Source organism: Papaver somniferum, chromosome 3 (genome assembly GCF_003573695.1).
Source record: "Papaver somniferum cultivar HN1 chromosome 3, ASM357369v1, whole genome shotgun sequence".
NCBI classification, from domain to species: Eukaryota; Viridiplantae; Streptophyta; class Magnoliopsida; order Ranunculales; family Papaveraceae; genus Papaver; species Papaver somniferum.
Genome location: NC_039360.1, coordinates 174,750,356 through 174,822,444, shown reverse-complemented (window position 1 = coordinate 174,822,444; position 72,089 = coordinate 174,750,356). Strand labels below are relative to the sequence as shown.

Here is a 72,089-nt window from a genome sequence, read left to right as displayed (position 1 = left end):
TATTTAGTACATTAATAAGAAATAATAATAAATTTTTATAAAAGTTATTTAAATTCAAGCCAAAAAGAGAAAAATATTAAGTTTTTGAGGTTTTTTTAATAGTTTTCTCAAGACCCAATGGGTACCCGGAACCGACGGGTACCCGGATATTTAAACGAGTCCGGTTCTGGGTCCACAAGTTTAGGAACCGGACCCGGAACCGTTAGGACCCAGACCCGACCTTTATAAGTATGGTCCGGGTCTAGTGATACCCGGGAGGACCCGGACCCGTTGACACCCCTAGTTACATGTTCTAAACTCTTTATTTCAATCATTGAAACATTCTTAGAGGATGTTATATAGAGGTTATTCACACTCCATTTTTCATCAAAGCGATTTTCAAGAGATTGAAACAAATAACATGACTTTCGTCACTTGTAAAGATGAACTTGGCCAAAGCGAAAGCTTACCAACACATATTTCGAGAAATAGATAAGCGAGATAAACTCGGCTCGGAATAGCAAATGTGTGTAATCGAAGTCTATATAGCAATACGACTTTTGTCTCAAGATAGGAGATAGAGTAGATAGACTTCTGAGTGATAGATAAGTTCAAGTCTCCACATATCTTTTAGTCGACGAAGATCCACCAGTTCCTTGAGTAGTTCTTCGTCTTTGCATGATGAACGCCGTGTAGTCTAGAGATCAAGTACACTTTCTATCCTAGTCCGAGACTTAGCTATAAGTAGACTAGAAATCAAGACTTATAGTTTTGGCAACTAAACTTGACAAACAAGTTTGAGATAGCAATGCTTGCGAGTTCGACCGAGCAGTGCTCTAACATTGTGAACTGGTTGTAGTATCCGAACTATGCAATAGATTACCGATTAGATGTGTTTTCCTAACTTCCGATAATGTATTTTATCAACAATAAGTATTGATGGTCTCCATATACGTGTATATTCTTTTTCTAGGGATATTTATAGATTCACACCTAATATCTTATAAATAAATTCTCTTTACCAAATGTATATGGAGACCATCAGAGGAATCATAATTGTCATTTTACTGAAACGGTCCACTATGAAAAAAATATGATCATTACCCTTTTCGTAGTGTTAAGCCACCGATGAAATCCATCGATATGCTTTCCTACAGTCCGGTTGGAACTAGAAAAAGGGTGTAAAGTCCGAGTTTTCGGTTACTGGGCTTGCTTGTGCAGTATATTTTGCATCCTTTGAAAAATATTTTTGTATCAGCAGTCATACTTGGACATATTGACATGGCGTCGAAGATTTTCAGGTGCCTTTTGACGCCCAAATACTATGCTACCAGTGAGGTGTGTGCTTCTCGGATTAATGATAGTCGATGATCTTTTGGGATACGCAGCTTGTTTTCTTTGTACAACTGCCCATCCTCCACATGGTAGCCATGATTTTCAATTCAACTTCTACCTTTAGTCATTAGGAATTCCTGGAACTCAACCTCTTCCATGTAGTTTTCTTTGTATGACTCTATTCCGGATGGTTGCATTTGCATCACAACAACAACTATATTGGATAGGGGTCTATAGAGGAAGTCAGTTGGTATGTTTGTCAATCCCTTCTTATACTTAATCAACAACCTATATAGTTGTAGATAACTCATTGATGAGTGCTAAAAAGTGCATATTTCTATATCTTTTTCTTGGCAATTAACTCATCTTTTGTGCTCTAATTCTCCATTTTATCCCATATTCTGTATTTTCATTGTTTTCAAGAATAAATACTTTTCTTAATTAATTTTGTATTTTTAGGTTCTAAATAAAGTTTGGATGGAATTACGGAGCGAAAAGAGCAGAAAAGTGGTGGAAGCCGAGAGGAATTACGCAAGGAAGCCGCGAGGAATGTTGTGCACAAGACCAAAAGGCTAGAAATGGGCTTAACAAGGAAGAATTGTTCTTAAAGAAGATATGGGCTTGGCATACCCAAGGTCCAAAACCCTTACCCAAACCCATTTCCTATATCCATACCCGTTTCCCTTTCTAGCCGTCAGATTGGATCACATCTGAATCCAATGGTCGCAGCATCGCCAGTACATCAAAGTCTGAAGCTCTTGTCTAACACTACAGCACCTAACTCCATCTTGAGCCGTCAATTTCGTTGTATCAGGCATCCGACGGTCGATACCAGCCTCTTCACTTGTAGCCGTTAGATCAATCTATCATTTCCGCATCCCACGTCTCAGCTTCACGAATCATCGAGACTTGATGAAAACCGCTCAACACCCAAACACCTAATACCTATACCCGCAGAACCAAACACACCCCTATCCCTAATTCCATCGACTCCACCTCCATCTTCTCCACTCCGTCTGCAACAACCTCACCTTCACCACCAACTCCGCCAACTCCACTGCCTCAACCACCACAATCAACCACCAAAATCCATCATGGTTATCCCTCACCGAAACCCATCATTCCCCTAAACTTCTAGCCATCTATTCTCTCGATTTCTTCCCTGATTTCTCTCTGAAACCCTAAGTAAGAAATCAATAGAATAGGTCGAGTTAGAAACGCAATTGGAAGGCATGGAGAGGAGCAGGAGAGTCAGATAAGAAATGGGTCGACCTTCTTGAGTGATTTGTCACGTCAAATTAGGTAAAGTCGAACCCTAATTTCAACTGTGTAATTTGGGGAATATTCGTAAGAACCCTAATTTTGTATCTTGGGTATAAATAGATGTTATGGGTGTTGTAGAAACCATGCCTGGGCTAGCCAGTGCTTCACCCAAGAGGACTGGAATAGCCAGTGCCTCAAGGGTTAGTTCTTAGTTTAAATTGTTTTGTAAATTTCAGTTCATTTTAGAATTTAATTTCAGTTCATGTTCTAAATTAATCTGCTAGGGTTTAGATGAAACCCTTAATCACATGTTAAGATAATTCAAGTTCATATTATTGTTCTTATAATGCTTCATAGCTTTAGGGATGCTAGTTAGCTACATTGATCAAATGAACCTGTGATAAGCTGTACTGTAAGAAGACAGTTTATGCTAGGGGAAATTAGTGAAGTTGGTTGATAAGTTATCCATTTGAGATCCCACCATAGAATAAGAACTGTGCTTAATTGAGAAAGGAATGAGAGTTAGCTAATTGAACCAAATTAGCCTGTGATAGGTTGTGCTGTAAGAAGACAGCCTATGCTAGGGGTGAGTTAGGAAGATTAACTGATAAATCATTCTTTGTAGTTTTCTCTGGAAAGGAACAAGAACATAATTTGAATAAATATTGCCTTAGCATAGGATTAAGAAGGTGGATTCAAGACCCTAGTAGTGTTACCACAATTGTTTACTTTGATTTTCTTTGCTTCTTTTATTCAAAGCACTATTTCCATCACTGCAACTGTTTTACTTTGTTTCTTTGGATCTTTACTTCACTGCCTTAGGCTCATTGCCTTTGTCTCTTTACTTCACTGCCTTAGGCTCATTGCCTTTGTCTCTTTAATTCACTGCCTTGCACTTAGAGAGTAGCTTAGGAGAATTTCAATACACACCCTAGTCCCTGTGGATTCGACCCGTATTTGCACAGTCACTACAACAGACCTTGTGCACTTGCAGGTATCATTTCTGTGACTCTTTTAGAGAGCCACCAATTTTTTGGCGCCGCTGCAGGGGACTGGTGCTGTGTAGAAAAAAAAATAAAATAAAATAAAATTGCTCTTTCCTTTCTGTTTTCCACCTGTAGTGTAACTTAGTATAACTTTAATGTTGTTGTTTTAGTGTAGCTGTAATTTTGTATCTTTAGCTGTAACTGTAGTTTTGCATCTTTTGCATCATTGTCTGCATCTGCATCTCTGCGTCATTAGCATCTAGCATATGCATCTTGCATCTGCATCTGTGTTTTGCATTCTGTCATTGCATTTGTCTTTGCATTCCATATTCATCTTGCATCCTGCATCTTAGCTTTGTTCTCACTGCATATTAGTGTAACTCAGTGTAAGCATTTGCATCAGCATCATTAGCATTGCATCAGCATCTGCATATTGCATCATCTTTTGCATGTCATCATCTTGCTTCCTCACTTGTAACCCACAACTACCACAACTGCATCTTAGTTGTTGCTTCATCTTGCATGCTTCCCAGTCTAGGCCTTGCCACAACTGTTCTGTAATGTGATAACTGAACCTCATGTTCTTCTTAGTGTGCTAACTGACGTGCAAGGTGGTGGGTATCACTTAGGTTTACAATTTTTCATCCAGCATCTGTGGCTTTAAGTTTCCATCACTGCATCGTTGTCCTGTTCATATTGGGTTGTTGTTGTGCTTCTTTGCCTCACCCATTTGCTTCAAAGAGACTGATCTTCTCTTCTAAGCTACCAGGTACCTGATGTGAAGCCTGAATTGGTGTTGATGTGCTGCTGCTGCTGGCCTGTTGCTTCCTGACTTGCTGCTGTTGCTCTCTGCTACTGCTGCTGACAACTTCGGCTACTTGCTGCTGCTGCTGACTGCTAAGCTGAGCCTCTGGTGCTCTTGCTGCTGGTGCTGAGCATCTGCTGCTACTTTCTTATGCTACTGCTACTTTCTCCTTCTATGCTGCTGCTGGAGAGAACCAAGCCCAACTGGGCTCCCCTTTTCAAAGTGTAAGCCTAAACTAAAAGTAGAAATTCTGAAAGTGTAATTATTCTGGGCTTGTAACAAATTTTGTTTCTGAAAATTTTGATAACCCATTTCTAAAACTCACTTCTGGGCCTGTTTCTACTCTGGGCTTGACCCAAACAAAAAATTGAAAAACATTTTCAAGCCCCGATGGGCCTAAGCTTTTGGTTAAACTGCTAGCCCAAAACCCAACTGAAAATGAACTTCTGGGCTTGTTTCTGAACACTGGGTTTGACCCAAATTTAAAATTTGAAAAACAAATTCCAAGCCCAAGTGGGCCTCGTACTTTTACTCTCTGAGAGCCCAACAGCCAAATACCCAACTGGGCTTCTGAACCCAGTTTGTGGGCTTGTTCTAATTGTTTTTGGGCTTGATTAATTTGTTTTTGAGTTTGTTTAAAACTGTTTTGGGCTTGTTTGAATTTACTGTGGCCCTGTAATTGTAACTCTGAAAACCAAAATCTAGGCCAACTTTTTAAACTGAATTTTGGGCCTCAAACAAACTGCAACCCCCATTTTTCCCTAAAAAAACCAAACTTTTCCAAAAGTTTCCCATAAAAACCAAATGTCTCCCGACAAAACCAAATTTTGCCAAAATGTCTCCCGACAAAACCAAATTTTTTTTGTATATAATCCAGTATTTAAAAAAAAAAAAAAAAGTTGTTTCTTTTGTACATATTTTGCTAATCCAATATGATCTCGGCTGACATATGTTGGATTCTTGCCTTGAATAACGGAGTTCTAATCTTGCTTTCGCCGAAATCGGGTATTCTCTTTCCTTTTTCTCTACTCAGCATGATCCTCTTCATATGTTGTATTATAATTCTTTACATCTTTTGAAACATTGAGGACAATGTTTAGTTTAGGTTTGGGGGTATAGAGTAGATACCACGATAATATGCCATAATTGAAAACAAGAACTCCTTCTTTTTGAAAAAATTGAAAAATTTAAAAAAAAAAAAAATTTAAAAATTAAAAAATCATAAAAATGGAGCTCATTTACCTTGAAATGTTGACTCTTGTGCATGTATGTAAACATAAGGATTCTTAGTCTAGATATTTAGGCACCCTGATTCTAGCACAATTCACATAGTGATAAGAAACTTGCACGCGCACGATCTACCAATACATGTATAGCCTCGATCTTCAAGGTGTTTGATAGGAAGTTAGATTGCCAATCACTTTAGAATACTGAATGAGACTTGACTAGATTGTTCTTTGGTTGGCTGGGATAGAAGTTGGAGGATACGTTAAGAAAAGCAACCATAGAATTTGACCGGATGCATTCGATAAGGGCCACCTCTTGCTAAGAGTCATGTAATTATGTTTTTCTTTTTGTTCATGTATCAAAAGTGTAACTATGTTGTAAAGATCAAAGTTATTTCTTCAAAAAAAAAAAATCAAAAAAATTCAGAAAAATCAAAAAAATATCAAAAAATAAAAAATCAAAATAAATAAAAAAAATAAAAAATCAATCAAGTATTTATTTATTCCATGTTTTGTCATGTTAAAGACAATATTCTCTCTTGTTCCAAAAATAAAAGAGAGTAATCAATGTAAATAAGAGTCATGTAAAGAGTCATCTTTTTGTTGTAAATAGTCTTGTAATAAGCAAGGAGGGTGCAGCCATCGATGTATAACGCGGGTAAACTGAAATATCACCAACTCATTGGGTGAACATTCACAATTCTCGTAAAGCCGGACAGCTAGCTTGGCTTAGAATTCGGTTCTTAGCCTAAAAACTATCTCTTGGTGATTAGTAGTCATAACTTCAGGTCATTCTAGAAACATGTGTAGATACACTTTACACTCTTATCACGTGTCTTTAGTTGTTATCAGTGCTAGGATTGTGCCTTTGATAGCTAGATTGACATCTCCATTTTGCTGTGAGCTTCTACTGTCTTGCATATGTCACATTTCATGGAATCTGAGCTTATATTTTGTCCTAGAACTTTGTAGGTACGTTCTAAGCAAACCTTCACGAGACTTCACTCGTCCACTAGGGACACTTAGTGGTTTAAAAGGCTTAGTGCATGCGCTAAATGCATTCGAGAGACCAGCGACAGTGGTATAGGTAGGATTTCCTTAGTTTTGTTTTACTTGAGGACAAGTAAAATTCGGGTTTGGGGGTATTTGATGAGTGCTAAAAAGTGCATATTTCTATATATTTTTCTTGGCAATTAACTCATCTTTTGTGCTCTAATTCTCCATTTTATCTCATATTCTGTATTTTCATTGTTTTCAAAAATAAATACTTTTCTTAATTAATTTTGTATTTTTAGGTTCTAAATAAAGTTTGGATGGAATTACGGAGCGAAAAGAGCAGAAAAGTGGTGGAAGCCGAGAGGAATTACGCAAGGAAGCCGCGAGGAATGTTGTGCACAAGACCAAAAAGGCTAGAAATGGGCTTAAAAAGGAAGAATTGTTCTTAAAGAAGATATGGGCTTGGCATACCCAAGGTCCAAAACCCTTACCCAAACCCATTTCCTATATCCATACCCGTTTCCCTTTCTGGCCGTCAGATTGGATCACATCTGAATCCAATGGTCGCAGCATCGCCAGTACATCAAAGTCTGAAGCTCTTGTCTAACACTACAACACCTAACTCCATCTTGAGCCGTCAGTTTCGTTGTATCAGGCATCCGACGGTCGATACCAGCCTCTTCACTTGTAGCCGTTAGATCAATCTATCATTTCCGCATCCCACGGCTCAGCTTCGCGAATCATCGAGACTTGATGAAAACCGCTCAACACCCAAACACCTAACACCTATACCCGCAGAACCAAACACACCCCTATCCCTAATTCCATCGACTCCACCTCCATCTTCTCCACTCCGTCTGCAACAACCTCACCTTCACCACCAACTCCGCCAACTCCACTGCCTCAACCACCACAATCAACCACCAAAAGCCATCATGGATATCCCTCACCGAAACCCATCATTCCCCTAAACTTCTAGCCATCTATTCTCTCGATTTCTTCCCTGATTTCTCTCTGAAACCCTAGGTAAGAAATCAATAGAATAGGTCGAGTTAGAAACGTAATTGGGAGGCATGGAGAGGAGCAGGAGAGTCAGAGAAGAAATGGGTCGACCTTCTTGAGTGATTTGTCACGTCAAATTAGGTAAAGTCGAACCCTAATTTCAACTGTGTAATTTGGGGAATATTTGTAAGAACCCTAAATTTGTATCTTGGGTATAAATAGATGTTATGGGTGTTGTAGAAACCATGCCTGGGCTAGCCAGTGCTTCACCCAAGAGGACTGGAATAGCCAGTACCTCAAGGGTTAGTTCTTAGTTTAAATTGTTTTGTAAATTTCAGTTCATTTTAGAATTTAATTTCAGTTCATGTTCTAAATTAATCTGCTAGGGTTTAGATGAAACCCTTAATCACATGTTAAGATAATTCAAGTTCATATTATTGTTCTTATAATGCTTCATAGCTTTAGGGATGCTAGTTAGCTACATTGATCAAATGAACCTGTGATAAGCTGTACTGTAAGAAGACAGTTTATGCTAGGGGGAATTAGTGAAGTTGGTTGATAAGTTATTCATTTGAGATCCCACCATAGAATAAGAACTGTGCTTAATTGAGAAAGGAATGAGAGTTAGCTAATTGAACCAAATTAGCCTGTGATAGGTTGTGCTGTAAGAAGACAGCCTATGCTAGGGGTGAGTTAGGAAGATTAACTGATAAATCATTCTTTGTAGTTTTCTCTGGAAAGGAACAAGAACATAATTTGAATAAATATTGCCTTAGCATAGGATTAAGAAGGTGGATTCAAGACCCTAGTAGTGTTACCACAACTGTTTACTTTGATTTTGTTTGCTTCTTTTATTCAATGCACTATTTCCATCACTGCAACTGTTTTACTTTGTTTCTTTGGATCTTTACTTCACTGCCTTAGGATCATTGCCTTTGTCTCTTTACTTCACTGCCTTGCACTTAGAGAGTAGCTTAGGAGAATTTCAATACACACCCTAGTCCCTGTGGATTCGACCCGTATTTGCACACTCACTACAACAGACCCTGTGCACTTGCAGGTATCATTTCTGTGACTCTTTTAGAGAGCCACCACTCATCCACTTGAAGTGCCTTGTTTGTTGTAGCTTTAGTTGTGTATGAAGATACTTTAAAGGTTCATGGTCAGTATTAATAACTGTTTTTTTTCTTCCCACAAATAGAGTCGCTCCTTTTTAATAGATTGAACTATTGCGTAAAGTTTTTGTCATAGGTCAAATAATTTAGAACTGCACTGAAGAATAATTCAGAATGATAACATATTGTCTTACCTCCTTGTAGTAGAATCACCCCCATAACATATGTTGATGCATCAGTTTCCACCTAAAATGGCATGCTTATGTCTGGGAGTGTGAGGACTGATGCTTGACATACCTTCTCTTTCAACTCCTTGAGCGCTTCTTTCTCTGGCAATCCCCATATAATAATCCGATCATTTGACAACATTAGCAATAACGGTGTGACTATACCTTAGTATTTTTTGATGAATTTTCTCAAGTATTGTGTTACTCTAATGAAACTACGCCAACTACGTTTGCGCTGTTGGTGGTAACCAATCCCATACCACATACACCTTACTTGAACCCTCCGTGTCCAACTATATATGCACCCTAAATGACGCACTGAATTCTTGAAATATTCACACTTCTTCGTATTCAACTTCAACTATGCAGATTGAAGCAGTTGTAAGACGGCATTCAGGTGTAACAAGTGTTATTTCCATGTTGACTGTATACCAATATGTTTTCTAGGAATATCATTGCAAACTTATCTAATATCGGTCTTGATGCTTCGTTGATTAGTTGCATGAAAGTAGTCGAAGCGTTTGTTAACCCAAAAGGCATAAGTAACCACTCAAAAAGATTTTGTTTAGTTTTAAACACATTCTTCCAAACATCTTCCTCTCTCATGCTAACTTGATGATATACATATTTCAAATCCATCTTGCTATAGTATTTATCATGTTTTATTTTATCGGACAAGTTATCGATGCGTTGCAGGGGGTATCTGCTCTTAATATTGATTTTTTTGAGTGCTCGATAGTCAATATACATACGCTAATATCCATCTTTCTTTGGCACCGCAATAATTAGGGACCCATCTGGTCATGAACTTGCTCTAATAAATCATTTATCTAAGAGTTCTTGTACCTGTCTTTTAACTTCATCTGACTCCATAATAGGCTGTTGATAAAGTCCAATATTCGATACATGAGCATCTGGTTGCAACTGGACTCATGTTCCCCTTGGCGTTTATGTTTTAGCGCACTCATAATTGTATGCTTTCTTATGTTCATATTGTTTGTCTTCAACTTGTCGAACCACAAGTAATGCAGACTTCTGGAAAAAATTTACCAAATGTTTGGTTTGCTGGGTATTTAAGAGTTGGAGTTTCTTCTTCACTTTAGAAGCTAGAATGCCACACCCTTTTCCATCATTAACCAGCCTCAAAATATTTTATCGTCGGAAGAACATTGCATCCTTGTCCCATAGGTAAATACTACCAAATATAACATGCCAAGCATCTAATGAAACGACATCACATGTTACATGGTCTATGAGTTTTCCACCAATAACGAATTCAAAGGTGCACTCAGTATTGACTTGCGACTCTATATCTTTCTTTAACCGCCTTAACGGGTATGGTTTAGGGTTTGGTTTGGTATTCAACCTTAACTTTTTCACGAGTTGTTCCCATATCAAGTTTCATTGTATCAAAGAGAGTGAGAACCGATGTCTTTTCAATTTGGGCGTATACGCCCCCCCTCCCAAAAAAAAAAAAATCCTTAGTAGAATCTGGTGTCGCCGTAGCTGAACTGATTGTTTTTTCTTGTATCGCAACTACTAATCCTTTACTTGTCATCATTGCAACTTCGCCATTATGTTATGACTATCTGCCGATTACCTCATCTTATTATTCGTTGTAGATGGTTGTGGTAGCTTGTTTGCGATCTTTCCACCATGCTGGTTTCAACTACGGATGCAATTTCCAGCATTATCCTTAGAGTGTCGATCCGTCTTATATTTCTCACAATAATTGTTGTTTTTGCTTTCCACTACATGTGAAAAAGCGGGGGTCTCACAACCACACCCAATATTTCGTTAGGCAATCTGTATGGACTAACTCTAATATAATTCAGTGAGAATCAACTAGACAGTCAAACTCAATCAAGGAAATATATCCAAGAGTTATATCTCTGTTTCTCAATGTAATCAGCAAATCAAACAGATAGAATCCGTGAGCCTGATTATTATGAGAAACAACTTGAACGGTACCAAAGACCAATTTTCAAGCGTCAATCAATTTCAATCAACAACCAAAGGTTGGATTTATCGTATGACTGGACTATGCACAACCTGTGATATTTAAATTATATAGAAAATATAATGCGGAAAAGAAATAACACAGACACCAGAAGTTTTGTTAACGAGGAAACCACAAATTCAGAAAAACCCCGAGACCTAGTCAAGATTTGTACACCACACTGTATTAAGCCGTTACAGAGTCTAGCCTACTACAAGTTAACTTCGGACTAGAATGTAGTTGAGCCCTAACCAATCTCACACTGATTAAGGTACAGTCGCGTTCCTTACGCCTATGAATCCCAGCATGACTCTACGCACTTGATTCCCTTAGATGATCTCACCCACAACCAAGAGTTGCTACGACCCAAAGTCGAAGACTTGATAAACAAATTTGTCTCCCATAGAAAAAGTTTATTCTGATAGATAAATCTGACTCCCACATAAATACTTACGGAATTGGTTCCTTCTTTTGATAAATCAAGGTGAACATGAACCAATTGATAATACGGTCTTATATTCCCGAAGAAAAACCTAGAAATATCAATCACCTCACAATAACTTAACTATATGGTAGTAGAATAAGTTATTGTGGAATCACAAATAATGAGACGAAGAGCTTTGTGATTACTTTTTATATCTTACCTGTCGGAGATAAATCTCAAGAAAATCTTAGAGAAGATAGTATTCAATACGATAGAACAAGTAAGATCAAAACATGCAACTACAAAGAAAATAGTTGGGTATGGCTTCAGAATCCCAATGAAGTCCTTAAGTCGTTAACCTATAATGGTTTTATGAAAAACCTAGGCTAAAGGAGAATCGTCTGTAGTCGCAACTAGTATCACACATGAGTTGTGGGGATTAGGTTTCCAAGTTCCCGGAGTTCTCCCTTATATAGTCTTTAAATCAGGGTATGATAACTTTGGAACAAAGCAATCAATATTCACCGTTGGATGAAATCCTGATTTACGATTCAAGCAAACATCTTTCCGCCTTTAGATGGTATTAGCTTGTTATAAGCAAATGAAATATACCTTCATTTAAATATGGGTAACCGTACCTAAACGTGTATATTGAGTTGACTCAATAATAGTTAACCGAAGTTAGCCATATGAACATTTTTTTATCAACCATGTTCATCTTAACACTTCTATATCAAATGATAATCAAATGAATCTAATTGTTTTACTCATAGAGTTGTTCAGTTTTTTATATTTTCATAGAAGTATACAAGATACAATTTAAGCAAAATCGGATTGATTCAAAAGAATCAGTTCATGACCCCTTTAGCAACGGTTTGCAATGATTGCATTCCTTAATATATAAATGTATTTGTTCATGAGTATATAATCATACTTAACCGATTTTGTAATCATACTTAACCGATTTTAGAACTTAACCACATAAGTTTGCAAACGGGTACGCAAACTTAAGTTCCGGACTTGATCCTTTCCGACAGTTCATAAAAGGGTACGCATACTGTCATTCCGGTCTTGACCTTTTTCGACAGTCCGCAAACGGGTACGCATACTGTCGTTCCGGTTCGAATTCTGGTGAAACAGATTGCAAATGGGTACGCAAACTTAGTTCCCAGACTTTCACAATTAAAACCTTTCGCATACGGGTATGCATACTTGGTTCCCGGACCTGAATCATTCTTACAACAGTTTGCATACGGGTATCATACTGTGTTATATCCAAAAAATGATTAATTTTTCTAAACTCCAATTTCAATCATTGAAACATTCTTAGAAGACGACAATAGTTGTCTCACACAAACTATTAGCTTGTAAGCAATTTTCAAGTGATCGAATGATCAATACGAAACATTCTGAGTCTACATCAAATGACTGTCTCACACAAATCATGTAAGATGTTACAAGACGATTTTCACATGATCATCTTTTTACTTTCGTCAAGAATAATGATGAACGTAGTTAAAGCAAAAAACTTTCCAACACATATTTCGAGAAAGATATAAGCGAGTTAAACTCAGCTCGAAATATCAAATGTGTATAATATAAAGTCTATATAGCTATACGACTTAGTCTTAATAGGAGATAGAATATAATAGACTTCTGAGTGATAGATGAGTTCAAGTGTCCACATACCTTTTGTTGATGAAGTGCCTCTAAGATCCCTTTAGTAGATCTTCGTCTTCAATCGATGAATGCCGTGAAGTCTAAAGCTCAACTACAAATTCTATCTTAATCCGAGACATAGCTATAAGTAGACTAGAAATCAAGACTTATAGTTTTTACAACTAAACTTGACAAACAAGCTTGAGATAGAAACGCTTGTGAGTTCGACCGAGCAGTGCTCTAACAACATGATTCTTCCTCCCCTCTCTTTGGACATCCTTCCGAACCTCTCCTTCTTTGGTCTTGGTTGCTTTGCTCTGAAAGGTTGGTTTTTCATCTCGGTGTGCATAACTTTCTCGAAGGCATCATCGGCGTCAGTTACTGAGAATCCAGATCATGCTTCATTTTTTTCATGTCTGCCAGATCACTCTTCATGACTTTCATTTCCATTTTGTCCATAGTTTTTCCTTATGGATTCGAGGACGATGAAACTGAAACTCTCTTTCTTTTGCAATATAGGATCTAATAGTAATATCTCATTACCCTTGGGTAGAAGCCCTCCATACATCACTAGAAACATTGCTTATGGACCTCTATCCCAGGAGAAATACAATAAAAAAGAAAAAGAAAAAGTATAATAGCATACATATATAATTCTAAGGGTAGAAAAATACCTTGAAGGAAGACATTGTAAAACTCATTCTCTAAAGCAATAAAACTAACGTTTCTATTGCAATCTTTTAATTATGTCTTTATACTCCCATAGTTATTTTCTATCTATCATATTAGGGTCCGGAAATTGACCTGTGGTATCAGAGCGAAAGAAAAAAAAACAAAAAACAAAAAACAAAAAAAAGACAAAGAGAAAGAGACAACATCCATTTATAAAAATAAAATACTTATAATAACTACTTATCTAAAACTAAAAGGGTAAGATCCATTAACAATTTCTCCACTAATATGGCAGTCTACTTCACGTCGTTACTTTCACTACCAAAAACAATTGAAATAAAAGAAGAAGAAAAAAATCTAATGAGGAGATTTTTGTGGGGAACTAAAATAACAAATTGAAGATGTGTTAAATCTCATAGAGAGCAAACTACGTAAACCTGAAAAATATGGCGATCTTCGGGTTAAAAGTATAACAATGGTCACAAGTAGTACTAAGTAGATTTATGACATTCCAAAGAGAAAGAAGGCTTGTGGAGGCAAACATATCATTTTAGACATAACCACTTCTACTCCTAGTTTACATTATAATAAGTGAAACTAATATGAAAAGTTTAAAGTAAAGAATGAAAGTAATTTAGATTCTAGCATGACTGTTAGGCCAACGAAGAATGATTAAGAGGGAAACAAACGAACATATATAAACTGAGTATGGACAAGAGCCGATGTATGTCTGATTTTGCTGTTGGAAATAGATGAAAGGTTAATTTCAATAGGATTTTAAATGCAACTGCACACATCGACTACCTGGAGCTGAAATTTTATAATAGAATGGTCATTTTGCAACCAAATGAAGAAGGCTTATTAAATTGTTCTCATTTTCATTAATGAAACGTTTTTCAAGGATTCTGCAGAAGATTATGAGGTTGAGAAGACTATGTGTCTACATAAGATTCCTCATAAAGTGTCATTTTATTGTTAAATTGTTTTTTAGAGGTCCTTACCTACTCTGGATACGTTAGCTCATAGAAGGCTTCATGTCGCTAATACAATTAATAGATCGTGCGACGAATATGTGAAAAATATCATGTCCATTTGTAATTTGCTGCACTAATATTATTTATTGAAAATATTTTGAATTTTTAAGAACAGTTATAATGGGGTTATGCAACACTTTGCTTTCGGGAGAACTAATGATTTTTCTGAGAAAATGCAGAGTTCTGTAGCCCTTTGACTGCTGATATCATTTGTATGAGAGTTATGAAAGGAGAGGAATAGTTACCAACTTGGAAATATTGATATCACAAAGCTCGTATATTAATATCATTTTTCAATAGATATTAGCAATTTGCTATCTTTTGAGTTTGAGGTTCGAATTTCGGTATCATCTCGATCGTAAATGGGACAATTTTATCTTAGTGAGATTTTCGATGAAATTTTGGATCCTTAGTGAGATGTCATTTGGATCACGTAATTGATGTAGATATTATGGATTTTAGACTAGTTCGAACATACTCTCGACTCACCACTCGTGCATAACGACAAGGTATTGTCCGTCTCAGCAATATCTTTCCGAGTTTTATAAATAGGTCTCATCTCACCGAGACTAAAAAGTTCATTTCGGCCATTTCAGAAATCTCGACCGACTCAGCTAAGATAGCTAATCTATCTTTTAACTTAATTCCTTTATTAGGCCGGTTCCTATGGGGGTGGCTAACCCACCCATTTGACATGCCAACTGGCCTGGCAAAATGGTCGCGTTACTATGGGAAAGGAGATAAGCGACCAAGTCTCTATCGCTCGGTAGATTTTATACCTCCAACGGATCTTTTTCTACCGCTATAAAAATGTGACATTCAAACACACAAATTACACCAATTTTTTTACATAAAAAATTTCTATCTTTTCTTACAAAATGGCAAAGTTTGAATCCCTACTTGACTTGGCTACTCAACTTGATTTTTCCGGAGTGGTGATTGAAGCCACCGTTAGTAAGATATGTGATGGATATAAAGAAATAGGTAAAAACCAAAGAAGTCTACAAGTTTTGGAGATTAACCAAATCAAACCTCCAACTAAGAAAAGACAAAAAAAAGTTCAATGCAAGGAAAGTTTGAAGGCAAAGAAGAAGATAAACAAAGGAAATTTCGTTCATGAGCGCATTGATTGGAAGTTTGGTGAGATGAAGAAGATAAACAAGATGAAGAACATTGACCCAAAATTTTATTTTTAAAGTTTTTATTGTAAGTTATGTCTAGTTTATATCTTATTATCTAGATTAATGAAAGAGACACTAATGTAAATTATCAAGATTAATGAAAGAGGCACTAATGTAAATTATCTAAATTAATGAAAGATGCACTAATTTATATTGATATCTTAAAATTAAACTTTGACATAATAACTTTAAATGACGTCTAAATACATCATACAATGAAAGATGCATCATATAACTGCTAATCTAATTGAAAATCTAAATGCATTATATTTGGGCAACACCTTCAAGATAAGGTAACAACTATCAAATTGAAAATCTTTTCCCATTCTGTTGCACAATTCAAACCAATACATTTGCTCCACATCAAATTCGTTTTAACCATTTACTCGGTTTCGATTGCCTTCAATAAGTGCAACAAAGTATTTGCATCTCGATTATTGAGGTTCAATGTTTCTACTTGAAATCTCTGAAAAATGTTTTGCCACAAAGTATTTGCATTTTGTTGTTGGTGTGCACCATTGACCATTTCTTCTGTAACATGAACATAATTCCTGCAAATGCATTCATCTAAGCTAAATTTGCGACCTCAAACTGCCATATTAGATTTGTGGAGTGAAAGAATGAAGATTAAAGAAATGGTGTGAGTTGAAATGAAATTTGATATTGTATTTATAGGGCGATCAATTGATGACCGTTGGATGAGATGCAGTGGGCGGCCGAGTTTACACCGCTAGTGGTATACTCTTGACCGTCCGGTCTATATTACACCGAGCGGTCGAGACTCGACCTAGCCTGGCAAAGTGACATGCCCATAATGGGTGCAAAAGTGACAAACTCATGGCTTTGCCATGCCCAAAGGAACCGGCCCTAATATGGCCTTTTTCTTCTTTTTTTTCTTTTCTCTAAAAGAGATTTAATTATTCTTTTTTTTTGGAAGTGTTTATTTATTTTTTGTGTTGCACTCTCCACATGAACAAGCACGAAGAACATGACATACGTCTTGGAGAGCTTGCGGTGCAAGAATTGTTTTCTAATAATCTATTACTTTTTTTTGAAGCATATATTTATTAAAGAGAGTTTAAATTACAACTGGTCGTGGGAATGTGGTACCCACAGAATCTTGAAATAAAATGTGACTTATAAAAGATGAGATTGTTTGGTCCCAGATTTTGGTTGAGTAGTTTCCTGCTTGGCTTCCATCTGCTCCATGATTTGCCAATCCGTCCGCTGCTTGATTTCTTTCCCTGTAATTGTGTTGTATAGTGACTTGCGGGATTTGCCTAAAATCTACTTTTTATTTCTTCAATCATTCCTGCTATGTGCCATGGTGGCGTGGTATTTGATGTCATGAATTGCAGGAGGTTCTCCGAGTCTGTTTCAAAGAGAATTCTAGGCCATTGTCTCTCTATTGTTGTTCTTGAAGCCAGTAGTAAGGCCCATGTTTCTGCAGTTAGTGCAGTCGTAATTCCTAGTGGTTGAGCCATAGCTAATAATCTATTACTATTGTACACTTCACCGTGTTACTTTGGATAATTAGATGTTAGTTTGGAAAAATATCAAAAATTAATCTATCTTACAAAAACAAATGGTTTTTGTCTGATCCAATGGTTATAACTGGGACTTTTATTATGATCGACGACCATCATTTGCTCTCAAAGCTCTCAAATTTGAAAGATAAATCGTGGCTGAAATTCAATCCATATTTTACTCCCGGATCCAACCGCTCAGATTGATTCCTTCATTATTATCCTCTTCTTCTGTTACGTTAAATGTATCTAATAAATCCCTTGAGGAATAAAACGCATGGAAGAACCAAAGTCTCAGCCGTTTCTCCTCCTTAGAAATCAATAGAATTTATGTGGGATATTCAATGGAGTGGAATGGAATCTTCTTTGAACCTCATAAATTCACCCACAAACGTTTCTTCTCATAAGCTCACACACATCTAGAAATCTTTCCTGAATAGAAGAAGAACCACCATGACGCATTCGGGAAATTTTAGGGTTCTTATATGTCTCTCCTAAATTCCTATAATAGGGTTTTTATTTTTCGTTATGAGAAGGTAAGCCTAGATTTTTGATTTGTAGTTTTTATTTCCTGAAGATGTTACATATCTTTATAATTCCTTATGTAATCCAATCTCATGTTTTTCCACCAAGTTTGTAGTTTGCTTCCTCGACTTCAGGTTATTTCCACTATCTCATAGGTATTTATGTGTTACGATAGTCGAATATTTCATTTCCTTCATAATTCCTTCAATATTTCATTTCCTTTATAATTCCTTCAACTACACAAAATGAGTCGGTTTCGTGGAATCATCTTCATTGGTTTTGTGGAAGAAAACTCATCACCGAATGTTTTTTTTTATCAGCAAAAATAAATAGATATATTAAAAGAGAAAGAATAAAGAATTACAGAGAGTAAAAAGAAAACTCATCACCGGATGTTTCGTCACATAAGACCAGACATCAGAATCCAAATTGTCTCTGAACCCACAAGCAGGGAAGCGTAATAACTCATCAATTAAGGGAGGCTAAGATGGAATATGTACGGGAAATCAAGCGTCTCTCAACTAGCATTCAAAGGTATTTTGTGATGGTTTAATTTTTTCCGTCAGTTTCCGTTGTCAAGGTGTTGTTATCTAATTGATTTTTAGTTTAGGTTATAAATTTATTTGCTCTCATATTTGTTTGTTTGTCGTGTTAAAATTTCGGGTATTCTATAAGTCTAAACCATGGCACAAAATTTTTTTTTGGTCATTTTTTTATTTTTTAATCCTTGAATGGTGCTGGAGAATCAAAATTGCGATGGTGGAGTGATGATGAAAATAGAGAATTAGAAATTACGGTTCATAGAAATGTGTGATGCGAAATTTGATATCTAGATTTGGTATTTGATTAAATGAAATTCAAAGCTGAGTTTTAGCAGTGTCTTAGTATCCCATTTCGTTGAATTACATATTGCAACTAATTTAAAGTATCCAAGGATTATGTATTTTCTGAGAGTTCTCTTAAGTTAACTGAGGAGGATTCCCTGCCTTTTAAGGCACTGCGAGTGTAATCAAGTTCTATTTAATAACATCGTAAAGGTGATTAGTAAGATGGTGTAGATGGAAGATATGCCGTGATGCAATTTCAATAGGCATGATGAGTTCGTTTATGGGATTTTCATATGGTTTTGAATTTTGCTTCTACTCTGTATGCCACGGAAAGCTATCAATTCAAAGTAAGAACTCCTTTACTTTACATATATGCTATCTAAAGAAAATCATGTTCAGCAGAAAATAGGTTGTTCTATAAGTTGAATTGTTGGTGTTAATAGATTTCTACTTTTTTTTTTATATTTATATCTGAATTAATTGCAATAAATTTGTATTTTTGTTATCCTTTTTATGGCCTAATACCTAACAGTAATGCGCTAACTCCACCTGTCACAATGCAGCATCATGTTTGATGAAAATATTCGTCGTTATAGTGATAACAAATGACCACCGTCGCGTTTTACCCTTTGCCAAATATTTTTATTTCTCCATACATACCCAAAACTGTAAATTACAGATGCTAATTTCATATTCGTAAATTTTTAGCTCACTATATCTCTTAATTCACCGTATAATAACCCAATAAAATTCAAGGTGATTTATTGAATTCACTGGCTTGGTTGACAATGCGATTCTTGATCATTGGATTTATTCTGTATTTTTATTAAAGAGAGCGCAGTTTATAATTGTTATCCTAACTTTAAGGGAGTTTTCATCTGATCATCTGCTTTGGTTCGTTTGGGGGTCTGGTTGATTGGAGTATGGACTACGTCAACCACGCCTGTGCCAGTTTAACCAATCTTCAATGGGAATTTGACTATATCTGATTACCTTTGATAAACACATGGTAAACCTGAATTTCAAGAATATATCACAATGTAAGTCCTGAACTATCTTTCTATCTTTTTGTGATTTATCACAACTGGACTCTTTTTATGATTTTATGAACATGGGCAAAGTATAACCAGACATTTGTAAAGCTTAAAACGGAGTTTTGATTATACATTATGAGTGGTACTGCCGCAAAAGCTTGCTTCTCTTTTAAGATCTTAGTAGTGGCCTGTAGTTGGTTATGTAGGAGATTTATTTTCTCTCTTACTAACCTCCAAGTGAATTTTGGGTTGATGAGCCCTATTGCTCAAAACCTTCGAAGACATATTTAGGATTTAGAGACATTTAAACTTAATTTTTTACATTCATGATCAAAATATTATTTCCTAAAATTTGCTACCTGCTTTAAATACAAATAGACTTATTTTCAGAAGCACTTGGTTGATTTAATTATATGCAGATGATGTTAAAAATCCAGTTGCACAGTAGGCAGTTCCTTTCAAGGTTAACTTTGATGTTTCTAATTTCTCATATGATCTGATTATCATATCGACATATGTTTTGTTTTTTCTGAAATTCTTATTGGCAGTGTGAAAGGTTTATCCATCAAAAGAGAAGACAACTGAAAAGATGTTAACTATATAAGATGTTAACAATGTGTATATATATTTTCAAGGTAAATAAGAGAGCTTTGACCAATAGTTTTTTAGCTCATTTGAGAAGATGCAAGATTTGGATAAAAAAGCTTATTCATTTCAGCGGAAGGCATACCAAAAGAGAAGACAACTGAGTACTGCTAGTGGATAGATTGGTTAAAGCATGGTTGGTTGAAAGACTACCAGTATTATGATCTGCATGATGATTGTTCTATTATGATCTACCTTCTAAAACATTTCGGTACTTAATTTGGTTTATAATTATGTTAAAGCTCATATGAGCTATGCCAGACTCATATAGTGAGAGAAATTCCTTTTTGGCTAAAAAATGGTGGGTTAGAAATCAAATACAATGATCACCAATATTAGGTGGCACCATAATTTTACACTTTTCTTATATGCGCTCACAGCCGCAGTCATCTTGCCATTTTAGTATTTTAGTTGTATAACTAAGTGTTATTTGTTGAACTAAGTCATTAGATAATTTAGATGTGCAAGTTAGGGTTTCAAAATGACTGGCCGACTGCATTTGTTAACCATTTAGGATACATTTGTTAACCATTTAGGAGTCTTTTGGATGGAGGCAGACATATGGAAGGTATTAGTAAATTGAGGTCTGACCTTTAGAATTTGAGAACTAAAAATATTAATGGGTCGGATATCCTTTGTGCTCTTTCAACTGTGCGTACAGAACATAATCTTAGCCTAAGCTCGAGTTGTTATGCTTATTGACTTTATAAATATCCAATTGTGTAATTACTCTGAAAAAAATTACTCTTATTTTTTCAGTATGACCTATTTTTACTTATTCAATATATTTTTAGGCAATATATGTGTGGACTATATCTGATTTCCAACGGAGGTAGTAGTAGTATTTATTGTCTATGTTTTTATGACATTTCCCTCTAATGCAAGATTTTGTTGCAAAAATACTCACACTCCAGGCAAGCTAGACGGAAATTTAGATAAGAACCCTCAACAACTCACTAATCTTATGGAATCTAGACGGTAGGTGCATGTTTGTTGCACCCTGTTTTTACCATGCCTATATCCACCCACAGGTCATGTATATTCCAAAAACGTTAAACCTATTTTAACTAGAATCCAAAATCAAGTGGGGTTTACAACCTGGTTGCACCCTCTCCCCATCATGACTATCCCTGCAGTAAATTTATTTTCAAAATGATCCGCGGAACCTAAGACGAACAGATAGTCAATCGAGCATAAACATAGAGTTGTAGCACTGCATTCATGATGTGTTAGATTTTGACTACCATGATGAGCGAATTGAGTAAATTACATGTTGAAATTTATAATTTTATGGACATAAATAGCCAATTTAAATCTAAAAGGGGTAATATATATTCGTATTGAAATTTGCAAATGTTTAAATAATACCATGTTAGAATAATCAAAACAAATAAATTTGTTTATAATTTGGGGAATTGTTATATTTTTGCAATATGATCTGAATCAGTATAAAAATCAATCGCGATGGTCGATCTAAAATAGCTACCATATTTTTTTGGAAGAAAATATGTGGATGCTTCGGTTTACAAGAAAAGAAAGCATAAAGTTTTATTTCCAACAACAAATAAAATTCCGGGCCGTCAAGAAAAAACAACTCAAAGAGGGGAGGGAGGAGAGAGATTATCCAAAGAGAATATGCTGGGTTCCCAATCAGAGTGCACCTGGGAGATGGATATATACCTTTTGGCTTTGCGAATGTGTCACTGTGATTGGCTCCTTTTGCTTGACTCCTCACTTTCCTGACGACTCCTCCCCTCTCTTCGTAGCAGCAGTAATTATTTTTGTCTCGATTCTGTTTATCCTTCTCCTTGGCCCCCAATGGGATGCCCGACATTCGTTGGCTCTTCATCTGTCAAAAATGCAGCTTAACCTTCCTCCTCTTCATCTGCACAATATCCGATCAGATTAGATTAGAGATAAGACACACAAAATGCTAATTACTGTTTCCGTAGTAAAATAAACGCTTATCACGTTGTACACTTTTATTTTTTTCTAAAGTAAAGAATATAAATGAGGTGGAAGAAGACCCTACCAAACACACAAGTTATTTTTATAGTAAAAAGCCCACATCGTATCGTCATGCCATTAAACACAAAGGCAAAGCCAATAGATTAGATTAGACTTCTCTTGTAGAAATCAACAACCTCCCCTCCCTCCCTGTTTCTTTCACATTTCGTTTCCCATTTATCTTCTCTATTTTCTCCCGTCTCTCTCTGTCCGTCTCTATAAAAGTCTAATCCCATTCATTCCATTATCTCGTTTCCTTCTCGTCAACAGAAATACTTTCTGTTTCGCCAACATCTTCTTCTTCTTCTTTCTCCATCTCTCTGTGGATTAGAAATTCAGGGTTCTTCTTCTTCTTCTGATCCCATCCTTCCATTCCTTATTCCAATCGAATTCATCTTCTTTTTCTTTTTTTGTTTCTCCCCCAACTCCTAAGGAGAAGCGGATACACGTAATAACAACAGGAACCAGCTCAATTTCTGAATTTCGGTATTCTTTTTGAATCGGACGAGTGAGGAACAGTGACAGTAGTGTGTACAACTGAAGAAGAATAAGAGATGTCGATGCCAAAGGAGATGGAACAAGTCATGAAACAAAGAGGAGGATCTGTATTAGGTACCAATTCCATACTCAAGAGTGACCATTTCCCTGGATGTCAAAACAAACGATTATCTCCTCACATCGACGGTGCTCCCAATTACCGCCAGGTATTATTACTATTGCGCAATTATATTTGTTCACTGTATTGTGTTAGTGTCCTGCTGTTGAATTGGTAATTATTTATATACATTTTGCCTAATTACTTGAAAAATTGTTTAATTGCTGAATACTACTAACGGATTGCTAACTGCTTTTTGAGAACTGGGTATACTCTTGTTACAACGAGCTGTTTGGTTCTTTTAGAATATTCGATATCCTGTACAAATTCGGATGAAGGAGAATTCTTTTAGAGTGGTGTGCTTGGAGATGTGGGGATTGTGACTGACTATGATGTTTGTGTCTGTTCTTTTGCATGTGGTGAGCCAACAATTCAAATGCAACTGATAGATTGCTTGGAAGATATTATCTTCATCTCTGTTGTTTTATCCATAATGTGTTATTCGCTAGTAATCTCAAAATTCATGTTGACCTGTAAGTCTGTTGTGGAGACATGAACTAGTTATTCAATATTGGCATGCATTTACAAGCTTAAGCATTTGTATGCTCAGTAGAAATCATTAACCCATTCCAAATTGTGAAATTTATTAAAGATAGGATAAAAGGGGGAAAAAGATTTCCTGATTTAGTCAGTCAGTATGACAGAATCCTTCAAAATATTTCATCGAATATGTTTATGGGGATTCAACTTCTTCATTAGAGCATCCACAAACGCAGAACGATAATGCAAAATGATTGACGGTTTAGAAAAGACCGTTGGCTGAATTTGGCCAATCCAACTCTCTGCAGATTTACTTTACATAAAACAGATTTGCGTGTCTCATTTTCTGATAAATAAACCTCTGGGACCGTGTTCGACAATTGGCATCAAGCTCAACTCGCTTCATATCATTTTGAATTTTTATGATTGGTGGTTTGCCCACTGTCCAAAAAAAGTTACTTTTGTATTTAACGATTTTACGTCTGATCTACTTCCACTTGTTTATTGCTAAATCTGACATTCCTGTATTGATACATCCAATTTATTGTCACCATGAATGGGTTAATAGTTTGTTTCCAAGATTTTGCTAAATGTGGCATGTATCTGTAGACAACTATTGTGATTGAATAAGAATTTACATGAGTGCGTTAGTAAAGATGTATCATTATCTGCACAAGTTAGCGTTTCTTTTATGATGACCTGATACTGATATCTGTTAATAGGTATAACTGTCAAATATACTAAGTTTCAATGGAACGTGCGTTCAAGCTACTGCGGTAGACACCATCTCTGTATACCTGTCAGCTGTCACTTTACTTTTTGATCATACCTGTGAATGTATCAATGATGGAATTTCTCTTATTCAATTTTTTTTTTACTTCTCTAGATCTTCTCCACGTGTTTGACAAGGCTGTGTTTTACTAATTTCTTCCATCTGTGCATGCCTTCTTTTCTGTCTTGTCTTTTATTAGGCAGAAGCATTACGTGTTCATGGTGTCGCAATACCAACCGTCGAGGGTATCAGACATGTACTTGACCATATTGGAGCACAAAAGAAAGGGAAGCAAACACAAGTGCTCTGGCATAACCTTCGCGAGGAACCAGTAGTTTACATCAATGGCCGTCCATTTGTTTTACGTGATGCTGAAAAACCCTTCTCCAATCTTGAGTATACGGTATGTTTGTAAGTACTGACTTAAATGAAGATTCTTTACATATTTCAACTGGCAAGCATATTTGCTCTTTTAGAGATCTCCATTGTCCCATGTAGCCTTGTGTTATCTTAATTGTTAGATTAGATCCTGGAAGCAAAAAATTATTAGCTTAATATCTGTATATACTGTGTTGTTTAATAATAGTCACTTCAGTTCCTGTGATCATTTTGTTTATGCTATGGTGGTTAATTTGTTATTCTTTCTTTCAAGAGCTAACCCTGTACTTTTATATTCAATTTCTCACTACTCACTAGAATATACGTAGCTATTTCTTTCAGCTCATTTATCCCCCCTTTATCTTTGGATTGTTGTGGTTAACTTGAAAATGACTATATATCAATCAGGGAATTAATAGGGATAGGGTTGAACAAATGGAAGCTCGCTTGAAAGACGACATCCTGCAAGAAGCTGCACGGTACTTCATTTAGTCGTGTTTTACTAATTTTTGTTATCTGGATCCGATTTTTGTCACTGGTTGTAATCTTGCCCGTTATGATAGCATCTCTTCATTTTGATTAAGCAGATACGGAAATAAGATCCTTGTAACTGATGAACTGCCAGATGGTCAGATGGTGGACCAATGGGAGCCTGTTATACATGATTCTGTGAGGACACCTCTCGAGGTATATACTATTACTTGAAGATCCTTGTAGATCCATGATTAAGTGTTAGCCTCTTGAATTATGTTTCTTATGTGATACTTTAGGTCTATGAAGAACTTCAAGCAGAAGGGTACTTGGTTGATTACGAACGAGTTCCAGTCACAGATGAAAAATCACCAAAGGAGCAGGATTTTGACATTTTGGTTAGTCTTCACATAATTTGGAAGTGTTTGTAACTCTGCCTTAGACTTATACGGAGTTGATGGAACATATCCGTTGGCCCAATTTTTCAGGTACATCGAATATCACAAGCAGATTTAAAGACTGAATTAGTTTTCAACTGCCAAATGGGGCGGGGACGAACTACAACCGGGATGGTAATTGCTACTTTGGTTTACCTTAACCGGATTGGATCCTCTGGTAATTCATTGTTTTCTCATGTTTTGTTATACACGGTGTTATATCTTGTTATCTTATATTTTCATGCATGGCTTGTGTTATCTCATTAGAATTTTGAGCAATCTGAGTCTGTACTTTATACCATTGTCCTAACCTATCTATATGTGCCACCTTTTTGTTAATAATTTTAAAAACCAATTCCAAAGAGTTATCTACAATACTCAGCCTGTTTTGTTTCTTGAATGACACCCCGTTTGCGTTTTTGTGTCTTATAAATGGCCATGACCATGTAGGTATTCCTAGGACAAACTCAATAGGCAGAGTTTTCGACATTGGGTCTGACGTCGCCGATAACTTGCCAAATTCCGAGGATGCGATTCGTAGAGGTGAATATGCAGTCATAAGAAGCCTGATTCGAGTTTTAGAGGTAACCAAATCCTGCCTTTATTACCATTTTTCTACAACGAGTTTTGTTTGCCTGATATTTAGTTTTATATTTTACCAATTAAATGCCTGCAGGGTGGAGTGGAAGGTAAAAGGCAAGTGGATAAAGTCATTGACAAGTGTGCCTCCATGCAGGTGTGTCTCTTACTGTAATTTTCACTTTTCAGTTGGTTTAAATTTCAGCAAAAAAAAAGTTTTTTTTGCTTAACGATTTTTTTTTTTTTAATTTTCTGAAATTAAAATATTTTCTTAAATTGTGAATGGTGTCAATTATGGAACAGAACTTAAGAGAAGCAATCGCAACTTACCGCAATAGTATTCTAAGACAACCCGATGAAATGAAGAGGGAGGCATCACTTTCTTTCTTTATGGAGTACTTGGAGCGCTATTACTTCCTCATCTGTTTTGCTGTATATATTCATACAGAGAGAGCAGCCCTTCATCCTAGTTCAGCTGGTCAAAGTAGTTTCTCTGACTGGATGAAAGCTAGGCCAGAACTTTATAGCATACTTCGCAGGTGAATATGCAGATATCTGTTATCAACATTTCATTTTTTTTTCTCTTCCAAATGCCATATGCATGTTCGCTGCTGGAAAGCATTACAACTAAATATATATGCATGATAACTAAGATTGTTGCTGATGTGGTGACAGATTGCTGAGGAGAGACCCAATGGGTGCACTTGGTTACGCAAGCATGAAACCTTCTATGATGAAAATCGCTGAATCTGCAGATGGCCGCCCTCATGAAATGGGTATAGTTGCTGCAAGGAGGACTGGTGAAGTTCTTGGAAGCCAAACGGTTCTGAAAAGTGATCACTGTCCTGGTTGTCACAATACAAGTTTACCAGAGAGAGTGGAGGGTGCACCTAATTTTAGGGAAGTTCCGGGATTTCCTGTTTATGGCGTTGCGAACCCAACTGTTGATGGTATTCGAGCTGTTGTGAAGAGAATTGGTAGTTCAAAAGATGGCCGCCCAGTCTTTTGGCATAATATGAGAGAAGAGCCTGTTATCTATATCAACGGGAAGCCATTTGTCCTTCGCGAGGTGGAAAGACCCTATAAGAATATGCTTGAATACACGGTATACATGTCTCTAACTTTCTGATTTCTAAGCATTCCAGAAGATAACTGCCTTTCCCGGTAATTGAGTATACCATACGTAGTTTGTAATTAGACCAGATTCCTCAAAAGATGGATTAGGATCCCCTCCCGTTCTCTTACCTCTCTGTTAACTACAAAGATAGGATTTCTACCGAAAGCCTCTCTGGTCCACACCAATTTTTTTGACATGCCATCCTCTAGTATAATATGATATCACTGCTTAAGGAATCCAAAAACAACACGAGGAAAGAAAACTGACCAGCTTTCGTTAGTGAATACATAAAATATAGGAGAAAACTGAGTACTGCTTGTGCAGTTAGTTAAAAATATGTTGCTTTGTTTCTTAGCTTCTCTTTCATTATGTTTGGTAAGAATAGGTCTATGCCACTAGATATATCCTCTTTCTGTGAGGACATCTATTATTGAGTTCCAACTTCCAGTGCTATTTTAATAATATAGCTGATTATGTTCTTTCAAGTGCTGTTGAATATAGAAAGTGTATATAAATATGATGGTATTTCAGGGAATAGATCGTGAAAGAGTGGAGAGGATGGAAGCTCGATTGAAAGAGGACATTCTGCGGGAGGCAGAACGCTATGGAGGTGCTATAATGGTCATTCATGAAACTGATGATGGACAGATATTTGATGCTTGGGAACACGTTAATTTCGAAGCAATTCAGACCCCTCTTGAAGTTTACAAATGCTTGGAGAGTGAGGGTCTCCCAATTAGGTATGCACGTGTGCCAATTACTGATGGTAAAGCTCCTAAAAGCTCCGATTTTGACACATTGGCGACAAATATTGCCTCTGCCTCGAAGGATACTGCTTTTGTTTTCAATTGCCAGGTATTTAAATTATTATATATGCTGTATTCACTGCGTTGATATTTATTCTGTCGCACTCACTATGAACATATTGTTGTAACTGATTAGGCATAACTAGAGAACTTTACAGCGAAATGTAAAAAGTGTAGTTGTTTTATTTGTTCACAGATGGGTAGAGGAAGGACAACCACGGGTACTGTGATTGCTTGTCTTCTTAAACTTCGAATAGATCATGGAAGACCTATTAGAGTGCAACAACTTGAAGAAACGACCTATGAAGAAGTGGACAGTGGTTCCTCAAGTGGGGAGGAGTCTGGAAGCAATAACGGTTCTGTATCCACATCTAGAACAAAGAAACCAGTGGGAACTGTCAAAGAGCCGAAAAGTCCGAAATCTGCTTTTGGCATAAATGATATCTTGCTGCTAAGGAAAATCACAACACTATTTGATAATGGATTGGAGTGCCGTGAAGCTTTGGATGCTGTGATTGACAGATGCTCAGCTCTACAGAACATACGTCGAGCTGTTTTACAATATAAGAAGGTCTTCAATCAACAGCATGTAGAACCAAGGGTTAGGAGGGTTGCACTGAATCGTGGTGCTGAATACTTGGAACGCTACTTCCGACTAATTGCGTTTTCTGCGTACCTTGGAAGTGAAGCTATTGATGGTTACTGTGGACAAGGAGAGACTATGATGACATTTAAGACGTGGTTGCATCAAAGACCAGAGGTTCAAGCTATGAAATGGAGCATAAGGTTGCGGCCAGGGAGATTTTTCACCGTTCCTGTAATTCCTTTTCTCTTTCCGGTCTCTTCTATCATTTCAATTTATTTTGTACCTGTGGAATCTTTCATTAGCTTCCCAAACATGTACTTAGTCCTCCCACTAAGCTACACCATGAAATGTGCACTTGATCCTCCAGGCAACCCCAACCTGTAATTTAATCCCTGCCCTTTGCTTATAACTGTGTTTTCCTTGCTTGGGTTGTTGTGTTAGAAAGGCCCGACTATTTATGTCCTTTGACATTGGTTATTATTTAAGATTGTCCGATGATTTGATTATGTTGTCCAGGAGGAGTTAAGAGCACCACATGAGTCTCAGGGTGGCGATGCAGTGATGGAAGCCATAGTCCAGGCTCGTAATGGTTCTGTTTTAGGGAAAGGGACCATACTTAAGATGTACTTTTTTCCTGGTCAAAGAACTTCCAGCCAGATACAAATCCATGGTGCACCACACGTTCACAAGGTATGCATTTTATCATAAAATTAAAGTATTCACTCACATAGTAACTACAGAGCACAAACAAAAATGGAATTGTTGAAAATCTAGTGTAGGATAATATAATACACATAGCTAATAATAGTTACTTGGATTCCAAAGTTTGTGGCAATTAAACCACACAATAAAAGTATTACTCCTCACCTATTGGATACTTGGTTAACAGTAATTCCTTGAGACATAATGATTTATAAATCTGATGCTTTTTGTATGTATATAAAACCACTCTTCTTTTTAGGTGGACGGCTTTTCTGTGTATAGCATGGCGACACCAACAATTGCTGGTGCTAAAGAAATGTTATCATATTTAGATGGCAAGACTACTACTGCTGCGGAAAATAACCATAAAAAAGTAGTGTTAACTGATGTAAGAGAAGAAGCAGTTGTTTACATCAATGGCACTCCATTTGTCCTCAGGGCAATTAATCAACCTGTTGATACACTGAAACATGTTGGAATTACCGGCCAAGTGGTGAGGCATTGTGCACATATAGTTGTCTGTGTAATAAGTATCAACATGTGCAACTATGTCATTTCGTGTCTTCTTATGTTTATGTAGGTGGAGCATATGGAGGCACGTCTGAAAGAAGATATTTTAGCAGAGATCACCAGTTCTGGTGGTCGAATGCTTTTGCACCGTGAAGAGTATAATCCAGCACTGAACCATTCCAGTGTCATAGGGTTCTGGGAGAATATATTAGTAGATGATGTGAAGACACCTGCAGAAGTCTATGCTGGTCTGAAGGAGGAGGGATACAATCTTGTGTACAGGAGAATACCATTAACCAGAGAAAGAGAACCTTTAGCTTCTGATATTGATGCTGTTCAGTACTGTAAAGATGAGTACGTGGCAGATAATGTTCTTCCTTGTTGTAGCTAGCTTCCATCCTTTTTTTTTTTTGGAATTTTTGTGAATCTTGATCATTATGGTTCAGTACTTGATCATTATGGTTCAGTACTTCATTCTTTTCATTTAACAAAGTAATACATAACTCGTCACTTTCTTTCTGCAGATCTGCAGGTAGCTATCTTTTTGTGTCACATACGGGATTTGGAGGTGTTGCTTATGCCATGGCCATTACATGTCTTAAGCTTAGCGCGGGCAGGTCGGAATCATTGGCGGGCCCACTCTGTTTTTATCCAACACCCAAAGACAGCTTGCCACCCTTGTCTCAGGCATTACTTGATGGCGTTCGCAAACTGGATGATTACCGAGACATACTAAGCCTTACTAGAGTTCTCATAAATGGTCCCAAGAGCAAATCAGAGGTTGATATGGTTATTGAAAGGTGTGTATATCTTGACTCTTGTAGAAATAAGTTTCAGCAATTACTGCTATTTTTAACAGGGCTGATATGATTTGTATTTTAGTATGGCTGGTATGATTTTTATGTTCCTCTTATGATTGACAGGTGTTCTGGTGCTGGACATTTGAGAGATGATATTCAATACTATAAAAAGCGACTTGAGAAGTGCACCAATTGTGATGATGAGAATAGGTCATACCTCATGGATATGGGTATCAAAGCGTTGAGGTTAGTTTTGCTTTCCAAACTGACTTATATATACCACACTAGTTATTTTTAACTAGTGATATGAAAGGCCCCAAATTTCAAAGATAAGGCTTTTTGTTCATTATCAATATGACTAGTCAACCAACTTCCCCTTGTGTGAAATTGCTGGCTTGTTCAGCTGTCAACTTATGGCCGTTTCCCCTTGTGTGAGCATAATCATTAATACAACATGTATGTCTAGTTTGTAATTAGAGGGTGAATATTTTGACTGCAGGCGGTACTTCTTTCTCATCACATTTCGGTCATACCTATACTCCACATCTACAGAAGAGGTGGTTGGGTTTCAGAGATGGATGGAGGCGAGGCCTGAACTTGGCCATCTTTGCCATAACCTGAGGATTGAAAAATAATTAGGGAGGAGGGTCTTCTTTCAACATCGTACAAAGTTTCTACAGGGTGAGAATGTATGTTCACGAGGAGATTATTATTGATTTTTAGGATTAGATACATAGGGGTTGCCTGTTAGAATTAATTTGTTTTCTCCTCCTGGTTTGTTTAATTGTTAGAGAAGTTGTTAGTATTCTTAGCTAAATGTAACATCCAACTAGCACCATTTTCTGTATATCGTACATTGTATAGTGATCTCATCCATTTCATCATTGTTTCTTGTCCCCACAATGTAAGCTCTTTTCAGTTAATATCTCTCTCAAAAGAAAGAATACATGGAAATCAGTATGAACATTATGCAGCTGCCTGTTTGTATTTTGTGTAGTTTTGGAGGGTGTTTCGGTAGTAGCTTTCCTAGTTAATTAAAATCTAAGAGTCAAAAGTGAATCTGTTTAGAAATAATAATTATTCTGTTTTTGAAGGAAAAAAACTTTTTTATTCTTATTTCTGAAAACTGATTTTGTCTCTGGAAAACACAAGAACACTTTTCTGGTTGTCAAATTTTAAATCGGTAATTGACACAACGGCTTCCAAAGTTTGTGATAGCAGGTTTGTGGGTATAACACAAACAATCTTGTACCACTCCTACAACCCTGGACCAATGGATTCCCTTTTGGATGACTTTGTGATAATGTCGTATTATTTTCGAATGGACTACAGAGCTCAGTGAGGTGTTGGAAAAAAATCATTCTGAATTCCGTCTTCATAATGGGAGGGAGGGACTACATGGTCAGTTGATATGCAGGTGACAAAGAATGTGAAGGCACGTGCACTAACCTCGTATTCTGAGGAGGGATAGGTGGGGTTTGGACCGTTTGGTCCTACCCTAATTAGCAATTCGGAATACGGCATACGTACGGAACGACAAACGTATGAGTATTATACGGATTCGTGAAAATCAAATTCGGTCATATAATTCGTTTTTGAGATACTAATTCGGTGCTCAAACTTCGGCTATGTTATATTATATGAAAACAACTTTTACACCGGATAATAGGTAAAAATTATGACGAAACTATATATATTTGTAGTATACGGAAATAGACCAACAATCAACGCAAAGCCCAATGGTTCTAGTGTAGTCTATTATTAACCTAGAGGTCATGATTCGATCCTCTCCCATGCCCTAAATTTTTAAACTTTAAAATACTTACGCCCAACTCACCACCAGGTGTCCGTATTGTTCGGCGAATTACTAACTAGGGTCCTACCAAGACCAATCAAAACGGATAAGATGCCACGCGTAATTATATTGCGAAGAAGATATTTATGAACTTAAAATTAATTAATTAATGAAACCTCTTTATCGTAATGAGATAAGAAAGATAAATAAGTAAATAAATAACATTTGTCTGTTGTGGAGGCGTCAGCACAGCAGGCCTTTGGATGATGGGCGCGTGTCCCTATCTCTGTCTAAATCACGAGGTGGTCGTCCTTTTTCCTTTTGTGTTTCGGTGGGTCGACTAAAACCACCATCTGATCAGATCATCATTCAGAAAACATAGAGATTTGGAAATTCATCCAAAATAGTGCAGCATCATTTTCACTTTTCTTTTTCTTCTTCTTGTACTACTACTACTACTATATCTACTCCAGTTCCACTCAGAGAAAGAAAAGAAAGAAGAGATAATACAGAAACAGGAAATTTCAAAAGCCAAAATAAAGCCATAACTAATTAAGGTATATATTCATATAGATTCAACTACTGCTGCTGTTAGTGCTTACTATATATTTTCTGAGTCTCTGATAATTGTTGCTTAATGGCTAGTAATTCACTAAACCACACTTTGTTCAGATGATGAAGAAACTAAAGTTGCTTTCATATTTCTGTTTTTCTGTATGTTGTTGGATCAGATCGATCTGCTAGCTAACATTCATAGGGTTTGATTAGCTGAACAATTAATTAGCATTGTCCATATATTCATCAAGCTTTGATTTGATTTTGTTATCTTAAACTAACATTAATTAGCAGATCTGAATCATGTATACATATGGTATCCTTTTTCTGTTTGCTACATAGCTACTTGGCTAATGAATTTATCGATTTTCTAAGATTCCGTAAAGAAAACGATTCGAATGAGCTAATCACAAAGTTTCATTACGATAATTATTCATTTTAGTTCAACAAAGTTTCAGTAAGTCTTCACTGTATATGTTGTTATCTACTGGATCACAATCTTATGGAAACCACGGTACTAGCATTCAGTTGTTTATTATGGGAATTCATTTAGTTTGGCTGCTGTTCATGTAGGTAATTGAAAATGCAAGGAGCAATGCAAGCAATCAGATCCAACGGCAGCGTATTCAAGTCTGCGATTTTGCAACACATCCGTATAGTGGATCCTGCTCTAAGACCTGCTTTCTCCACGCGCTTCCAGTCAACAGCTCCTCGTTTGGAAGAGCATGGTTTTGAAAGCACCACAATTTCTGATGTTCTTAAAGCCAAGGGTAAAAGTGCTGATGGTTCATGGCTTTGGTGCACCATAGATGACTCCGTTTATGATGCTGTCAAATCGGTAATGTATTGTTGTTGGTTTTTGTTTTCCATGATTGTCAGCATTGCAGTGTATTTTGTTATATACTGGAGAGAACAAAGTAGAATGTTCTGATCCTTTTAGGAAAATATACATGTTGTTGACCAAATATGGTGCATTCATCTAGATGACACAACACAATGTTGGAGCCTTGGTGGTCGTTAAACCAGGAGAACAGAAGTCCCTTGCTGGAATTATTACTGAGAGAGGTAATACATATGTTACTATAATTGTTACTTCTGTTTACTCTGTCGTGTATCTCTCTCCATTGATTATTTGGGAATCCTGATAGTATCTGAATACTACATAATTGATGTGTTTTTTGGATGCCTAGTATCATTGTCAAGTATGAATAAATTGTAATGGATTACTGATGATAGATACAAGGATTTTCAAGGTCCATGCATGTTTTTTTTTTGGTCCATGCATGTTAATTTTCTTCAGATCTTTGTTTGGTTTCCAGATTATCTCAGGAAGATAATTGTTCAGGGAAGGTCTTCCAAGTCTACAAAGGTCGGAGACATTATGACTGAGGAGGTATTTCCCATACTTCCCCTGTGGTCTAAGTTCTTTGTTCTTGCGTTTTATTCCAGTGCCAAGACTTCAATTCTGATAGATGCAAGTCTAAATACAACTCTGTTTGACCCTAGTAAACCCCAGTTTTTAAGGACTCACTTAATTCAAAATGACTTGTGAATTAGTCATGTTGAGCAATCTGCTAGGTATAAGGACTTGACTGGATCATACTGCCAGGATCAAGTACTCTCATTTTCCCCTATCCCGACATGTGCAACTCATGGGTTCTTTGTCTGCTTTTCTGTAATGTCTTATCTATGTGGATTCAAACATCAATTCCTTATGGTGGCTGCAGAACAAGCTTATAACTGTGACCCCTGATACGAAAGTGCTGCGAGCTATGCAACTAATGACAGGTATTCATTCTACACTTTGCTGTTCTTCCAGTCTGTACCATTTATAAGCTAATAAGTACTGAGAGAAAAATCATTATTAACCCTTTTGGATATGGTGTACGACTGGCTTGGCAGAAAACCGCATCAGGCACATTCCAGTGATCAGTGGCAAGGATATGATAGGGATGGTATCCATCGGAGATGTTGTTCGAGCAGTTGTAAGCGAGCACCGCGAGGAGCTGGACCGCCTGAATGCCTTCATACAAGGAGGATATTAAACGATGAAGATGATGATGCCAGAGACAAAGATGATGACGACAATAACAATAAGAAATAGAAGTGGGTACCTTTGCTTTATTAGCAGATGTTTGTAAATATTTGAGTTTGTTTATGCAACTATTTACCCTTTATTTGAGAGAGTTTATCAACACTATTAAGTGGTTTTGAGTTGTTGGACCATGGCGATTTGCTGAATAACTTGGCACCAAAACATCGATCAGTTTTAGACATTGCATTTTATGTTTGCTTAATAACTGTAATTTCTATCGGGCCTAATGCCTATGCCTCTCCATACAAGGCATTGAACTTCTATAGATGTTTTTTTTAACAAGAAAATGTGCTTTGTTTGCTATCCTCTGTGCTAGTGGTAAACACGTTCTTCTCTTGGACTACAGAGCTCTTGATGGTTTTACTTCTCAACCTTGGGAACCCGAGTTACAGAGGTGTAAACTTACTTGATGGCGCCTACTTGCTAATACAAGCAGGTCATGCTAAGCACCTCGCTGGCCAAAGCAGTGTGCTCTGTCATGTCAAGCCTCTCTGCTAGTTATCCAAACAAAGAAGGCATGTAAACGCTCTTGCTCATTCAATTAAACATAGGAAGTTGGGGTACTTTCTGCTCATTTACTGTTGCACCATTAATAGATAAAGAAAAATAACACCAACAAAACCGTTCCAAGGCGATTATTCCACATGAAACGGATCGACGAAAGACCCATAAACTTCTGCTAGCATCTCTCAAACCCCTACAGTGACAAATATGATGATTGTGGCAATTATCATCACAAGAAAAACAACTCCATTCCAGACCTTAGCTGTCAGCTGTTCTGGCTGGTGTCAGACCCGTAATACATAAGCCACGATGTAGTATGTGACATATACAGCATGAAATCAGATGTCTGAACAAGAAAAAGCTCATCCCATAGAAGACAGGTCCAAAAACCAAAAGAACAAGAACAAAAGAAAAAGAACATTACTTGTATATGATTTACTAAATGAGAGAAGATGTGAAGCTACACCATATTACTTACTTACTTCTGGCTTTTGGACATTTTAAAAAATAGTAAAAATAAAGCACTCACTTCAAAAATGTATAAAAAAAACATAATAAGAAGAAACTATATGGTCTTCTTAGATCATGCAAGTAGAATGTGATCCTCAAGGACAAATCATTACTTTGATTCAAAGTTTGGTTCAACCATAAATACATATTCTGCTACATCCGGTTTTAGTATTTCTTGGTACATAAAATTCAAACATAACCTCCTTTAATAAACAAAGCAACTAAATCTTTTTAAGGAGTCAGCATTAATTCTGTTTCAAAACATAGGCACCGTGACTGAAGATCCCATCAGCAACTTGCAGAATACAAGCATTTCCTCCTAAAGATTATGCTCCATCTCCTAGAGTTCTCTTTGAGGTACTGATGTATAGAACTGGAAGGGGAAAGGACAAAGAAAGAAAGACAAGGTATTATTAGCATACCATCTCAGTGCATACAAATATCAAGTGTTACAGAAAAAAAAAAAAAAAAAACAGGTATCTTACCATTGTTTCCTCGAATAAAAGCGTCACCATATTTGTTTTTCAACTGACCATTGACATATTCCTCTGTTTGCTCCATTGCTATATTCATATACCCATCTAAACAAGCAAGAATGCCTGCAAAAATCAAGATAAGAGCCACAGATTTTAAGACACGTAGGCATTTTAGATATATAACACACCTTATGAAAATGCCAATAGAATGCATCAATCTTAAAATGTTTCGAAATAGAATCACCGAAAGAAGGCATAAAGTTGAAGAGAGGAAGGATTTTCTTGTAAAAGGAACTCGTATGCATGCATATTAAGACTGAAGGTTTGACCAATGAGGACTCATTAAGACATGGAATGTATGAATGTCAAACTACGAAAAAGTCATATGAAGGCTAAAGGAGGTATGAGACAAGTATCCTGGCTATATAAAATAGGAAATATCCATACTGATTCCTCTGCAACAAGTTAAGACAAACAAGCACTCAGTGGCAGAACTGCAAGAAGATGCAGATATTTGCAACTTTAAGAATGCACTCACTCTCCAAGCAGTGTGAGGAAGCCATTCAAACACAAAATTAGGCAATGAAACTTAAGATCAGAGTCCTTCCAATATATTCTAACAAGACCTAGAACACCTAAAATTTGTGATGTGATGCACTATTTTTCTGCCTATCTTATGCTGTTCTGCTCCTTACCCTGCCTAGCCTGGGCAACTCCAAATTCCCAAAAGTAAAAAGACTGAAAAACTCTGTGTCTTGTAATAAGGTTCCCATTGGCTTACACAAACTTCTATCTTCTGCACCATAAGACCTCTAGCTTTTAAACTAGATAGTTTGTGTTGCCGTGATGAGCAGCAAAGGTCATGGTTCTGTAGGTGTATGTATTAATTGCACACAACACCAATGTATGTATTGTGTACGCTATATGTATGCCAGGTAGGTAGTAGGTCAAGATAAATCAGTCGGATTACATGTCTTAGATAATTAAAAATTTATTCTTCAGTAACCTTGCCTAATTTTTCTCCCAAAAACCTAAAAACACTAGTATTCACTGTATTTTGTAATCAACCATGATGTTGTTTTTAGAACAGTACAAGCAAAACATTAAACCCTAATTTGAAAAATAATACTAAATAAATAAATAAAAATCTAAGAATCGCCCAAAGGAGTACTAGCTGGATATCAGGAAATAAAACAGTGAAGATATATGCACCTCTGTAATCGACACCAGAGTTGAGCTTAACGACAACAGGACGACCTCGAATAGATTTGAGAAAATCAGATGGTGTTTTTGTGGAGCTTGATCCCCCACCTGAAAACTTGTCTCCACCGCCACCACCACCGCTACCAATACTTCCTCCTCCGCTCATGCTGACTTCTGTTGATGTTGATAGTAGTAGCAGAAGTAGCAAGCAGTGCGAATCGGGGTTTTCACTTTTGCACTTGCTTCGTCTTCTTAAAACTTAAAAATCTACTAGAGGGACGGTCTAGAAAGAAGAATCCCGAAAATTTGTCTACAAATCTATAATGCTTCCGAAAACGGCCCCTGGGTTCGAGACCTCAAACACAAAGCCCAACATAAATCAACAGACAGAAAGCCCTTGTCATTATTATTACTGGAAAGCAGTCAAGGGTGAGCAACCGACGGATGCGGATTAGGTTTTATCCGCGTCCAATCCGTTAAAGTTGCGGATTTTGGAAAATCCAACCGAATCCGGTCCAATCATCCGCGGATTTGACATCCAGTTTACCCGTGGTTGTGATTAAAAAAAAGAAAAAAAATAGTCACTAATTTTACGTTGGTGTAGATAAATTGGTTCATGATAGTGAACAAGTGCGTTGAATTTTTTAAGAGGTGCTATGATTTGCTGACTCAAATGCTTGTTTTCTGTTTTCTCCCCATTGTCCAGTTTTTGTTAATCAAGCATTACGGAATCCTCTTTTCATCTTGTTCCAATTATGGAACCCTCTTTTACAGATGACCTTTTTCAGTAGTCAAAATTGTTGAACAACCTTACATAGTTTTAAGACACTTGAAAATTCAGTTTGGAGACACAATTAAGCATTCAAAACATAATTTAAGGATATGAATCCAAATGAATTAACTTTATGAGCTCTTGTAACGGAAATGGGGAGTTCTCTGAAGAGTCAAAGATCGACCCTCCCCTGGTCACCTGCACTTTACCTCTGCATGCATATTTTTTTAATCAATGAAAGAAAGAAATCTACCAAGTTTGAAACTATGAACTTTGTAGACGAACTAGGGTAGAAGAAATGATTATATAGTGGAAGCACAGAACCCTGTCCAAATATAACTTTATTAAAAATTTCAGGATAAACAAGCATTTGAACTTTGAAGTAATGTTTTTGGGTTCTACTTATTCCTCTTTCAATAACCGTATCTAGTTTCAGCAGAATTTTTGATAAATGAAAGCAAGATTCCCCATGCGTATGTACAATGTTGTTTAGTTAAATGGAGTTCTTGTTTTAAACCTTACTGTCGTGCGGGTGAAATCTCCGAATTCAAAGTCCAACCGCAACCAAACAACTAAAAGTGCGGATTTCAGAATTCCACCCACGTCCGTCCCATGAAACTTGCGGATTGGGTTTCACCCGCAATTTTGCAGACGGATACGGGTGAAATCCGCGGTTTCGGACTTTTTATTCACCCCTAGCAAAGTCGCACGCGCGATGTGGATGATGTTTCATTTCATTACCAGTGAACATATTGTTTATTTTTTTTCCTGGTTAGTTTGCGGCATATGCCATTTATTTGGCGACTATGAATTTCTTTATCCACCAAATAGAGAAGGATAAAGGATGTCTGAAGTGTATTAAAATACTAAATCACATTTATACATTCTTAATAATTCCAACTATCTAAAACAAATACTAAAATCTAAATCATTTCTATTAAAAATATTCAATAAAAAAACTAAAACCCAATTCATAAAAATCAAAAACTAAAACCTAATCATAAACAACAATTCAATTCTCTATTTTTTGGTTTTTGAAAAGTATTTCGGCGACAAACAAATTCGAGTGACTGAGTTAAATCCCTTTTATTCGTTCCTTTTAAGAGGGTTTCATCAACGTTTTAACTATGAATCTCTGAAATTTCTCATCAAAATTTTTCTAAAACCAAACCAGAATCGGTTGATATAAGCATTAACATAAACCGATTGTTGATGATGTTCCCCCAGAATCGATAGATATGGTACATCTACGTACATAAACCGATTTTGGGTTGATGTGATGACCATCAACCACAATCGGTTCATGTTAATACACACATCAACCGATTCATTAACCATGTTTGAAGTTTCACACAAATCTTGAAATTTTTATCTTTATATTATAGAGCATGAAATTGCGAATTAAACGCAAAAAGAATGAGGTTATTCCGACATCGGACGAAGAAGTTATGAGCAAAACAGTCGAATAAATTAAATGTCCAGATTTGCAATCGGTTTACGTGGACATTCATGTAAACCGATTGTAGCGGAAAAAAAATCAGAGAAAAACTCTTGAATTTTACAATCGGTTTAGTTCATGCACTTATGTGTTGAGTTTTTTAAAAATAATAAATAAATAAAAAATCATGTTTTGATGATGAATCAAGATTAATTGATTTCTAGGTTAACGTGATTAAATATTAATTAATCACCCAAATTAACATTAATTAATCAGGGATAATTTAGCCACTTAGTAAAATAGTTGGATAAGGGGTTATCCATTTTATTTTCAAATATATATTTTTGTCTTGTAGTCATAGGCCCCCAAACTAGCCAATTTTTTTAAGCCGTACATAAATAAAATTTTGTAGTTGTGGGACTTCAGTGGGGAATTGTCGTGGTACTACAACTTGCTCCTGCGTCTTGATTTATTTTTTAGTAGCTCTCTTATTCTCAGGAACTCATAAGAATTTCTGTCTTTCTATTGTACTTCATGTTATGTTCCTGCTGTTGAATTATGTATTGTTGTAGCCAAAGCTCGAAGCATCTCTTGTTCTTAACGTTTTATGCTGCATTGAATTCTTGAACGCGTGCTAGCTGGATTATTTTAGGACTTCGACGAAGATCAATGAACTTGCCCTCCATTAATAAGCCTACACTAAAAACACAAACCAACCGATAAAAACATACAAATTATCATATGAGCTAATTTGAAATTTCAAGGTATAAGAATGCAAATAAACTGAGTCAAAATAAATAAGATGTTATCTCCCTTTGCAAGGTAACTTCCTAGTTGGAAGCATCCCAGTTTCACTTTCAAACCTTTCATTTTACACCGCACTGCTATCAGATTCATATAATCTTTAGAAACCCCAAAGTTGTAAATGTAAATTATCTCGATAACCAAAGTAAAGTAAGCTTTGTAATTTAAGCCCATTGGAAATCATGGAAATTGAATTTTTGGCTTAGTCGGGTAAACTTGTGTTAGAGGGATGAAAAATCTGAGGCGTTAACAGAAACAAATAATGGGAAAATGAAGTCGAGGAAATGGTGATCAGCGGGATTCGAAGCTGGCACAATTAAATCACTATATTCCAGATTCAACCTTAGCGCTCTCCTTCGTTATTAGTTTAAAAAAAAAAAAAAAAAAAATACTTCACTAAAAAATGGACCTCTTCTTTATCTAGAACTCAAAACAAAGGTCAGACGAGTTAGGTAAGATAAAGAGCAGTCCATATTTATTTTTGAAATAGATAAATTTAAGGTTATAATTGTTTCTCATAACTAATGATTGTGATTGAGATTAAAAAATTATCTAACGACTAAAATTTAATTACCATATTACTAATGTTTTTTAGTTTTTTATAATAAATATTCTGTTAATTTGCCATAATAAATGTCGCAAATGAATAAGCAAAGTGCGGTAGTTAATCACACACGAAATGCAAAATGGGTCTGTTGATAAGTATGGGTAGGAAGGTGAAACCAGTTATCAGGTTAGGGAGACGCCTCGCTGTAAGCCCTTAAAATCCGTGACTTAATAAGCATTTGTTATGTATTTACACTGCTTTACTAAATATCAATACAAACAATATGACAAGTAGTTAAAATCGGAAGAACATTGCTATAACACTAGTTAGCATACAACAATAGATCGCACGTCGTTTTGGGTAAGGCTGTCAATGGGTACTTACCCGGAATCGGAATCGGATCCCGTAAACTTGGATCCGGTTCCGGGTCCTAAAGTTGGACCCATTAGAATTTAGGACCCGACGGGTAATTACCCGATTGGACCCGAATCTAAACGGGTCCAAACGGGTAATACCCGTTGGGTACCCGCGGGTATCGGGTACCCGTTTATTCATACTTTTATTCATGTTTTTGCTAGTTTTAGCTTTGATATTTTACTCGTTTTAAATTTTTCTCTTACATTTAATCTTTATTTAGTACATTAATAAGAAATAATAATAAATTTTATAAAAGTTATTTAAATCCAAGCCAAAAAGAGACAAATATTAAGTTTTTGAGGTTTTTTTAATAGTTTCTTTAAGACCCAATAGGTACCCGGGACCAGCAGGTACCCGGGATATTTAAACGGGTCCGGTTCTGGGTCACAAGTGTAGGAACCGGACCGGAACCGTTAGGACCCGAATCCGACTTTTATAAGTAGGGTCCGGATCTAGTGATACCCGGGAGAACCCGGATCCGTTGACACCCCTAGTTTTGGGTGGTATAGCCGCTTGTCCCATTCTTTTTTAGCCTATATTTTAAGAACTGCGAAGGTAATTAGGTCTGTAGGGCAAGAGCTCATGGCTAGAGACCTAATATGATAGGCGAAATGAAATAAAAGATAAAATCAAAAGAACATATCTAATTCCTTTAAAATCCTAAGCTCCTTAGGCTCCACGTTGAACGATGACCGTAACCCTCTCACATAATTATCCTGTTTCACTTTTCCTCAAAGGAGAGAAAAACAAGGCTTTTTCTCACAAAATAAATAATTCTTTTTATTTATTATCCGTGAAAAAAAAAACGAAAACATGGAAAAACCGAAGAAGAAAACCCTAGGAACAAACCTAGATTTTCTTCCTACAAACAAATCATCATTAATTTTTTCTATTCTCTCTGCAACCTTCTTCCTCTCCTCTCCATGTTTTAATTCATCATCGTTTTTTTTTTATATTTATCATCCTGAAAACCAAAAGGAAAAAAAAAAACACTAGGAACAAACCTAGGTTTTCTTCTCTACAAAACAAATCATCCCTAACGATGATACGACGAAAAGAAAAACAACTCTTTTGTTTATTCTCTCTTCTTAGGGTTCTAAGGAAAAGGCTTTGAATGTTAATGGTTTTTCCAACTATGTCACCACCATAACCAGCAGTAGCGCCATTAACTCCACCGTCCACCGTCCAACACCAATTTTTGTTTTTTCTTTTATCCCGTTCCAATTATAAACCCTAAAAATAAACCCTAAAAACATGGTAAGTTCTCTCTTCCATTTGTGCGTTTATATTATTTAGGGTTTTAATATGGGTTCTCACTATTCATTTGATCATGAAAGCTTATTGTATTTGAATGTGCTAAGTTTGTTCCGTAAGTTTAGTTATTTTCTCGGGTTTCTGTTTGGATGCATGTTTTGATTTTGTTATTGATTTCCTACTTATTTTAATTTTGTAGGTAATGATAAGTTAATTTGAATATAGGTGTTCTCTAATTTGTAAGTTCAAGCTTACTTATTTTTTTTTTGATTTTGGCATGCATTTCCTAAGGCTGTTTGTATTTTTAAATCCCATTTGATTTTTAGGTTTTCTATCTTGATTTTAGATAACTGTTTGATTCATTTGAATGTAATTTTCAGTTTCACTTGGGTGTTGGAAGGTAAAATTACATGCTACTGCAGCTCGCCGAGCAGGGAGATGGAAGATTAATTTGGGTGTTGCTTCCCCTGCTGTAGGTATGAAAATTCAACAGATTTTTTTTCTCATGCTATTGCAATACTTTTGTTCCATTAACTTTATGTTTTGATGATTGTAATATGCAGGTTTAGGTTTTCTTAATTTTGATATATTCAAAGAAGACGAGATAAATTCCGAGCTTCCACCAGTTTCGTGTTTTTTCTTTTATTTTTGAACTTATTGTTCAGTTTTCTTTCCGTTAAATCTATAGTTGATGCAGTCAAGTATGATTTGGGATTTTATGGATTAACTTGCAGTGAGTCTCTTGCTTTCTGGTAAGGTCAAAACTACGATTCCCGTTTCTTGCAATTTTGTAATGCATTTCGATTATGTGGTGTTCTGTTTTAGGGCTACTAATATGTACTGATGGTTGTATTCGGTTTTTGGGCTTCTAATATAAACTGATAGATGATTTTTATGCGCAGACCTAACAACCATTAACTTGCTTGGGTTATCTAAAAACCTCGGAGATACAGTTAAATAAGTTCCCTAACAGGTTTAGCCGGACTATGTGTAGGATATGGTGCATTTCCCCTAAGCATCATCTAATATCTTTGGAGAACCAAGCATCCTTAACATGTGTATGTCGCTGCTGAGATTTCTATGTGCATGGCCACTGCAAAATCCTGTGTATCTAGAGGTGCGTCACTTTTCTCTTTGATGTCACTCCCTTTTTGATCCGTATTTGCATGTTTACCGTTTTTTCTATTTCTTGGGTATTCATGCAGAGAGTGAAAATGACGAAATATTTAATAAGATTGATATTGAACTTAATGTGTTATCTTACAATGGAGTTATGTCCTAGAGTTATTCTGAACACTGAAATAAAAAACTCAGGAACACTAAATACGTAAACCCTAATTTTGGTTCTACTTTCACATCTCTTTCATTTTTCTAGCTAATATACCTGAATGCTTGATTTGAAGTGGTGGGTTGTGGTTAATGAGCGGATTTAAGATATAAAAATTGCACTTTTTCTAATCAATACCTGAGTTTGTTTTCTTAGGTCTGGGGATTTCAATACAAAGTAAAAAAGGTGAACGTTTTTTGCAGTTGGTAAGCCTGAAACTTTTTCGTTCTGTCTTTTTGTTTCTCTGAATCAATAAACCCTAACCCATTTGTTTTATTTTGCAGGTACGATTTCTTTTGTTGCTTGGATAGGGTTGAGAAGCATTACAAGTCCATGGTTTCTAATACTTTCCATGGTATTAGAAATACCTTACTGGATGTCACTGTAAGTGAGGATTGCAATACCTTCCAATATGTATGGTTTACTTCTGAAGTGTTTATGTATGAGAATGTATTCCTTATGATTCATGCATTTATGCCGTTCAGAGAAAATTACATCAGTAAATTGCAATGGATACTTTAGTGTACAAATGTTACTGAGTGCAGAACAAGAGTCCCGGCAGATTGTTGCAAGTGCCAAAAACAGTAAGCATATCATATACCTAAACTGAAATGTTTTATTTGGATTATTGATATTGCAACATTTTTCTTAATTGTATTGATACAATTGAAAGTTTCAGATTTTTATATTCAATTTCCTTGAGATTTTTGTTTTCAATATCGTTTAGCTTTTTTTGTTACTGATTTTTTTGTTGTTATTTTTTATTGCCAGCAATAATGAATGTTTAAGAATTGACAGTGTGCACGACAAGAGAGTGAAGGTGATGAATCTTAGTATTCAAGAAGGAAGAAAATAGAACCATGAAAATTATAAAGATATCTGATTTCGCAAAACTTTAATGGGTTCAGTTCTTGGTGCTTGGGGTTTGATATCTGATTGTTATTTATATTTTATGTGTATATACTTTTATAGGCCATAAGCTTAATTGGGTTTAATATGTTCGTTCACTTCGTTGCAAGGGAAAACAAATGAAAATAAGACAGTAAATGATTATGAGATGGATAGTGGAATGATGTTGGAATAGCCAACAAGCCTTTTCCTGCATCCATGTTTCATAGATTACCAACAAGGTAATTATTCCTTCTACCTGGTCCCCAATTTCTTTTATACGAATCACATGATTTACGTTTATATTTCTTAAATTGTTGATGCTTACTGTGATTCCAAGAAGAAAATTGATTCAGCTTTATGCAAAGTCAGTTCTAATGATGGTAGGGTAGACTTGGTATGTAGTACCTAAAAATATTGGTTTTCTCTATGTTTAGATTTGGGAAGTCAAATTACATATTAGCTTCCATACTAATCCATGAATGAGGTTTACTGTCATTACATGAACATGGTTTTGAGTCACTTTGGTTCTGAAAATCTGAAAAGAAAGCTAAGATGTAATACATGGGGCGCAAAGAGAATTACCGTTGTTGGATAATCAGGAAAGCATAGATTTAAAAGAAGCCATAATGAAGGTATAACTTTCATAGTCCGACAAACTCTTTTTCAAGATTTTATTTTTTTTCTGGAGTGTGCAACAACAATTTTATGGTCTGCTTTTACTGATGATATGGTAAATGACTGCAAACAAACTCATCAGCTAGAGTAGGCTGTAAATAAAGCGAATGGTTAACTGGGTAAGCCTGAGAATTTCCCAACCCCCACCAGTGCTAAACATTAGCGGGACCAAGGATTACCAGCAATTCGATTCTCTGGAGCAACAGTAAGCACAAACCTCAAATATTAGCTTCTTTTCATAATATGTTGTTGTTAAAGTGAACCAAGTTAATGTTGTCTGACTAATTTGGTTGTGTATTTAAATAAATTCCTGTACAACAACTTTTGCAGGAAGTGTTATAAGAAAGTAGCAGAAGGTGGATTCTTTGAGCAACGAGTTTGTGCAGTAACTACTAAAAGCCACACTGAAAAGGGGTTGGAGTAGAAAGTAGTAGAGGGGGATGTAAGTATTAGTCGAGATTGGGGAAGCCATAAAAGTGGATTGAGGTATTAAATGCACACTGTGTTACATCGTTTCTGAATATGGTTGTGGGGTGGACTTTTAGAGAAATGTGGTGTCATAGACCCAGCTATATGGCATGTTCACCTATTTCAACAACATTTTTTATGTTAATTTCTAAGTTTTTATTTTAAGAGCCTTAAGGACTATAAAACCTTATGGCCTGCACTTCTGTCACTTTCTAACTATGTTATGGTATCTTTTCTTTCAGGGGGATTTTGCCCGAATACATTTTGGATTGTCGATGGAGTTCAACATTGAGGCACTCTTGACTATTTATTTGGTATCACTGGTTTTACAGGTGATTTTCGCTTTTCTTTAGCACCATGCATATTGTTGTCTCCTTTTTTGCATATCTATGAACTACTGAGATTCTCAATTATCTTTTTTGACAGTTCTTCCGATGAATATTGCTTTGGCGCCTTGATATACGTATTAGAGGCTGTGAATGTAAAGGATTTTATTAGTCTGTATCACCTGCTATTTGGTGGGCAGGCACTAAGAAACTTTTCTATATTTGGATTTGTATGATTTGGTTCATGTTTTCGCAGTTACGGTCTATGACTCATTTTTTGCTGGTGTTATTTTTACCTTGGCTACTGCTGATAATCCCGACTTCTTAATTTTTCATGGACATTAGAGTTGGCAGTAGTTGCAAGGGCAAGTTGAATCAATGGCAACATCGTGTTCGGGATCAGGATGTGAGGCGACGACAAAATTTCAGGTTGAGACTGAGTTGGAGTGTGAGAATCAAGATACTATGTGATTCTGGAAACTTCGGTTTTGGGCGTGACTTCCTGGTGCATAAGAGTTTCCAGTATTACATCGCTTATTGGTTTCTCATATTATATGAATACTAAGTCCCCGAGCCTCATGTTGAAATGTTTTTCTACCAGGTTTGCCAATTTGATTAGATGTATGTGTGTTCTCATGGGAATGTGAAACTCCCATTCCAGAGATATCGTAACTCCTAATATCACTTCCCATGGAGTATTGTTCATGAAAATTTAGGAAAGAAAAACAGAAGGTGGAAACTTCGACAACCTGAGATGAACAAAAATGTTAAGGTGGAAACTTCGATGAAAGGTGGAAACTTCGACAACCTGAGATGAGCATCCATTCGAAGGTGTCCATACTAAGGTCATCAAAGACAATGATAGGGAAGAGAAGTAATTTAGGAAATTTTCTTCTCCTTGACATCTGGAGAAGAATGACAAACCAGTTGATCCAAGGGATGGATTATGTGCCTGAGCTGGTGATTTAAATGATGTACTTGTATTTTTGTTCACTTAATATTTTGATCTCCATGAAAGGTATGTGCTAACTCTTTCAGTGCAGATGGATAATGCTTTAATTGATGATCAGTGGACTTCAGTCAGACTGTTTCTAAGTTGTGGTCTCAATACAGGCGTAAAGAGCATCAAGCTGGTAAAGGTATGACCTTAACGGAAAACTCATTTTGTAGCTCATAATGTACAGTTGCTCTTAACTTGCAATAATAGTGGGCCATATGCTTAAAGTAACTTTAGTTTATTGTCCCTTGGGTTACTTATTAATTATATGTTCTGGACAATGCAATTGATGATTTTCCAACTGAAATTCTTTTGGGGCTGAACATGTACGCGAAATTGATCAAATAATATGATTTTTTTGTTGTCAAATTGAAGGTTGAGATACCACTGCCGACTTTGATGGTGTTGTAGATAATAAAAGTAACATAGACCTCATGCAATGATTTTCCATAGGGGGATGTTGAATGTGGACGAGCTTCTGAACCTCCAACTGTTATCCCTGACAAGTTGAAGGAAGATTGAACTGATGCGCTACAAGTATGGTACTATAAATGTTAGGTTAAATTTTTATGCGTGTGTTGATCGAAATTCTGCAGGGAAGGAGCTGTGTTCTAGCATAAGAATCAAATTAAACTCATCCCATCATCACTAGCTTCATTCTGGACCTTAATGAGCAATAAAGATGAACTTAAAAGCGTGTCTGTTACTTAGAAATATGAAGTCCTAGATCTGCCAAGTCTGTTGCTGGACTGAATTTTTTTCTCATGTAATGCAGGAAGCATTTGGGAGGAAGTATGAATGGAAGTTCATGAATTTTCTTGAGTTTTGGACAAGTGTTGTCTGTGCATACAGTTCTGAACCTGACTTCCGGCCCCTGGTTTATCCCTTTGCTCAATCACATTGTTGCTCCTTTCGGTACTTTGATTCCTGGATTTTTACTGACGATGAACAACCATCTAGATCAAAGCGTACTATGGATTCCGGTGATGATGTCCACGCGGTTTTTGGAATTGATGCGCAGTTTCTCATTAAGAAATGCACACACTATGAAATTTGAATAACACATTAGTAGTTTGTTCTTTTCCCTGTTTTCTGAGGTAGTTCAATTAGTTAGGACAGCCAATATGTTAGAATTCCATGTTTCTTAATGCTTGCACTGTGCAGTGGAACTATCATTCATCTATTGCAGTCCAATTATTCTGCCAGTTCTACAATGTTATGCATTGTTTCCCTATTTAATAGGTTCTACATATCTGTTTAGTTCTTCAAATACGAAGTGAAATAGGCTCTACATCATAAGAATCTGCATTATTTTTTGTGTGATGGGAGTTTATCAGATAGTAATGAATGAACTGAATCTAATCAATGGACCAAACCAATAGGCTACCAGTCATAATTATACCACTATTAACTATTTTTCTATTCTTTTTCTTCAATATTTGAAAACCTTACACCATACGTCATGTGCTTCTCTAGGGAACTGGATTTCACCCATTGACAGACTTACATCTTCACAAAATAGTGAAGACGAGCCGCACCGAATAAAAAACCCCAAACGACGGGGCGAGGCGAAGCCGAGTCACACCAACTAACCGAGTCACACCAAATCAAAATAGTATAGCGACGAGAAGGGGCGAAGTCGTGCAACAACAAATCAAAAACGTGTCGAGACGGGGCGAGGCGAAGCCGAGCCACACCTAATCAAAAACGTGTCGCAAAGGGTAGGGGCGAAGCCCCACGACACCTAATAAAAAATACGCAACGGGGCGGGCGAAGCCGGGTAACAGCAAATCAAAAATGCATCGGGACGGAGCGAGGCAAGGCGAAGCCGAAGCCGAGCCACACATAATCAAAAAGGCATCACGACGGGAGGGGCGAAACCGTGCAACACCAAATTAAAAATGCATCACGATGGGGCGAGGCAAAGCGAAGCCGAAGCCGAACCACACCTTATCAAAAATGTATCGTGATGGGGTGGGGCAAAACCCCACGACACCTAATAAAAAATGCACGACGGGGCGAGGCAATGACACATCACACTAAATCAAAAATATGGCTAAAAGAGAAAAAATGACCGAGTGTAGCACGTGCACAAAATCTAGTTGTTTCGTAAAAGGGGATGTTTCTATCTCCAAAGCCTTCATTGTAAATGAGTAATCTCAAGTACTAATGTCATAAGACGATTGCCATGGATACCAAAGTTACTCTGCCAAGCCCAATCTGAAACCCAAAAGTGGCTACGTTTTGGAAAGTGGATGGTTGTGCAGAAGGCCACACAGCTCGAACTTTGTTATGGGAATGTGATCGCAAGTGCTTCCAAACTAGCTCGAATCCTAGTGAGAGTAGTGATGCAATAAGTAGAAGAGAATTTATCAAATAATCTTATAAATTTTTAAATTATAATTAAACACCAAACCTGATGTTAGAGCATTGCTCGATTGAGCCCACCAAGCGTTGGTATGTCAAGTTTGGTTGTCATATCTTAGCGAATCAAAACTCATTTAAAGAGTCGCTTGATTATTTACTAGAGTCAACTTCGTATAGGTTAGCTAGAAAGTTACTACAATATGAGACTTACAAGTATTATGTGAAAACTTGAAGAATGTGAAGAAGTACAGAGCTACAACGACAACATCATCTTTCCTCTTGAGGTTAGTAATATTTGACTTGAACTGTTTCATTCCTCACATATTTTTCAAGTCGTGCATATTGAAAACATAACTGCGAAGCTGTGAATGATTATACTCTAGTTAGACATAGTATTAAGGAATTACAATACGAAGTATAACGTCTAACTTTTGAACTTCGTATATAAGACATCGACATAATCTATGAATGCTATTGTGATTATGTATGAATATGGGTGAAGATTTCGTCCTAGGAAACAATATTTTACATTCGTTTAAAGGAAGTACAATTCATAAACTTGCTTTGTGAATCGAAAGGGAAATCGCTAGGCTTATTGGTATTGTTATTCATTGCAAATATTTGGATTACCAATATGTGTGTTTAGTATAACTTCTCATAACTTGTTTATGTATCTTGGTAAAACTATTCACAAGGCTTGACTTTTGTATTGGTATGACTTTTATTAGTGAAACCGATCTTAAGTAATCACATGAGATGGTATGATCGATATATTATAATTAGTATGACCAACTCTAGACATTGGGGAACCGATCCTAGTAAGAGGTACAACCGATCACAAGTAGGGGAATAGATCCTTGTAAGAGGTGCAACAATTTCTTAGTGATTGGTAACAGATCCTATGACTTGTGCAGCCGAATACAATTTAGATACCATATATATGTGGTAACCGATCCTAGTACCTAGTCAACCAATTTTTGGAAAGCTAGTGTGCCCGATCCTAGTACCCACATGGAGGTAGAACCGAAACTTATTTTGGTAGAACCGTTAAACCCATGATTGATGATTTGATAGGATAATCAATCACATAGTTCATGAAAGTCAGATGAACCAATTCTAAACTCGTATGGAAGTGTGGAAAATCGGTTCCAAGATAGTAAATATGAAAAAGGATTTACCAACTAAAGATGTCGACATATTTTGAACACGTGCAATAATTCTTACCTTTTATTGTTCAAAGATATTCCTTAATAGCTAAAGGAAAATCCCAGATCAAAATAAATTGAGAATCTTTTAATTAAGGTTTTTAGTTTTATATGCTTTTAATTTCCAGCAATTAAAATGCATATATTTAGAAAATAAAAATTGGTAATGTGTATTTACTAATTGGAGATTTTCTACTGAGATTTCGGTCAATATTTGGACAGAGCATTTCCAGGAATTATGAAAACCGAATTTGGAAATATATTGCATATCTTGAGAATATTTTCGGTTTTGGAAATTTCTTGGTGTCCAAACTTCCTTTGACTATGAATATTGAAGTTTTCATTTCAAGCAAACTAATCCTCAGAGCCAACAAAACTACCTAGTTGTGTTCTTACTGGTGGAGCCGTCTATTCGGAGAGGAAAGTACCCTAATTAGGAGAAATCTCTTACGACCACTTGTTTTAAAGACTTCGTTGGGGGTTGGGAATCTCTACGAGTACCGTTAGTGGAATACTGGATAATTTCAGTTTATTATTAGTTTTCGATTGATTTGATTGACTAACGGTTGTTGAACTTTGATTGCACCGAGTTTGTTTATGCTTGAAAATCTTCTCTTCTGATATGAGACATTACAAGTATTGGTACTAGAGTCAACTTCGTATAGGTTAGCTTGAAAGTATTAGGATATGAGACATTACAAGTATTGTGAAGACTTGAAGACATGAAGAAGTAAGAAGCTACAACGACAACATCATCCTTCCACTTGAGGTTAGTGATATTTGACTTGAACTGTTTCATTCCCTAACGTATCTTTCAAGTTGTGCATATTGAAAACAAAACTGCGAAGCTATGAATGATTATACTCTAGTTAGACGTAGTATTAAGGAATACAATACGAAGTATAACGCTTATTTTTTGAACTTCGTATATAAGACATCGACATAATCATATGAATGCTATTGTGATTATGTATGGGTATGAGATGAAGATTTCGTCCTGGGAAACAATTTTTTACATTCGTTTAAAGGAAGTACATTCATGAACTTGTTTTTTTAATCGAAAGGAAAATCGCTAGGCTTATTGGTATTTGTTATTCATTGCAAATCTTTTGAATTAACAATATGTGTGTTTAATATAACCGCTCATAACTTGTTTATGTATCTTGGTAAAACTATTCACAAGGCCTGACTTTTGTATTGGTATGACTTTTATTAGTGAAACCGATCTTAAGTAATCACCTGAGATGGTATGATCGATTTGTTGTAATTGGTATGACCAACTCTAGTCATTGTGGAACCGATCCTAGTAAGAGGTGCAACCGATCACAAAAGGGGAATCGATCCTTGTAAGAGGTGTTGCAAGATTCTAGTTATTGGGAACCGATCCTATGAACATGTGCAACACGTTTTTAGTTATTGGGAAGCGATCCTATGAACATGTGCACCAAATACAAGTTAGATACCATATATATATGGGGACCGATCCTACTACCTAGTCAACCAAGTTTTGGTAACTAGAGTGACTAATTTTAGTACCCACATGGAGTTAGAACCGAAACTTGTTTTGGTAGAACCGTGAAACCCATGTTTGGTGATTTGATAGGATAGATAATCAATCACATAGTTCTTAGAAGTCATATGAACCAATTCTAAACTCGTTTAAGAAGTGTGGCAAATCGGTTCCAAGATAGTAAATATGAAAAAGGATTTACTAAGTAAAGATGTCGACATACTTTGAACATGTGCATTAACGCTTATCTTTGATTTCACCTAGTTTGTTTATGCTTGAGAATCTTCTCTTCTGATATAAGATTCACTCAAACTAGATCGAAGTTTCGACGGGGATCTTTAGACTGTTTGTAGATTTAAAGACGTCTTGTGATAATCCATTGTTAACAGACTCCGTTCTGTGTGTGATTGATCACAAGAAGTTCAAGTTGATTGTGTGCAGGTGTTTATTGAAGATCTAAGAAAATTTGAAGACGAAGAAGATTTCTGATTTGGGTTCATAATCTTTGGTGTGCACAATACTTGTTTCGGCTGGAAAATGATCCAACTATAACCGGTTTATCTTTGTGATAGATTTGATTGATTAGTTGAGTAGATCGGCATCAATACAATTCTTTGTGATTCAAAGTATTGATTTCAAAATCTTGGCAATTACTTTGGTAGTTGTTATTGGATAGATCTAAGGACCTGACAAAAACGTTTATTGGGATAAACGGAAGAGCCTTTTGTTGAACTCATATCACTTGATTGAAAAGAGTTGTTACCGAACAGATTTGTTGTTCCTTTACTGTTTGGAATACGAACCAAAGGAATTGTTCCAATTACGTGACTTATTACAAGTTGGAGGCGCAGGGATATACAGACGTAACTAGGTGAACTATAGGTTTAGTTGTTTGGGCTCAACTATACGAAGTTGGTTTATATTTTGTATAGCGGCTTAATCTTGAGAGTATTCAATTTTGGACAAGGTCCAGGGGTTTTTCTGCATTTGCGGTTTCCTCGTTAACAAAATCTTGTTGTGTCTTTTACTTTTCTATTTCCGCAATTATAATTGTTTTTATTATAATTAGAAGTAAAATACACAAACGTTAATTCCTATTTACTTGATAGCAATCCTATTGTGTTTGGTTAAGGATGAACCTATTATCAAGTAAACATACTTCGTTATTGTAGTGTCTCGATCTTGTATCCATAGTGAATCACACAAGTTATCTTGTTGTCGTATTGTCTCGATCTCGTATCCATAGAAGATCACGAGAAGTGTAAACCGATTAGTTGTATTGTCTCGGCTCAGTCCGTAGACAATCACTTTCGGAGAAAGGACTTATAGGTGGAAAAGTTTTAGATTGAGGTATATTTGGGTATCCTCGTCTTTTCACCTGATTATCCAAAATGGGATAAGCACTAAATATTCTAACATATGATATCATGGGACAAATATAACACACTCATGTGACTATACTTACTCTAACAAACTTCTAATAGAAGAGAAGTCTGAGCCCTAAAGGGCCTAGAAGGTGTTGGCGGGGAAGTAAAAGCTAGATGGAATTGCCTTTGTGCCTGCCTATCCGTCATATTTTGGTAGATTTGGTGAATTGGAGGGGAAAATAGGTACTCCATGTTATGTCTAAACAAAATTGTGTTTTCCTCCTCTGCCATAATCATCGAAACACCTTCACCAGTCACCAACATTACAGACTAGGCCTCCTTCAGTTTCATCTTCTCCCACACAAACCACCACCAGCAACACCATCGCCACCATTATCACAATAAACACCATCATCCCCAACATCACTTCCTTACTCTCTTCTTCGAGTTGTTGTTGTTCCCACCAATTTTTAACCCCCAATTTTGTGTCCTAACCCAATCGTAACAACAACTCTTCTCAACTCTTCATGTGATTTTCCTTCCCCATTGATTTTCTCTAACTCGATATTATTCTTCAATTGCATTCCCTAAATTGATGTATCTATCTATTTATCTTTATTTACTGTTGCCTTCTCCATTGCCCTAAAATTCAAGCAACTTTGTTACAAATTAAAATAGAAAATTAGTATGACTTGAAATTGGATTGGTCAAAATTGGTCTTACTACCAATTTCGATTTCGATTCATACTAATTTCGTTTTAAAATTTCATCTCCGTTCTCTATCAAGTTTTTTGTTCCTCTACAGATCTTAAAGCTCATCTTATAAAGGAACACGATGAATCTTCAAAGACATTGGTAAAAACTATTTCTGCATTCTTTTAAATTTTCTTTCTTTCTAAATTATTATTGTGTTTGTTTCACTTTACTGTACTCCATTTTTGATTCTTATTGTGTCTGTTCCCTTCAAACTCCATTTTCGATGTGGTGGAACTGAAGATTTAGTCAAGTTTAATGTTGTGAACATTGGTTGTTTGTAAAAATTCCTAACAAAATTTTATAGTAATATAAATAGATGAGTTTACTTATGCAGTGGATGCTAATGTACATCATTTGTTTGTTATCCACTCACTCGTTTGCTTTGAGATGATATTTTTTCTTTCTATTCCCCTATAAATGTATCAATTTGGAGTTTGGACTGAACTCAATCTTTAGTGTGTTGAAACAGGCCCACCGTTGTTTACTATTCATGGTCAGCTAAGGCATAGAACCGGAACACTCTTACCTGAAAATCAGCAAAGCGGCACTTACTCACAGCTGTACATGTACGATCCTTCAGCTGCAGTATCAAAATGCCTTGAGCTAAACCCAAGGTTAAACATTACGGTGCTTGAGATCATACACCATGTTCTATCTGCCAACAATGCCTTTGTGAAGAAATACAGTCAGGCTTTTGAATTACTACAAAGCAATGAGTCGAGGGGCAATGATGTTCATGTTTCTCTCCGACATGAAAAAGGGTCAGATCAGAGACGTTATAATACCCACAACATATGAGATAGCCGTTATATTTCTTGAAGACGGACAAACCATCAATTCTGGACCGCGTGACATAATACTTCATCTGAAATGAAGTCGTGCTTTACAGAGAATCAACGAGTGTCATCCAGCGTATTTGCCTCTGCATTACGTTCTTTTGTTCCCATATGGTGAATTGGGTTGGGACCTAGGATGGTACACTGGGATGTCAATCTAGATAAGTCTACATATACGTGATGCGTGTCGTTAATGCAACAAATTAATAAATGTATTTCTCACTAATTAACTAATAATATAGCAGTAGTAAGAGATCGTGTTTCGTCTATCGATGAACATCGGAATGACGTAGCTGTTGTTGGCATTGCTTTGGTTTTCTATTCTTTCCTATTAGCGAGTTCCGATCCTTTTATTCTCAATTTCTTCGTTCGTACCGAACCGCTTGCATCCCACAGAGAGCTATGTAATTGATAGTTTATTTGTATCAGCAAAATAAAGCAAATAACAATGGGGGATTGGTTTTAAGATAAATAAAGAGACAATAAGAAGAAATGGATGATTAAGGAATCCTTCGCTGTTACCAAGCGATAACTAAATTAATATACTTATCTATATTTTGTTAGAATCATTCATCACCAACCGTAGAATAAAAACTAAATCAGTATTATCCCCAAAACTCCTTTAATCACTAGATACGGAAGTTCTCGACTACCAGATTCTATCCAACGAACCACCAAGTAGTATATCAATCAAGGTGTAATCCAATCGAACGCCTTAAGCTTTGTGAATTTAGGTTGATCCCAGTAGTTAAACTCTTAGATCAAGGTCTACTTGCTATTGTTATTCTACACACGATTTCCCTATAGAATCCCTATGTAAGGTCTCGCGATTTCTACTTGTGTAGATAGTTAATCGACGATTACTTATCTCATAACTTCTACTAGCGATAAAACAATCAATAGACGAACCTAGTATGCATCTCAAATCAATCTAAGATTCATTCATAAACCCTAGATATGGTAAAGACAAACGATGATGATAAAAACTCTCATTAGATTTGTATTAATAATAGAGCTTCACGCTTAGAACATATAATTCATCCGTAATCAACAAAGGATTTAGCTACTCATATTACAAAGAAGATGAATAATGGTGGTTTCCCCCTGAGGGGTGAACCCTAGGTTTTTGGTGTTGAATAAACCCTAGCTTGTGATATGAGATGATCGATGATGTTCTTTGGAAGGACTAATACCTATTTATATAGGTTTATAATGCTTGGACTCCAAGTATCTAGTTCGGTTCAAGAACCCGACCCGAAAATACGAAATAAGGACCATAACCGTGAGTTTTGGCCTTCCATGGTATGCATACCCGTATGCATACTTAAGTTTCAGTTAAAATCCAGGGTAATAAGTATGCATACTAGTTTGCACACCCGTTTGCATACTTGCTTGTCTTTGGTATTGGATAAAAAGCTTGTTTTGGCCTTAACTTCTTCGTCCGAACTCGGAATGACCTCATTCTTTTTGAATTCTTTACCTCTTTCAATTATCTTCAAGATGGTGATAAGAAATACTGAATTTGAATGAGTTAATCTCGGTATTTGACCCATCTGTTGATTTTGAGCGTTTTGCTCCTTTTCGTCGCACTTCTTCCACTTCTCTTGGACTTGGATACTTGGAATACTTCTCTTATTAGATATTTTCAGCAATTTGTAGCTCCTTTTTGGATGATTCACCTATTAGAGGAAAATAAGAGAAAACAAGAGTAATAATACGAAAATATGCAAGAATAATAGCTAAAACAAGTATGGAATGGGCACTAAAATCATATGAATTATGCACTTATCAAATTCCTCCACACTTAGCTATTGCTAGTCCTCGAGTAAACTAAATAAAACTAATCCTAAATACAACAACTCCCTTTCTTTGAGAAAACGGTTACAATTAGCATGTATAACAAGCTTTTAAACCCCTAGGTGTCTGTAGTGGACGAGTTATAGTCTCGTGAGGTTTTACAAGAGGTATACCCACAAAACGTACTCCAATTTCTCGTCTTGCAAGAACCGGTAAGGATAGACACAAAGTATAAATCCAAATAATTAGCTTGCATATGTTCTTTAGATGCAAACATCCCACATACATTCCAATCATCACACACAAACAATTGCTTACGTGTGACGTTCAACCTGATTGCAAAACTCTACTAAGATAGTCATCGTACTTGTTGCAACATTTGTCAGAACACTCGCATACTGAAATCACGTGGATAGATAATAAAATGGAATTAGAAAAGTGAAGTGTGCAAATGTTGATAAAGTGAAAGATGTTACCCACAATACTTGTATGAATTTCGTCAAAGGATTCTTATTTATAGCGCAATAGTTGAGAGAAGCACCCATTTAAATCGACCACATGATTAGATACTCTAAACGCATGTTCCTTTTCAGCAAGTATGTGATAGTTGCTTGGATCCTGCGTTCCACACTTGTTTAGGCGACGGAGACAGGGACAACGTTTCACACATACTGTTTTCCAAGTGTCGAGAACTTCATCAATAGTCTTTTTGACTTTCTATATAATGATGATAGGTTTTTTTTCATCGACAACATGATTAGTCCACAATTCCGGACCTATCACAAAATTATTAATGTCGATAGATGAAGAGGAGCCTTATATATATGTTTTTTTCCCTGTTTCGGCTCACTCGTTATGATTTAAGACAATTGTATATGGGGCTCTTATAAAACCAACCAATGATTACCTTGCTACAACATCCATGGAAGTATCAGGATCCCACCAAATCACTTTAGAGAAACATATAACTGCAAAAATAAAAAGAAAGTGATTCAATAATGATTAATTGCGAGGATGAATCTTTCAAATGACTACCATGCCATTTCTAGCATACGAGTTTCGCATTCAATTATGAACGTAAATATTTAAGGATTTTATAACGATAAAATGGAACTCAATCTATAGCCGTAAGAACTGTTTCAACCGAAAAATGTTTAGAATGTCATCCTAAATAGCTCATAACTAACTCCAAAAGATGAAGTCTCAAGAATGAAAGAAATCAAAGATTATTATTTTTTATGTTTATATGCATATAATATGATACTAAATGCTCCCCACACTTAAACTCAACATTGTCCTCAATGTTCAACACCGAAAATTCTGATTTCTGACATAAGAACCCTGAAAAACTCAAACATTGTACCAATGGGTAGGGAACTAGGAAAAACATCCTAAAAGAAAGTTGTTTGCCTACATCTTTTATATGAGGTGTCAAAAGGGCAGAGTGTTTCGATAAACTTCCTGACTTTTATGGCCTCCGGACTGACAGATATACAATCTGAAAAAGTTCTGAAAAATACCGAAACTCAAATGTCCATGACTATTGAGCCAAGTTAACAGACTCCGAATTCAAATTTTCTTTTTGTAAAATAAATATGAAGCTGTATTCTTTAAAATTTGGGGTCAAATACTCAAATCGGACTCCGTATGAAGTCTCGAGAGTTGTTTTCGTGATAAGTGCGCAGTCAGAAATTTCTGACAAGAATTCATCAAAACTTTCATTATAGATATAGGACTTTATAAAATCTAAGATTGGAATGCAAGATATGATATGAAAAACTAAGAAATATAAAAATAAAATGGATAGAGATACAAAACCGATGGGTTGCCTCCCATGAAGCGCTTGGTTTAACGTCATCATCCCGACATTATTGTTATCGTCCATACACCAATAATCTGAAAATTTGGTAATCCTTCCAAATAATAATCTGCAATTCAAATAACATCTTCATAAAAACATTAGCAGAAAATATAAATATTAAAGCCATCACTTTATTGAAGTTTCCCCCACACTTATTCCTTTCTACACTCGGAAGTGGATAAAGAACATAGAATTTGGGAACTTCAATAGGTTCCTCAGCTTGGTGAACCTACACAATTCTCGAAGCAAACACATCAAATGGTGGATATTTATAATCAAAATAATCCTCTAAAACTTTAGAAGCACACAATTCAAAATCCTAAGTGAGATATCTTCCTAAAAGTTGGGTTAACAACTCTTTGAGAAGCTACTTAGATTAGAGGAAAAGGATCAATAGATATATAATTAAGCAAAAGTTTAGACAAACCTTGTACCAGATCCTCATTAATAATCTCCAGTAAATTATTCACCTCAAGTATATCGTGGTCTTCTATGGAACTTTTAATTTCCGCTTCAACCAAAATCTCGACGTCAATATAATCCTTGGCAAGCTCAATTGGGTCTTCCACGAATTCAATCATATTGGTTTCATTCTCAATCTCCATCTATTCAACACTCTCGTCGTCCGAAACAAATTCCGCTCTCATGAACTCTTCTTCAGTATAAATTTTTGGGTATTCCGTATGATTTCCGTTGAGGGAATAATCGGGTCTACTCCTTGCAAATCAACCGGCATGAAAATATTGTAATTCGGATACTCATTGTAACGTCGATATGCATTTGAGTATGTTACATTGTTCATAACAATGGTTCGGTCATACCAAGGCTCCTTCTTTTGAATAGAAGAGTGATCATTATTACGATACGGAGCTGGAATAAGTTCATCACTATTATATGGACTTTCTAAAGGTTGCTCATATTTCTCCATTTCTTCCTTAATTTGATCCATGTCTCTTCTTAAGTTGTTAATGCCCACTTGAAGTTCTTGGAGTGATTGATCAATGCTTTGTTGATGTTGCTCTAACCCATAGTAATATTTTTCCATTTGTATGCAATATCTTCCACAATGGTACACATTTGTTCTGCAACACTTGAAGAAATAGGATTAGAAGCATAACTATACTCCCCCATACTTGTGATTGTTCACTTACATACCCGTCATAAGGTTGTTGACATGTATGAGAATATCCATAAGGTTCCGTGGGATATTGATTATAACCAAAAGATTGGTTTTGGTTATACCCATAGGATGATTGAAAGTTTTCATAAGAATGAGATTGAAAACCATACTGATAACCCCTATTATATATCTGATCCTGTGCTCCGTACATGTTATTTCCGTAAGGAAACATGACGACTCACAAGAAAGAGAAAATAAAAATAAAAATCTAAAAACAAAAACAAAAACAAGCTAAACAGATAACAAATCAATTAACAACCGCTCCATGGAAGCGGCACCAATTAATGCAACAAGTTAATAAATATATTTCTCACTAATTAACTAATAATATAGCAGTAGTAAGAGATCGTTCTCACAGAGAGCTGTGTAATTGATAGGTCATTTGTATCAGCAAAATAAAGCAAATAACAAAGGGGGATTGGTTTTAAGATAAATAAAGAGAAAATAAGAAGAAATGGATGATTAAGGAATCCTTCGCCGTTACCAAGCGATAACTAAATTAATATACTTATCTATATTTTGTTAGAATCATTCATCACCAACCGTAGAATAAAAACTAAATCAGTATTATCCCCAAAACTCCTTTAATCACTAGATACGGAAGTTCTCGACTACCAGATTCTATCCAACGAACCACCAAGTAGTATATCAATCAAGGTGTAATCCAATCGAACGCCTTAAGCTTTGTGAATTTAGGTTGAACCCAGTAGTTAAACTCTTAGATCAAGGTCTACTTGCTGGTGTTGTTTTACACACGATTGCTCTACAGAATCCGTCTGTAAGGTCTCGCAATTTCTACTTGTGTAGATAGTTAATCGACGATTACTTATCTCATAACTTCTACTAGCGATAAAACAATCAATAGACGAACCTAGTATGCATGTCAAATCAATCTAAGATTCATTCATAAACCCTAGATATGGTAAAGACAAACGATGATGATGAAAACTCTCATTAGATTTGTATTAATAATAAAGCTTCACGCTTAGAACATATAATTCATCCGTAATCAACAAAGGATTCAACTACTCATATTACAAAGAAGATGAATAATGGTGGTTTCCCCCTAAAGGAGTAAACCCTAGGTTTTTGGTGTTGAATAAACCCTAGATTGTGATATGAGATGATAGATGATGTTATTTGGAAGGCCTAATACCTATTTATATAGGTTTACAATGCTTGGCCTCCAAGTATCTAGTTCGGTTCAAGAACCCGACCCGAAAATACGAAATAAGAACCCTAACCGTGAGTTTTGGCCTTCTATGGTATGCATACCCGTATGCATACTTAAATTTCAGTTAAAATCCAGGGAATAAGTATGCATACCAGTTCGCATACTGAAAATCCGTTTGCATACTGGTTTGCATACTTGCTTGTCTTCGGTATTGGATAAAAAATTTGTTTTGGCCTTAACTTCTTCGTCCGAACTCGGAATGACATCATTCTTTTTGCATTCTTTTCCTCTTTCAATTATCTTCAAGATAGTGATAAAAAATTCTGAATTTGACTGAGTTAATTTCGGTATTTGACCCATCTCTTGATTTTGAGCGTTTTGGTCTTTTTCGTCGCACTTATTCCACTTCTCTTGGGCTTGGGTTCTTGGATACTTGGAATACTTATCTTGTCATCTCTTTTCAGCACTTTGTAGCTCCTTTTTGGATGATTCACCTATTAGAGGCAAATAAGAGAAAACAAGAGTAATGATACGAAAATATGCAAGAATAATAGCTAAAACAAGTATGGAATGGGCACTAAAATCATATGAATTATGTACTTATCAATACGCGGCTCACGCAAATGGAATAACATAGATACAGATTGTTTCAGAGGCGAGGTGAGTACTCGACGATACTTAGAGTTGGTATGCTCTTTCAGGAATTTATAGTTGATGTTTGGGTACCGACTGAACAGAATCGCCTTCGGTGGATTAGGAAAAATCAACCTAAGTTGTGAGTTCAGAACTATAAAGGGATTGCTGACCTTGGGGTTTCTGGAAACAAAGCGGCGGAACGTGGTCAACTAGTCGTACTTTCCTCCACATTCATAGGCGATCCTCAGAACATGTACGAGATATATCAAGAATCAATGGCCATCACTAGGTAGAATCCCTTTTGTTATTTGCATTTAAATTTAGTTGTTTTTACATGTTGATCTTCAATATATCTCAGTAGGGATGATCTGATTTTTTGGATTAATTCTGTTCGACTCCAGTATAACGATAAACCTCACATATTACAAGTTGACTGAGTTCTAATCAAGTAATCAGTTAGTCATGGTAGAAAGTAGTTTCATTTCATAACTTGGTTCATTTTTGTGTTTGCATTCTGAGCCAGCTATTAATTAATTGTTTATTAGTTGTTAACTTGTTCGAGAAAATGTCTCCAAATTCTTATCATGTCTATAACAAGTAGCTAGTTGATATGGGAATATGGTTGTAGAATTTTCTTGTGCAGTATCTATCTAATGTTCTGGCCTTACTATTGCTTTAGTGGATTGAGTTATTTTTTAATTTATCTGCGGTGTTGTTGTGCGATTGAGCCTTATGAATCATTGTTGCTATTACTTCAAATCTGAATAGAAATTGAATGTTGAAAATTACTAATAAAACTTTTTGTTATTTGCTAAGGTACAACCATCAGCCGGATATCTTCCTCAACATGATGGAAAATCCATGATGGGAAGAAATTACAAGTGCTCTGTTTGAGAACCAACAACCACACGATAGGCCTGATTTGGTGGAAAGGGTGGTTGAGCTCAAACGTAAGCCGCTAATTAAAGAAATAAAAGAGAAGAAAGTGTTTGGCAGTGTGGTTGGATATGTTTACACAATAGAGTTTCATAAGACGGGGTTTGCCGCATATGCACATGTTGATTTTTCTGGACAAGGCAGAAAAAATACACACTCCGGAGCAAGTGGATAACATGGTATGTGCCGAATTCCCGGATGAAAAAAAGGATCCAGAACTTTTTCAGACAATACAAAGATGCATGGTGCATGGACCGTGTGGTGCTACTAAACCAAGTGCAAGTTGCATGGATGGCGACAGGTGCACCAAAGACTATCCGGAAAAATATGCAGACTCAAATTCAATTAGTGAGAATGGGTATCCAGTTTACCTCCGACGCGCTGATGGCCAGGTTTTATGGTATCGCAACCAGTCATACACTAATATAGATTTGGTCCCTTACAATCAACATCTTAGCAGGATGTTTGACTGCCATATCAATGTCGAGGTCTTCTCCAACGTCCGATCCGTGAAGTATATACACAAGTATATCTAAAAGGGGCATGACTTGACCATTACGGTTGCCGGTGCTGGCCCTAACGAGATTCTTCAATATCTGAATGAAAGGTATATAGGAGCACATGAAGCATCTTGGCGTTTACTTGGAAACCGTCTACACAAAGAGAAGCCCAAAGTACTGCGGCTAGCTGTACATCTTCCAGGCAAGCAGCGCGTTATTTACGATCTAGATGATACAATCCAAGTAATTCAGGATAAGGCAGATAATGTAGTAACCACGTGTTGATGGTGGATTTTAGTTCAGGGCTAAAATTGTAAAATCCAAATTTAATACGTTGACATCCTGCAGAGGATAAGGTTATCTGAGTGATGAATACTTATTCACTTTGCTAATTCACCTAGAATGGAACATGTGGAAACAATCCCAGTATTCTGTGAATTAAATACACAAAATTCATCCAGGTTGGAGCATGTGGCAACAATCTCAAATATCCTGTGAATTTTTAGCATTATTTATAATGCATGATTAGCCTTGTGTTTCCTGTGTTGTTCCCGCAGAACTCTCATTATTGGTGCGGCATGACAACTGAGTGATTATTCTCAGCAGAGTAACACGAATCTCCAAGTGTCAATAGTGAGGCATGCACGAAATACCCGTACAGGCTACATCTCTCGGTGTGTTATACTAGCCCGATTGAGCATATTTAATTCCCCAAGGAAAATATGGACTGCCCATGTCAGTCTCATGAACAATCACGACCACGCAAGTTGGCCGCATGATTTAACCAGCCTAGACGATCCCCAGTAGGAGCAGGCTACCACCTTAATGACCACCAACAGCGGGCCCATTTATCCCTTGATTGGTCGAATGCATGCTACGCCTCCAAAACAACCACCGAACGTCAGACTGAAGTAGGATGGTTGGGTTGGTGTGGAGAAGCTTGGAAAAGATTGTACGCGCAAAACTGCCAATGTCGGTCTCAAACAGATCGCGGCCGTCCAACTTCGCCGGCCTAGTTGGACGACATAGATCGTCTGGTGGCTGATTGGTCAAGTGTTGCTATACTCTCTGGCGGTCCCACTTTCCACCCACACGATCGACTTCCCCAAGTGAGGAGCATGGATTTACAAGTCGTTTGGTTGAAGTTACATGCGCATGACCGATCCAAAACCCTAATTAGGGTTTGCGACATGTTACATGTGTCGTTAATCGATCACGAGCGTCCATCTTCGCAAGCTTGGATGGAGGGTGTAGATATAGACTTAAAAGGTCCCGAGCATGTCAACATGATCACCGTGGGCCCATATACACGCATGACCGATCGGCCAAGTCCAATCATGGCTGAATGCCTCGATTCGTGCGCCCAAACTAGGCATGTTGCATGGTCTCCAATTCCTTTGCAGCAATGGATTTATGCCGCAAACCGATCTCAACCACTCAACTTTTCCGGTCAAATTGAGTGGCTTAGATCACACCTTCATGAGACAGTGAGGTACGGACGTGTACACCGGAAATCTGTCTACACGCATGCCCGGTCGGCCCTGCCAAAAACGCCTCACACGCTTGGTTTCGACCAAGCTGAAGAGTGATGCTTGCACACCTCTTCAAAACCCTAAAACACTATCAATGGTCGCAGATGAGCGTCATAGATCATCTCGTCCGTCCAACTCTACCATCTTGGTCGGACAACCCAAGTTAGGAGTTAAGTGGCCAATAAGGTGTCGTGGTGATCACCATCCGTCACCCTTCCACATGGAGTGATCGACAAAGGGAGGGATTGCCTGCGCAACCTCCAAACGATCACTCGAAGATGGTTGGACATGATCCTATTCTAAGACGCTTAGTCCGCGACTTATCCAGACAGGCTTTGAAACGACAATGCTTCATGCATGCTAATTGCGATGCATTACATACATCAAATGTACACGATATTTCATAAATATCGATTTCCCAAATAACTTAGTTATTTAACCTAGCACCTTATGCTACCTTCTGTGGGTCCCAAGATCCACACAATCGAGACATCAAGCATGTCACAAACTGGGGGATACTTATTGGGGTATTGGTCTGGCGATTTACAGCGTGCAGCATGCAATGCACCAACACAAGAACGTGTCAGGAAGACATGGACGGTTAGTGATGATGGGAGAAGTGGGCCAAGACTGATCGTGAGACACTAACACGACTCCACTTCTCCATCACTCCACTTCCCACGAGAGACGAGGGTTAGGCTCAATAACTTGTATAAATAGGTTCTCCTCCCTATTTCCAGAGGAGACAGAAATCAAGTGTTGATACAACGTGTTAAAACATCCAGAGATGATTGCTTACATTATTGCAAGCCAGTTCGATATTCTGATACAAGTCATAAACATCCAACACCTCCACAATCTCAACACCTTCTTCGCTTCCCTCCCTAAGATCAACCTCATCTCCTCCACTTTGTGACCGAAGCAAGTCTGGAACAACCATTTCTTTGTTTAGGCCAGAATTGTATAGATTGATCTCTCGAATCAGAAAGCACTCCCGTGCAGTGCATTTGTTTAGGGTTTAGATTCGTTTCTCATCCACACACTCCAACAAGACCAGGGAGATCTCGCGTCAGGAGCATAAACAAGTATGTGGTATTTCATTATGGAATTCTCTTTTTCATTGCAAGAACAACATATGATCGCATCTGATATGGTCATGTTGGAAGATTTACATCAAAAAACAATGAGAACCCTTATTCAATCAAGCAAGCAAAAAGGACCTTAAACTCAGCCGCCACTGAGTGCAAGGAAAATGTTCACAAATTATGAGAAAATATTCGAAAGGAGAAAAAGAAGCAAATAGGTTTAGTCATCAAGAAGGTAGAGCGCGTATTCATCGCCGCTAGAGCCTTCTTCAACACCGTCATCATCGTGGGCCGCTACTGCTTCTTCCTTTGGATCTGCCTCAGCTTCCACTTCGGATATTTCTGCAGCAACAGTCTCCACCTCAACATCAGCAGGGACAGCTTCCACATCTTCCTCAAAAGCCACTGCAACATTGGGGATTGTGTTGATCAGACGCTCGGGTTCGTCTGTGTTAGAATCGAGGATTATCACACCGTCGTGGATTGGGTAATCACACTTATCTCCACCTGGAGGCCGTTTGTGTTCAACCCTCCGCCTATTTAACCGTGCTGCAAACCTCTCAGCTCTTACACTCACTGGTACTTGCGACGCTTCATCATGCCTCCATTGCTCCTCCATTTCGATTGAAGCTTAAAGGGCACGGATACGTCCTCTGGCGATGCGCAGATGCAGAATGGACATCCCCTGTATAGCACGACGACCTTCGCGAAGTGGGAGGTCGATTTTATCCATTACCTCCTCGTGCGCATCAACTTCAGGCTTGTCGACTTCGAAACTTTTTTATGGAGAAGTTACAGAATGGTCACCGCCGACCGCTTCCATGATAAACTGCAAAGAAGAAGAAGTTATGATTGCACACCAAAAAAATAATTAAAAAAATTCATCATCACTGGTCAATTAAAAGATCATATAAGTGCGGAGCAATACCTGAGATATAGAAGAAAACGATTATGCGATAGGAGGAGTCCTTAAAATTTTCTTTATATTTCACAAGTCAACAGAATCCCAGGAGGAAAAGGAGTCTTTACTTGCCACCTATAAAGACTATTGATTCGGGATAGTAATCAACAATACTTATCGGATATATAATGCTTATCGGATGTATTTGAGAGAAGCCGTCGTATAATGGAAGGGAGCGCACCCAGTCCAAGAAACCGGCCAAGCTCTGTCCAGATATGTACAGAAGAAACCGAAAGGAACCAAAGCGGCTCGCCTGACCAAGTCCTGCTTCCTTCACAACCCTAATCAGGTTTGACCAGCTTCAAGACAACATCTGTCGATGTCTATCGATGTGGTAAATATGTATTTACTTTAGCTTGGTAATTTCAGTATGCAAATTTGTCACCATCTCATGCCTACCCCACAATGATGCAACCATTATGTGCTAGGAAGGGGACTTAATGTTGATGGTGGATTTTAGTTTAGGGATAAAATTGTAAAAGCCAAATTTAATACGCTGACATCCTGCAGAGGATAAGGCTATCTGAGTGATGAATACTTCTTCACTTTACTAATTCACCTAGAACGGAGCATGTGGCAACAATCCCAGTATTCTATGAATTAAATACACAAAATTCATCCAGGTTGGAGCATGTGGCAACAATCCCAAATACCCTGTGAATTTTTAGCATTATTTATAATGCATGTTTAACCTTGTGTTTCCTATGCTGTTCCCGCAGAACTCTCATTATTGGTACGGCATGACGACTGAGTGATTGTTCTCAGCAGAGTAACACGAATCTCCAAGTGTCAATAGTGAGGCATGCACGAAATACCCGCACAAGATACATCTCTCGGTGTGTTATACGAGCCTGATTGAGCATATTTAATTCCCCAAGGGAAATCTGGAATGTCCATGTCAGTCTCAGAAACAATCATGACCACGCAAGTTGGACGCATGATTTAACCAGCCTAGGCGATCCCCAGCAGGAGCAGGCTACCACCTTAATGACCACCAGCGGGCCCATTTATCCCTTGATCGGTCGAATGCATGCTACGCCCCCAAAACAACCACCGAACGTCAGCCTGAAGTAGGATGGTTGGGTTGGTGCGGAGAAGCTTGGAAAAGCTTGTACGCGCAAGACTGCCAATGTCGGTCTAAAACAGATCGCGGCCGTTCAACTTCGCCGGCCTAGTTGGACGACATAGATCGTCTGGTGGCTGATCGGTCAAGTGTTGCTATACACTCTGGAGGGTCCACTCTCTACCCATACGATCGACTTCCCCAAGGGAGTAGCATGGAATTCCAAATATTTTGGTTGACGTTGCATGCGCACGACCAATCCAAAACCCTAATTAGGGTTTGCGGCATGTTACATGTGTCTCTAATCGATCACGAGCGTCCATCTTTGCAAGCTTGGATGTAGGGTGTAGATATAGACTTAAAAGGTCCTGAGCATGTAAACATGATCACCGTGGGCCCATCTACACACATGACCGATCGGCCAAGGCCAATCATGTCCGAATGCCTCGATTTGTACGCCCAAACTAGGCTTGTTGCGTGGTCTCCAGTTCCTTTGCGACAATGGATTTCTGCCGAAAACCGATCTCAACCACTCAACTTTGTCGGTCAAATTGGGTGAGTGGCTTAGATCACACCTTCATGGGACAGTGAGGTATGGACGTGTACACCGACAAGCTGTCTACACGCATGCCCGGTCGGTCATGCCAAAAACGCCTCCCATGCTTGGTTTCGACCAAGCTGAAGAGTGATGCTTGCGCACCTCTTCAAAACCCTAAAACACTATCAACGGTCGTAGATGAGCGTCATAGATCATCTCGTCCGTCCAAATATACCAGCTTGGTCAAACATCCCAAGCTTGGAGTTAAGTGGCCAATAAGGTGTCGTGTTGATAACCATCCGTCACCCTACCACATAGAGTGATCGGACAAAGGAGGGCTTGCCTGCGCAGCCTCCAAACGATCACTCGAAGATGGTTGGACATGATCCTATTCTAAGACGCTTAGTCCGCGACTTATCTGGACAGGCTTTGAAACAACAATGCTTCATGCATGATATTGCAATGCATTACATACATCAAATGTACACGATATTTCATAAATATCGATTTCCCAAATAACTTAGTTATTTAACCTAGAACCTTATGCTACCTTCTGTGGGTCCCACGATCCACATAATCGAGACATCTAGCATGTCACAAACTGGGGGATACTTACTGGGTATTGGTCTGGCGGTTTACAACGTGCAACGCGCCAACACAAGAACGTGTCAGGAAGACATGGACGGTTAGTGATGATGGGAGAAGTGGGCCAAGATTGATCGTGAGACACTAACACGACTCCACTGCTCTATCACTCCACTTCCTCCACTTCCCACGAGAGACGAGGGTTGGGCTCAATGACTTGTATAAATAGGTTCTCCTCCCTATTTCCAGAGGAGACAGAAATCAAGTGTTGATACAACGTATTCAAACACCCAGAGCTGATTACTTACATTATTGCAAGCCAGTCCGATATTCTGATACAAGTCATAAACAACCAACACCTCCACAATCTCAACACATTCTTTGCTTCCCTCCCTAAGATCAACCCCATCTCCTTCACTTTGTGACCGAAGCAAGTCTGGAACGACCATTTCTTGGTTTAGGACAGAATTGTATAGATTGATCTCTCGAATCAGAAAGCACTCCCGTGCAGTGCATTTGTTTAGGGTTTAGATTCGTTTCTCATCCACACACCCAAATTTACCAAAAACCGTAGAAACAGTTTTCACCCATAAACACTACGTTGATGGGATATTTCGACTACAACAGGTTAGTTTCAAATTTGTCTTTCTAATGGATATTTTCACGTCTTATGTCTTTCTGCCTGATGTTTGCATCATGTTTTTTCTGTTGCCTCTATCTTGGATTGTGTTAGCTCTGTTTTGTTTCTCTTCTTACACAACTCTAGATGTCGACTGTGTAAACTAAACCAGATCCAGTCATGCCATTTCTAAACCTTTAATCAAGTCTAGGTGAATGATTCAAATGTAGTGGCATGTTCAGGGAACCCCACAACTTATACAAATGGTAATTATGGATTCATAGTACCCAAATTACAGATTTATTTCTAGAAATTCGAGATCACATTGTGAATAACGTTACATACGGCATTTCCAGTATTAGCTTCTATTTGTGCAAGAAATGATGGTGATGAAGTCTTGTAGTTATCTATACTATGAAATTCATTCATCATTTACATATTAAAACTGATTAAATCACATATTGAATGGTTCATTGTCATTAGTAGACCAGTTACTATGCAACCTAATCGTGGATAGACCGAATGATGATTTTCTCTTTTTCTTTTTAAGTAATATATAAGGGACATATTCTGAAGTTTCTGAATATTACAGTTTAAATCCAGAAGATGAGGCATATACCTACAAGGACTTCCCACAGAAGTTTGGATGGTCAGGTAAGAAACGGTCTTCATTTTGCATGTCCATTTTCTTCTTCTGTTACTGTAGATGGGGAAAAACGATTCGCTGGTTTTTCAGGGAATTGAATAGACGAGCGTGTTGTCGAGACTTCTCAACCGAGAAAACTGTTCAACCTCACACAGATGCACTGCAAAGGGAGTGCTTAGATTCGAGAGATCAATTTGTAGGACTTCGGCCTAAACCAAGTCAATGGCCATTCCAGAGTCAATTCAGTCGCAAAGAGGGAGATGGGTTGATCTGTAGGAGGGAAGTTGAGAATTGTGTGAGATCAATGATGATCAAGGATTCTGGATGTGTTGAAGGTTTCTACTTTCTGTGAACTGATGAGTTCAAATAAGTTCTGGGATATTGACGAATTCTTGAGAGTAATTGCTCGAGGAATTCTGTGTAGACGAACGTTGATGTCAATCATGGATTCAGAGACTTATTTATATTGTCAGAATGGTAAAACCTTGATCCCTGTAAGTGTGGAGGTTTCTTGAGTGAAAGAGTGGGGAAGTGGGAAATCCTGATGAAACCAGTTCCAGGTCGTGCGGAGACTTGGTTAACCGTTCACCCAATACTTTGCTAACTCCTTCAATCGTTTGCACGACTTACTCACATTTCTCATCGTGGATGAATCCACGTGCCGTAGGCCACCAGACTAAAACCCTAATTGATATCCCCCATGTGACGTGATTGGTGTCTCACGAATCGTGGAGTCTGCATGACAAACGTGTATTTTATTAGTCAGTTGTTGACTGTTTATACAATGAGTCCAGGTTTTGTTGAATTGAGCATGAGTGACGAATGCTCAGGGATTCATTTGAATTATTGAATATTGATAGTTGGATCAATATTTGAACAACTGAGCAAGTGTTGCTCAATTCGAGGAATTACTGATAAATTACTGAATATTTATAGTTGGATCAATATTCGAGCAACTTAGCAAGTATTGCTCAATTCGACGAATTACTGATAAATTACTGAATATTGATAGTTGGATCAATAACAACTAAGCAAGTATTGATCAATTCGACGAATTACTAATAAATTACTGAATATTGATAGTTGGATCAATATTCGAGCAACTGAGCAAGTATTGCTCA

General features: G+C 37.1%; 3 protein-coding genes and 1 long non-coding RNA gene across 15 annotated transcripts; 3 read left to right on the top strand and 1 right to left on the bottom strand.

Annotated features, from left to right (window-relative positions):
- Window positions 1–22,590: 22,590 nt before the first annotated feature.
- Window positions 22,591–31,683, top strand: LOC113358080 (paladin-like). The gene is made up of 18 exons (XM_026601589.1): window positions 22,591–23,171; window positions 24,574–24,777; window positions 25,161–25,231; window positions 25,340–25,439; window positions 25,523–25,621; window positions 25,712–25,838; window positions 26,111–26,244; window positions 26,337–26,396; window positions 26,543–26,778; window positions 26,915–27,344; window positions 27,888–28,211; window positions 28,359–28,979; window positions 29,265–29,438; window positions 29,710–29,943; window positions 30,031–30,314; window positions 30,485–30,760; window positions 30,884–31,006; window positions 31,260–31,683. The coding sequence occupies exons 1-18, from the start codon at window positions 23,022–23,024 to the stop codon at window positions 31,393–31,395; spliced, it is 3,783 nt and encodes a 1,260-aa protein (XP_026457374.1). The 5' UTR covers window positions 22,591–23,021; the 3' UTR covers window positions 31,396–31,683.
- A 1,228-nt stretch (window positions 31,684–32,911) lies between these two features.
- LOC113358079 (CBS domain-containing protein CBSX3, mitochondrial-like) lies at window positions 32,912–35,507 on the top strand. Its single transcript, XM_026601588.1, has 6 exons — window positions 32,912–33,112; window positions 33,684–33,948; window positions 34,094–34,175; window positions 34,430–34,503; window positions 34,838–34,898; window positions 35,013–35,507. Exons 2-6 carry the CDS (start codon window positions 33,694–33,696, stop codon window positions 35,153–35,155), a joined length of 615 nt encoding a protein of 204 aa, XP_026457373.1. The 5' UTR covers window positions 32,912–33,112; window positions 33,684–33,693; the 3' UTR covers window positions 35,156–35,507.
- Window positions 35,508–36,261: 754 nt separating this feature from the next.
- On the bottom strand, window positions 36,262–38,197 carry LOC113358078 (U6 snRNA-associated Sm-like protein LSm6). Its single transcript, XM_026601587.1, has 3 exons — window positions 37,908–38,197; window positions 36,705–36,818; window positions 36,262–36,592 (listed from the first exon to the last, which is right to left on the bottom strand). The coding sequence occupies exons 1-3, from the start codon at window positions 38,062–38,064 to the stop codon at window positions 36,546–36,548; spliced, it is 318 nt and encodes a 105-aa protein (XP_026457372.1). The 5' UTR covers window positions 38,065–38,197; the 3' UTR covers window positions 36,262–36,545.
- A 4,485-nt stretch (window positions 38,198–42,682) lies between these two features.
- LOC113358076 lies at window positions 42,683–49,064 on the top strand. 12 transcript variants are annotated; one of them, XR_003364183.1, is made up of 15 exons: window positions 42,683–43,133; window positions 43,330–43,369; window positions 43,511–43,606; window positions 43,694–43,882; window positions 44,125–44,247; window positions 44,614–44,663; window positions 44,742–44,841; window positions 44,943–45,041; window positions 45,229–45,980; window positions 46,106–46,228; window positions 46,354–46,509; window positions 46,734–46,823; window positions 46,918–47,956; window positions 48,190–48,351; window positions 48,590–49,064. It is a non-coding gene; the product is annotated as an uncharacterized LOC113358076 (long non-coding RNA). The 12 variants fall into 12 exon arrangements; XR_003364180.1 differs by having other exon boundaries at window positions 44,033–44,247; XR_003364184.1 differs by having other exon boundaries at window positions 43,694–44,247; window positions 45,229–45,277; window positions 45,430–45,980.
- The last annotated feature ends 23,025 nt before the right edge of the window (window positions 49,065–72,089 follow it).

Coding starts and splice junctions, on each gene's coding strand:
- LOC113358080 (XM_026601589.1), top strand. CDS start 23,022: ATGTCGATGCCAAAGGAGATGGAACAAGTCATGAAACAAAGAGGAGGA. Junction 30,315..30,484: donor GTTCAGTACTGTAAAGATGA/GTACGTGGCAGA, acceptor TTCTTTCTGCAG/ATCTGCAGGTAGCTATCTTT. Junction 31,007..31,259: donor ATGGGTATCAAAGCGTTGAG/GTTAGTTTTGCT, acceptor TTTTGACTGCAG/GCGGTACTTCTTTCTCATCA.
- LOC113358079 (XM_026601588.1), top strand. CDS start 33,694: ATGCAAGGAGCAATGCAAGCAATCAGATCCAACGGCAGCGTATTCAAG. Junction 33,949..34,093: donor TTTATGATGCTGTCAAATCG/GTAATGTATTGT, acceptor GCATTCATCTAG/ATGACACAACACAATGTTGG. Junction 34,899..35,012: donor AGCTATGCAACTAATGACAG/GTATTCATTCTA, acceptor CTGGCTTGGCAG/AAAACCGCATCAGGCACATT.
- LOC113358078 (XM_026601587.1), bottom strand. CDS start 38,064: ATGAGCGGAGGAGGAAGTATTGGTAGCGGTGGTGGTGGCGGTGGAGAC. Junction 36,819..37,907: donor CTCTGGTGTCGATTACAGAG/GTGCATATATCT, acceptor TGATTTTTGCAG/GCATTCTTGCTTGTTTAGAT. Junction 36,593..36,704: donor TTTTATTCGAGGAAACAATG/GTAAGATACCTG, acceptor TTCCCCTTCCAG/TTCTATACATCAGTACCTCA.